Below are 72089 nucleotides of genomic sequence, written 5' to 3'. Positions count from 1 at the left end.
TCGACGTAAAAATAAAGTTATGGCTCTACATAAATTTCCACAACATTATATGGTACAATAAATGGTGTAGTGAAAATCAACAACTCGTCCCGCAAAAACCAAGCCCTCATCTGGCAATATTGATAGAAAAATAAAAAAGTTATGGCTTTTGGAAAGAAAAGCGAAAATCCGCAAAATAGCTGCGGCGGGAAGGGGTTAAACATTAATTACAGCTTTAATGAAAAGTTCTACAACTCTCCAATATGTATTACTTGTTCTAGAAAAAAAAAAGGCACAAACTGCAATAAAGATGAAGATGGGGACGTATGGGCACCACTATGTAAGAAATAAATCTATATGGGGTGCTGCAGTAACATGCAAAAAAGTAGTATACAAACTGCAATAAAAGCGCAATTTTGAAAAAAAAAATGATGACTATCAGCCGTATGCGCCACTCACTTGAGAAAAGTTCAGATGTGAACCGAAACGTCGCTCACTCTGGTGAATAAACCAACATCTCTCCATCAGTTTTGAAGTTCTGGTGCTGTTACTTGCCCTATACCTTTGCTGGCCTATATATATATATATTAGTCCTTCTCAATGAACTAGAATATCCTCAATTCAAAAAGTGAAACTCCTATTCTATAGATTTATTACACACAGAGGGATCTATTTCCAGCATTTTTTTTCTTTTAATGTTGAGGATTATGGGAACCCAAATCTTTGTGTCTCAGAAAATTAGAATATTATATAAGCCCAATTTCAGAAATGATTTTTAATACCGAAATGTCGTCCTACTGAAAAGTATGTCCAGTATATGCCCTCAATACTTGGTCGGGGCTCCTTTGCATGAATTACTGCATCAATGCGGCGTGGCATGGAGACGATCAGCCTGTGGCACTGCTGAGGTGTTATCAATGCGGCGTGGCATGGAGGCGATCAGCCTGTGGCACTGCTGAGGTGTTCTCAATGCAGCTTGGCATGGAGGCGATCAGCCTGTGGCACTGCTGAGGTGTTATCAATGCGGCGTGGCATGGAGGCGATCAGCCTGTGGCACTGCTGAGGTGTTATCAATGCGGTGTGGCATGGAGGCGATCAGCCTGTGGCACTGCTGAGGTGTTATCAATGCGGCATGGCATGGAGGCGATCAGCCTGTGGCACTGCTGAGGTGTTCTCAATGTGGCATGGAGGCGATCAGCCTGTGGCACTGCTGAGGTGTTATCAATGCGGCGTGGAGGCGATCAGCCTGTGGCACTGCTGAGGTGTTATCAATGCGGCGTGGCATGGAGGCGATCAGCCTGTAGCACTGCTGAGGTGTTATCAATGCTGCGTGGCATGGAGGCGATCAGCCTGTGGCACTGCTGAGGTGTTATCAATGCGGCGTGGCATGGAGGCGATCAGCCTGTGGCACTGCTGAGGTGTTATCAATGCGGCGTGGAGGCGATCAGCCTGTGGCACTGCTGAGGTGTTATCAATGCGGTGTGGCATGGAGGCGATCAGCCTGTGGCACTGCTGAGGTGTTATGAATGCGGCGTGGCATGGAGGCGATCAGCCTGTGGCACTGCTGAGGTGTTATCAATGCGGCGTGGCATGGAGGCGATCAGCCTGTGGCACTGCTGAGGTGTTATCAATGCAGCGTGGCATGGAGGCGATCAGCCTGTGGCACTGCTGAGGTGTTATCAATGCGGCGTGGCATGGAGGCGATCAGCCTGTGGCACTGCTGAGGTGTTATCAATGCGGCGTGGAGGCGATCAGCCTGTGGCACTGCTGAGGTGTTATGAATGCGGCGTGGCATGGAGGCGATCAGCCTGTGGCACTGCTGAGGTGTTATCAATGCGGCGTGGCATGGAGGCGATCAGCCTGTGGCACTGCTGAGGTGTTATCAATGCAGCGTGGCATGGAGGCGATCAGCCTGTGGCACTGCTGAGGTGTTATGGAAGCCCAGGTTGCTTTGATAGTGGCCTTCAGCTCGTCTGCATTGTTGGGTCTGGGGTCTCATCTTCCTCTTGACAATACCCCATAGATTCTCTATGGGGTTTAGATCAGGCGAGTTTGCTGGCCAATCAAGCGCAGTGATACTGTGGTTATTACACCAGGTATTGGTACTTTCGGCAGTGTGGGCAGGTGCCAAGTCCTGCTGGAAAATGAAATCAGCATCTCCATAAAGCTTGTCAGCAGAGGGAAGCATGAAGTGCTGGGAAATGTCCTGCTGGACGGCTGCGCTGACTCTGGACTTGATATAACACAGAGGACCAACACCAGCAGATGACATGGCTTGTTTTTTAAGAACGCGCGTTGTATGTACTAACAGCGCGCTTTACCAATTATGTAAATGAAAAGCGTAATCAAGCGTTTTTTGATGCGTTTTTTGGCGCGTAAAATGCGCCAAAAAAACCCGCGTCAAATACACGCCGTGTGAACCTGTCAACTGAAAAGTCATTCACCACAGGGGCTTCCCTTCTGACTTTCATCATTCTTAGCCATTTGGTGTGTCCTATAGCCTCTACCAGCTGCATTGTAAAAGCTCTCCCAAAATGGGAGCCGGACATTGCTTAGCAATTTGAAGACACCTTTTCCTGGCTTGTAGGAGGGGAGGGAGGGGGGGTGAGATTTCTTTCCACATTTACCGCAGCTGTGAGTCAGGTTGCTTTCCCTTATTCACCTTGCTGTAATTCTGGGAAGTGCTCCCTCTGGTGGCAAACATAGGAAAACATGTAGAATTATTATTTAATTTTTAATACTTCCCACCATGTGGAAAAAAATTAAAAAATTAACTTAACATTTTTTTTACATTCGCGACACATTCCCCTTAAAAGAAAAAAAATGCTGGGAATAGATCACTCTGTGTATTGAATCTATATAATATGAGTTTCACTTTTTGAATTGAATTACTGAAATAAATAAACTTTTTGATGATATTCTAATTCATTGAGAAGGACCTGTATGTGTATGGAGATATATATATATATATGTGTAGAGGTAATCTCAGAGGTTCTGCAGCAGCTGGGGTTCCACATTTCCTTGGCCTTTTAAAAGCATATGGTCACAGGTATGTTGCTTTAACTGTGAGTATCAGCCACAGTGCTCTGTAGTTTCCCTCAGACAGTGCCAGCCACAATATCCCCCAGATTATGTGTAATGCTCTATGTATAATGTCCTGTTACGCTGCTTTGTGTTTTTTGATCTACAACTTTACATTATGATCCCTTCTAGGCAGTTGTGAGATCTGAAATGACGGTAATAGCTGCTTTTGGCTATTTTGCAGTTACTGTTTGGTGCTTGCGCACGGTCAGCGTCTCTTCTGGTTCTCTTTCAGGTAACCTAGACAGTGAGGAAGGCGCAGCAGAGCGCACCATAGAAGATGTCTATATTCGCAGATTTATGTTTGGCACGTTCCATGGCTGCCTGGCCAATGAAGTTGTGATCAAGCGCCGTGCCAACCTCATTGTCATATGTGCCATACTAATACGCAAGTTGCCTGCTCAGAAGTTCTACTTCCTGACTGGCTACACCGAAGAATTGCTGTCCTACCTGTACAAATGTCCGGTGAAGCTGGAGCTGCAAACTGTGGAAGAGAAAATCATTTATAAATACATCTAATGTCTGCTATGTGGAGGGCCGGACCACCGATACCCGTATACAGTCAGCTGCTATGTGGAGGGTCGGACCACCAATACCCGTATACAGTCAGCTGCTATGTGGAGGGTTGGACCACCGATACCCGTATACAGTCAGCTGCTATGTGGAGGGTCGGACCACCGATACCCGTATACAGTCAGCTGCTATGTGGAGGGTCGGACCACCAATACCCGTATAGAGTCAGCTGCTATGTGGAGGGTCGGACCACCGATACCCGTATACAGTCAGCTGCTATGAACGATCCACAGCCCCTTTTGTTCGTAAAAATGGACTTCTCTGCCTTTTTTGTATTCTGGCCTTCATAATCCGTTGCCCACAGGTTTTGTATGATAGTGAAATAAACTATAATTTAACTTGACTCCTAGTTATTATATACATTTTGTGTGAAACTGATCTACCGTAGGTGGAGATTGTCCTGTAAGGCCGGGTTCCCACGACCCGGATACGCTGCGTAAAAACTGCAAAGCGTATCCGGCCTGGAACCCGCAGCACCACATGGTGGTCCAGTTTTTCCAACGGAAATTCCACTGTGGAAAAAAAAAAAAAGCCGTTCTCTGCGCGTAGTCCAGCCTTCCTGGGTGACGTTGCAGGCCATGTGACGCTGCGGTATATATGATTTTTATTTTTTTTCTGAGTTGCGCTCTTTGCGAAGGAATTTCTGCATTGCTGCTACTGTAAATGCTGCAGCATTTACGCACAGAATTCTGCTGTGGAAATTCTGCAGCGTATACACTACGTGGGAACCCGGCCTTAAGGCTGGGTTCACACACCCTATTTACGGACGTAATTCGGGCGTTTTAACCTCAAATTACGTCCGAAAATACGGCTCCAATGCGCCGGCAAACATCTGCCCATTCATTCGAATGGGCTTTACGATGTTCTCTGCCGACGGTCATTTTTTTACGTGCCGCTGTAAAAAAAAAACCGTGTAAAAAAGACGCCCGCAGAAGTGCCTGTCACTTCTTGAGATGTAATTGGAGCCGTTTTCCATTGACTCCATGGAAAAACAGCTCCAATTATGTCCGTAATGGACGCTGCGAAAAACGCCTGCACATGCCTTTACGGCTGAAATTCCAGAGCTGTTTTCTCCTGAAAACAGCTCCGTAATTTCAGGCGTATCGGACGTGTACGCGTGAACATGCCCTAAGGGGGAAAAATGAAAGGGATATTCCACTTTGCACAACACCTTTTAAATATATCTTCTGTTAGGGCATATGAAGGAAAGTGAGGGGAACTCCACTCTATTAGCCAAGGCAGAGAGCGGCAGCAGAGAGCGGCAGCAAAGAGCGGCTTTTACTCATACTGTCCCGGTACTTCCGTGTATTACAATTACATAGATGTCTGTTGATGTTTAGGGATGCCATGTACTACTTAACTCCTTAATGACCGGGCATGTTTGTACCTTAATGACCAAGCCAGATTTGTCAAATCTGGTATGTCTGACTTTATCAGAGAATAACTCTGTGAAAGTTTTGAATATCCAAGTAATTCTGACATTGTTTTTTGTCACATGTACTTTATTTTAGTGGTAAAAGTAGACTGATACGATTTGCGGAAATTAATTAAAAAATAGAGAAATTGAAGAAATTTTGTAAAAATGATCATTTTTCCCTATTTTTAACTGCAATATGTCACACATGTACACACATACTGCACAATTTTTTTAATTAAATATATATTTCCATCTCTTTACTCTATTTTGGCAGCACTTTTGAAAAAAAAAAAAGTTTTTTTTGAGCAATTTGGAAGACTTACAAATTTAGTAATAATTTTATACATTTTGAAGTACATTTTGTTTTCCTGCACCAAGCCAGGTTTTCAGAGGCTCATAGCTGTCAGAATGGTGGAAACCCCCACAAGTGACCCCATTTTGAAAACTACACCCCTTAAGGTATTTATTAAGGGGTGTTGTAAGTATTTTGACCCCACAGTTTTTTTTGTAAGAATTCATGCAAAGCAGGCGTAATAAAATTAAATTTCACTTTTTTCATAAAAGTATCACTTTGAAGACCGATTTCTGTGTAAAGTGACCATGAGAATGAAGAAACACACCCCAAAATCTATCACCCTGTTTCTCCTGTTTTCAAAAATGCCCCCATTGTGACCCTAATGCATTGCTTGGACACACGACAGGGCCCGAAAGGGAGGGAGCACCCGGAGGCTTTCAGGACTCCTATTTTGCTTGAAAATGTTTTAGGCCCCACTGTACATTTGGAGAGGTTTTGAGCTACCAGAGCGATAGAAACTCCCCATAAACGACCCCATTTAGAAAACTAGACCCCTTAAGGTATTTATCTAGGGGTGTAGTGCGTACTTTGACCCCACAGTTTTTTGCTAAATTTAATGCATAGCAGGTGAAAAAAAAACAAAAAACACTTTTTTCATAAAAGTATCACTTTGAAGACCGATTTCTGTGTAAAGCGACCATGAGAATGAAGAAACACACCCCAAAATATATCACCCTGTTTCTCCTGTTTTCAAAAATGCCCCCATTGTGACCCTAATGCATTGCTTGGACACACGACAGGGCCCGAAAGGGAGGGAGCACCCGGAGGCTTTCAGGACTCCTATTTTGCTTGAAAATGTTTTAGGCCCCACTGTACATTTGGAGAGGTTTTGAGCTGCCAGAACAATAGAAACTCCCCATAAACGACCCCATTTAGAAAACTAGACCCCATAACGTAATTATTTAGGTGTATAGTAATTATTTTGACCCCACAGTTCTTTGCTAAATTTAATGCATATCAGGTGAAAAAGAAAATAATTTCACTTTTTTCATAAAAGTATTTGTTTGAAGACCGATTTCTTTGTAAAGCGAACATGAAAATGAAGAAACACACCCCAAAATCTATCACCCTCTTTCTCCTGTTTTCAAAAATACCCACATTGTGGCCCTAATGCGTTGTTTGGACACACGGCAGGGCCCCAAAAGAAGGGAGCACCCGGAGGCTTTCAGGACTCCTATTTTGCTTGAAAATGTTTTAGGCCCCACTGTACATTTGGAGAGGCTTTGAGCTGCCAGAATGATAGAAACTCCCCATAAACGACCCCATTTCGAAAACTAGACCCCTTAAGGTATTTATCTAGGGGTATAGTTAGCATTTTGACCACACAGGTTTTTCGCTAAATATATTGGAATTAGTCTGTAAAAATTAAAATGTACTTTTTTTCTGAAACAACATAGAAATTTTTATTATTTACAAGGAATAACGAAGAAAATGCACCCCAACATTTGTAAAGCAATGTCTCCCGATTACGACAATACCCCATATGTGGTAATAAACTGCTGTTTGGACCCACAGCAGGGCTCAGAAGGGAAGGAGCGCCATTTGGATTTATGATTTTGCTGGAATGGTTTTCGTTGCCATGTCGCATTTGCAATGCACTGGAGGGACCAAAACAGGGGAAACCACCCAAAAGTGATCCCATTTTGGAAAAACCTTCAAGGAATTTTTCTAGGGGTATAGTGAGCATTTACACCCCACGGGTCTTTTGCAGAGTTTATTAGAATTAGGGTGCGAAAATTAATATCAAAATTTTTTCCACTAAAATGTTGAATTTTCTAATTTTCACAAGGGATAAAGGAGGAAAAAAACAACCATTTTTTATAAAGCAATTTCTCCCGAGTACAGAAATACCCCACATGTGGTCATACGTTTTTTCATTAGAAATGAATTAACCCTTTCAGGACTGATCCAGTTTTTGCTTTCTTATTTTAGATTTTCCCTCCCCGCTTTCCAAGAGCCATAACTTTTTTATTTTTCCATCAATAGAGCGGTGTGCGGGCTTATTTCTTGTGGGAGGAGCTGCAGGTTTTATTGGTACCATTTTTTGGTACATAAAAAGTGATTCAAAAGTTGTATTACATTTTTCTTTTAGAGCGAAGGTGACAAAAAAAAACTGAGATTTTGGCGGTTTCAATTATTAAATTTTTTTAAGGTGTGCACTGTGCAAATTAAATAATGGTATATTGTAATAGTTCGGACTTTTACGGACGTAGCGATACCAATTTTGTTCATTTTTTTACATTACTTTAGAAGAAAAATGCGAAAAGGTGTTTTGTTTTTTTAACTTTCAAAAAAAAAATCTCACTACTAATAACTAATTCTTCTACACATTTTATTAATCAATCCCCTTAGGGGACTTGATCCAGCGATCATTGGATCGCTGGTACAATACACTGCAATACTAATGTATTGCAGTGTATTGTTATTCTTACAGGCTTCTGTAACAGAGCGATCGCTGTACCTGTCCGTTAGTACCGAGGGGGCCTGCTGTAATACACAGCCGACACCCGTAGCGTATGGAGCGGGCTCAGCACGTGAGCCGACTCCATACATCAACCGCCGCACCATGACGGGCAATTAAGTCATAGTGCGCAAAGGGGTCAATGCGCAGCGGATGGTTCAAAGTGAAAATTGCAATTTTCCACTGATATGCCATTTTAGTGCATTATATGTTGTGCCCAGTGTGTGCCACAGAAGACAAATACCTCATAAAACATTAAGCGGGTTCTCTCGGGTATGGCGACGCCGTATGTGTAGGCGCAAACTGCTGCTTGGGGACGCTGCAGGGCTCAGAAGGGAGGGAGCGCCATTTTGCTTTTGGAGCGCAGATTTTGCTTGGTAGTTTTTCTGTTTTGGGTTTCGCTGGTATTTCAGTTTATAATGTGGGGACATATGTAATCTGTGCGGGGTACATCAGGGCATAATAAGAGGGTACAATAATGGGGTAAATAAATAATATTTCATAGATATGTGACTGGTGTCGCACTGATAAATGGCGCCCGATCTTATCCACTTTTGGAACATTTTGCATTGCCATATTCTGAAAGCCAGAACTTTTTTATTTTTTCACCACCAGAGCTGCGAGGGCTTATTTGTTGCAGGACAATCTGTAGTTTTCATTGGTACCATTTTGGGGTACATGTGATTTTTTTTTTTATCACTTTTTGTTCAATTTTTTTGCAATCCTGAGCAAAAAACAGGAATTCTGACACCGTTTTTTAGGTTTTCTTTTTGCGGCGCTCACCGTACACTATAAATGACATTTTTACTTTATTCTGGGGGTTGGTACGATTACGGCGATACCATATGTATATAGGTTTGGTCCTTTTTTTTAGCGTTTGCACAATAAAATGACTTATTTATAAAAAAAAAAAATTCTGTGTCACCATATTCAGAGAGCCGTAATTTTTCTATTTTTTAGTCAAAAAAGCTGTGTAAGGGCTTGTTTTTTGCGGGACGGATAGAAGTTTTTATTGGTACTATTTTTGGGAACATGCGACTTTTTGATCCCTTTTTATTCTTTATTTTGGGAGGGGTGGTGACCAAAAAAATTGCGATTGTCGTTTTTTATTGATTTTTTTTGGGGTGTTCATTGTGCGGGAAAAATAACATTATAGTTTTATAGTTGGGGTCGTTACGAACGCGGGGATACCAAATATGTGTACTTTTTTAACGTGTTCATTTTTTTTCTATAATAAGTCTTATAGGAAAAAAAAAGCATTTTCTGTTTATAGAACTTATAACTTTTATTTTTACACTTTTTTTTAAACATTATTACTTTTTTAACTTGTCCCACTAGGGGACACTGTCTTGCAGCTTTGATCGCTGCTAGAGTACATTACACTACACACGTAGTGTGATGTACTCGAACTGTCATTGTGACGTGACTGTCACACTGACAGGAAGCAGAGGAGGAACGGCCGGAGGCTGTTCCTCCGAGGCTTCCGTGCATGGCAACCCGGAGGTCATTATCTGACCTCCGATTGCCGTGACAAGCATCGGTAGCCCCCACGATTACTTCGTGGGGGCTGCTGATGTGCTTCAAACCACTTAAATGCGGCGACGGCAATCCGTCGCCGCACTTAAGGGGTTAACTGCCGAAAGCAGCGGCGATGGTCCGCTGTCCGGCAAGACTGATGTCTCAGCTGTCTAGGACAGCTGTCAGCGCGGGTCTGTCACTCTGTGTTTACACAGAGTGACAGTTTGAAATGCGGACGAAAATGCACGTCCTGGAGCGGGAACTAGCAGCCGACCATGACGTACATTTTCGGGTTAAAGGGGTACTCCTGTAATCAATATTTATCACCTAGCCACAGGATAGGTAATAAATGTGATCAATGAGGGTGGGACAAAATGGGACCCCATAGATCCCTAGAATGGGCTTACCTGGCCGTCCCATATGACTGGAGCAGTACTGTGCAGGCTGGGCCACTGCTCTATGGGTGGAATTTTGATGATTTTGGGATGGGACCGACGACAACAAAGCAGGCAAAGCTTTCCTAAATGTTTTGTTTGGATAAGATTTTCTTGCTTTGATCTGATCCCATTCTTGGAGCACAGACTCCCCATAGAAGCCTGGAATGGAAACTTTGGTAATGGTTTCCGTTTGTCACCATTGTGAATGGGTTCCGTTGTTTTGGCGGAATCAATAGCGCAGTCGACAATGCAAAACAACTGATTCCTGTCACAATGGTGACAAAAACGGAAACCTTTAGCAACATTTGTCATCATTGAGATCAAGGGTGAGGGAACTGTAAGCGGATGTTTGTTTGCCTTTGTTACCCGACGGAACCCATCAGCGGAAATGTGAACTGGCCCTTACTAATGTTTTTCCTCCTCGTAGGGCTGTGTGCGCCGCTATCTATAGGGGCAGTGGTGTAATGAGGGATTTTCATTGATGCCTATAATTGGTGTTTATAACTGTATTTTTCTGGTGGACTTGTAATATTATAGTATTTTAAAAAAAGTAATCAAAACTAAGTGCTCTTATTTAGTCGCTATATTAGCGTTTACTGGGGGTATTACTTTGTCATCAGATCACCCACCATTGATGGAGACTAGCCCTGCTCCCTAACTGCCTCGCTCAGGAGCTGCCAAGACTTAGAGGGAACATTGCTTTTCAGGCCCGGCCATAAATTGGTTAAACAACTAGACCACTATGTAAGAAGTAGTTGCGTGCACGAGTGGATATCCACTCTGGCTAATAGTGTGCCCCTCTGTTAGGGCACTCAAAAGGCATTAACTTCAGGGCGTCCTTAAAGAGGCTGTCACCACATTATAAGTGGCCTATCTTGTACATAAGGTGATCGGCGCTGTAATGTAGATTACACCAGTGGTTTTTTTTATTTCGAAAAACGATCATTTTGGCAGTTATGACCTATTTTAACTTGGTCAAAAAGTAAAACACGTCCAGTTGTCTATTAAGAAATGTCATTAGCATAAAACTAAAATAGGTCAACCATCAGAAATGAGTTTTTCTAAATAAAAAAACAACGTTATCTACATTACAGCGCCGATCACATTATGTAGAAGATAGAGGCTCTAACTTTTCAGAATAAGTGGCCTGTCACCAGATTATAAGCGGTCACATGAGAAAAACACTTTCTGGCCCTTTTCTGACATTATTTAGCAGTTTTTCCCTCTGCAGGCACAATCTTTAATTCTCAATGTGTCTGAGCTAGTGAATGGCGCCTGTTATCAGGTCTTCTATACCCTGCACACGAGTGGATTATCCTTCTCTATCGCTAAGGCTGGAGTCACACAAGACAAAAATACTGGAGTTTTCACAGCAACATTCGCAGCATACTCCATCAGATGTCATATGTAGAGCTATTCTCCCCTGGAATCCCTCATCCATGTGGTCTCACTAGCCTGTTCGGGATCATGCTGCTCTAGTGCAGCCAGGCCACGCTTATGAGCCCCAGCAGCCAGTGAGACCACTCCAGGCGCCAGTGTGATTTTCATAGCCACGTAATAAGAATTTGCATAAACTGAAATAGAAAACCAAAAGCCACCAGCACCATATAACATCACATGTGGTGGTAGTGTGCCGCATGGCCAGACAGCACGCCTTTTATGGACTTCAGTTTTTACAGGTGAAACAGTCGGTTCTTAGGGTATGTTCACACGGCCTATTTACGGACGTAATTCGGGCGTTTTTGCCCCGAATTACGCCCGAAAATAGCGCCTCAATAGCGTTGACAAACATCTGCCCATTGAAAGCAATGGGCAGACGTTTGTCTGTTCACACAAGGCGTATATTTACGCGCTGCTGTCAAATGACGGCGCGTAAATAGACCCCTGCATCAAAGAAGTGACCTGTCACTTCTTTGGCCGTAATTGGAGCCCGTTATTCATTGACTCCAATGAATAGCAGCGCCAATTACGCCCGTAATTGACGCGGCGTTCAAGCGCCTGCACATGCCGTTACGGCTGAAATTACGGGGATGTTTTCAGGCTGAAACATCCCCGTAATTTCAGCCGTTACGGACGCCCTCGTGTGAACATACCCTTAAAGTTAATGTGTTGGAAGGAAACATTTGCAGTGCAAGGATCGGAGTCAGTCTGCCAAAAGCAACGGGCCAGTGTAATGCTCCGGATGATGTGTTGCTGGGAAACCTTGGCTCCTGCCATTCATATGGATGTTACTTTGACACATGCTACCTTCCTAAATATTGCTGCAGAGCACAACCCTTCATGGGAACCAGATTTCCTACTGGCAGTGCCCTCCTTCAGCAGGATAATGCCACACTGCAAAAAATTTTCAGGAATGGTTTGAAGAACATGACAAAGTTCAAAGTGTTGACTTGGCCTCCAAATTCCCCAGATCTCAATCAGATTGAACATCTATGGGGTGTGCTGGAGAAACAAGTCTGACCCATTTAAAGTATCTGGCATCAAGACGATAGTAGCAGATACCACAGAACACCTTTAGAGGCTTTGCGGAGTCCATGCTTTGAATGGTCAGAGCTGTTTTGGTGGCACAAGGGCAAGCTACACAGTATTAGCCAGGTGGTGGTGTTAATGTTGTAGCTAAATAGTGTCTAGGAGCTTTGGCTACCTGGCTTCTAGAATTTCTCCACCTTGGGGGAAGGTAGACATTAAACCTCTATTTCTGCATCAGACACCCCTTTCCTAGAATAAGTGCTATTTTGTGACCCAGACTAAATCACAAGGAAGTGGCCAATATTTACAAACCCCCAAAATCCTAGCACCTCCACAACATACCAATTCAGTAGTATTGATACATGGTGGCCACTTCAACTGGGCAAAAAGTCCCAATCTCGGCAAAAGTGCAGGGTTGTCCCGGTAATTGTTTTTTTTATTTTTCTCAACTGATCTTAGGCCTTATCCAGATGGGCATATCGTATTAGTATTTAACCATCTTGATTCTGGACCAGGACCTCCTGCAGTGCTACTGAACCTAGTTTACAGCACCATAGATCCCTGACCTTGTTATGGGGTGAGTAATGACGACAATTCTGCAAGAAGTGGTTGTTGAATTAGTGCTAATTTTATTTGACTTCACCAGTAACAGAAGTTGATAACAAACCAGTGAAATGAACACAATGCAGGACAGGATTTCCCATTTGCAAGATTGCAACTCTCCTGAGTTACTGGAGCTGCACTTTCACCTGGGGATAAAAACACCCCACATGCCAAAGACAACACAACCTCAAAAGTAAGATTTTTGTTTCTTGGTTTAAAATGTAAAAAAAAACAACAAAAAAAAAACAAAAACTGTGTACCAGGATTAGATTAAAAAAAGTCTAAATCTAGCCATGGTTTGGAAAGGTAAATCCTCAGCTTCTTCACCCATTCTGCCATACCGCTGTGCAACATTTGCAAGCCTAGAAGGCAGTGAACGGAAAAAAATAATGATATGATCTATATTTAAAAAAAAAAAAAAACAAACAAAAAAAAAAAATCCTCTGATAAAGATTTAAACATTTACAGTGGAAGAGAAACGGCTGACATACAAGCAGGTCTATATACAGAGCACATTAATACTGAGGAATGATCGGTGTGCACAGGTAGATTGAGTTGATTTGTAATATTCTAGCGCATGAAAGCAGTTTTACAGCACAATGGGAGGAGGGGGAGAGAATCCTGTATAAATCCACTTTCTACTGTGGACACTGCATATGCCAGATATGTTAACTCAGGCCAGGACTGGGAGGACAATCTTACATCCTCTTGCATTGCACTGATAGAATATGTGCAGTGGGTCTGTGGTCCCGAGTGGAGATTTTGGATAGCAGGTGATTCATCATCAAATCAAACTCTTAGGATTGCGTATTTGAAGAGTGCCATGATACCGGCGCTAATAAGTCCTGAAATTGGCACAGTGACAAACCATGCCAGGAAAATATTTCTGAAGAGTCGCCAGTCCACAGCTTTTTTTGATCTTAGCCATCCAACAGATACAACAGAGCCAACCTGTGGAGAAAGACAGGGGGCGGTCAATCATTTGAATGCAAACTTTGTACATGATCCAATTCCATTGTAATCCGCCAATAAGGGTAATGAGGCTGGGTTCCATGGCTCAGATACCGTGCGTAAAAGTACAGCGTATCCGACAAAGAACCCACATGGAACTCCAGAAGAGACTGCACCACGTTATGGGGCAGAAACTCTGCTGTGGAAACTGGTATAAAAAATAAAGTGGGGGGGGGGGGGGGGGGTTATTCTGATTTGCACTCTTTTTTGCAGCAGAATTGAAGTTCTGTGACAACATTTACTATTTGAATTCGATGGGGAGGTAAAACAAGCAATGCAGGAAAAACACAAGAGCAAAGGATCCGCAGCATAAATTGCCAGGATGTGGATGTAAAGACAGTGCTGCGTGTCAGTTTAGAAACGTTTATTGCAGATTCTCAAATCTCATCCACTTTGCTGCTACGGATAAGCTGCAGAACTTCCGCACAGATTTCCATTGGGGAAATTCGGCAACATTTACGCTATGTGGGAACCCAGCCTGTGTATCCCGACAGCTAAAGAGCAGCCATTCACTCACCTTACAATGCGTTGTACTGATGGGGAGACCCACATTTGAAGCAATTATCACAGTCAGGGCAGATGCCAACTCAATGCTGAAACCACTGAAATATAAAAACATAAGTTAGCAAACCTTGTGTTGGGAGCGAAGAAAAACCACATCTAGAAGTACATGCTAGAAGATGCAGAGGCGCACACACACAACGTCTGAGTTAAGGTGGAGATGGTCAGACTACCATAGTTTAATATAGGCTATAGATTACCTTGAGGGGGTAATTGGAGTCAGATCTTTTCCCATTGTCTGGATAACCCTTCGTCCCCAGACCCAGAGACCAGTGCAGATACCAATTCCTCCAAACAGGAGCAGCCAGATGGGAGTGGCAGCCTTACTGTTCACGTCTTGTGTCTCGTAAACCAGCCAAAGGGCAACCAATGGACCGATGGCATTACTGCAGGTGGCAAAATATTAACTCAGTTACTTCAAGCTGCAATGATTTCTTATAAAACAAAAACAATTAGGGTACATTCACACACGGCACATTATGCAGCAGGATAGCACATAACAATGTATACAGCATTGCTCCAGAATACATCAGCTAAGCAGATTTGACTAAAAGCTAAAGATGAAAAAAAAAACAAAAAAACAGAAGTGCATACAAGTTCAGCTTTTAACCCCTTTTGCTGCCAGGACAAATTTGACTAAAACATAACCTGGATAATGAAGGGGGAAGAAATAAAAATGTAAAGGGGGGGGGGGGGGGAATAAAAATCCATGTTTGTGGCTAAAAACTTGACCTAAGCAGAGCCTGAGACTTCATTTTTAGGAGGTTGTGTAAGTTGTGCAGTACATGCCACTAATGTCTTGGCCTTCCTGCACAGATCTTCACAAAATCATTAAAACTGAAGAAACCAAAAATCTCTGCAGTCCTGATGCCAGTAAAGTGGCAATTAGATTGGTAACTGCTCATGTTCTCACCCCTATAGTTGGGGGGGCATAAGTGTGACAAAGCACATCCTCACTCACGGTAATAGGGGTGAGGACATGAAGAAAGGTTCCTGTATGCTCTTTTCTGAACTTGTTGGAAACCCCGTGGAACACCATGTCAGACCCTCCCCTAATGTGTACAGTAATTCAATGCAAACCAGAAAAAAAAAAAACGTTCGTTGCGCCAACTGACCTGACATCATTTCCACCATGTGCAAAAGAACCAAAGCAGGCAGTAAGGATCTGCAGGAACTGGAAGAGCTGAGACACCTCTGGCTTTTCCTGGTCAGGCCATTCTAATGCGGAGTTCTTGCTCTTCCTGTCAGCAGCCTCTTCTTCTAAACCGCCCTCTGCCTGCTCTTCTGCACCAACATCTGGGTGTGCGTCCGCCACAGCGTTACAATAACTGGTGTAGCTGTCCATGCGAGCCCTCTTCTTCCCATCTGCTCCATGCCAGGTTAGCTTTTCTGCCTCCTCTGGCCGTACGTCCGCTTCCCTGTTCCGGAAGGAATCCAGCGGCATCCCGCAGATTGCCATGGTGTATGAGGTGTAACTGTTGTTGCGGCGGAGTGGCTTCTCACCAGAGTCTCCCATGCAGTCTCCCACTTTAGCCAAATGCAGTTTGTGTAGTAGCTCTTTGTATAGACCAGAATCTTTGTGCACGGTGTGATACTGGTACTGCCCGCTGGATGTCATTGTGTTGCTAACAGTCTGGTTGAATTGTACATGATTTCCATTTGGCAACCGCACTGCTCCTGCTAAAATAAAAGCAAAGCATTTAGAGACGTGTGAAATGCGGATGTTTTCTATTAGAAATAAAAATTTGTCAGGACCTTTGAGGTTTTCCCCGAAATGAACACTGAAGGACTATTCTTACGCTTCATGCACACGGAGTGTGCCGTCCGAGTCCCGTCAGGACATGTTCTATCTTTCCTCGGACCCAATTAACCTGCTAAAGTGAATGGGTCCATGACGACTATCGGGTGCCGTCAAAAACGGCTTGAGTGGCACAACAGTCGTGTGTATGAGGCATTAGGCTAGGCAATTAATATGCTGAGTGAAGGGGCAGAGCGTGCCAGCAAGCACTTTGTCATTTTCACAGGGCTGTACATTTAGTTGTGGCTGCACCTGCTACTGCAGCCACGAGATGTCCCATTCACGTGATTGGTGCTTAGCTGCTGTAAATAGCAGTACCAAGTGTATGCTGCTGCACCTGGATAAACAAGGAAAGGGACCCACCTACGGCCCCTTCATTCAGTGAATTGGTGAAGGGATTCTAGGAGTCAGACCCCCATCGATAAGATTTTGACAGCCTATAATAAGGAGGCCATTAATATTTCAGTCTCTGCTTATCCAGATTTTTTTTAAGGGGTTTTCAGAGTATAGAAATGAGACCGCTGGTTGAAAACACGCTGGCCTGTAGGTGGCGCCGCAAGGCAACAATTTTATCTAGATTTTTTTTAAAAATGTATTTCAATGTTCATAAAAAAAACTGGGAGAATATTTAACACACCTATAAACAGGTTTTATATTAACAAGTCTCTAGTAGTTTAGCAATGAGAAAAATCATACCGCACGTGGAAGTCATTCTTTTTAAAAAGGGAACACAACTTGTCAAATGAATTGCTTATTACAGAAAGTGTGTGGGGGGGGGGGGGGGGGTGTCACATTACCATAAATCCATTCTAGGTAACATTGAATGTGCAGAGTGAATTACGATCAAAAGGAAGATTTGAAGGGATTTTCCTCCAAAAATACTCACCTATCCACAGGATAGGTGATAAGGGTGAGATCGCTGCATATGGCATAGTAATTGAAAAAAGACATAGGTTCATATGGGGGGGGGGGGGGTGTGCATTCTGGGGAACAGAATGCATAGCTGTATGAGCCATATGGTACTCATGTACTCTCCCCTACAAGCATTGAGAATACAACACACATTGGAACATCATTTTTCTTTTTCTCACTTGCAAAATTCAAGGCACAATATGGACTCATGTTAATGGCCACCGTATATTATACTGCACAGATCCAGACTATGGTTGAGGCTTTAACTATTTCACTTACCATTTACTGGCTGGTCAATATTGGTCTCCATGCTGCGACACTTCTCTCTCTCTGGGACTTCATCCATGTCACCCATATTAAAAGTTACTGTCCGCACATCTGCAGCCCGTGATGGCACAGATACCAGGTCTAAAATGGGCACCTTTGTCTCTGCATGGATACTACATTCAATGGGCAATTTTACATCTGGTTCTGGCTTCAGGATGTGACATTGGTCTATGTTCTTCTTGTCCATCAAGGGAGATTCTGACGGACTGGATTTTTTCAGACCTAGGGAAAGACCATGTAGTGTTATTAGAAATTGTAGAGGAGCTGGATTTTGCCACTACGGCTCCCACAACAGCTAAACTACAATCAGATTCTCTTTGCAGCTTTCTGCCACTTCTGTGGTGTCATTTTTATATATTTTTTCCCCAAGTATACAAAGTCATTAGAAATTGTCACTATACACAGCAGAGCTCAGGGACCACGGATCACACTGTACACATTCTTAGCTCTGGATGTACTGTTTGTGAACATAGAAGTGTTGCATGAAAGGCTGATGTGTCCTGTCTACAACGGTCCCTAAAAAAAGTCACCATTTAACAAAAGCGATCAAGCACGTACAGGGCTTGCTCGAATTAACTGTATTCCATAATGGGCTTTAGGTCTGGTAGTTCTACTTTAAGATCTTAAGCGGTACTGAGATTCTGATCACAGCATTAGCTGTGCAGAGTTCTGTCAAAGACCTTGCGTGGAACCAACTTACGCAAAGGCTTCAAAGCCCTCAAATGCACCCCTGCCTGCCACTATGCAAGTTAGCTAGAATCCATACAATATCAACAATCTAGCTTCCAAATGCAATGGCTTTCAGGACAGCACTGCACCTTTATTCCTGGTAGGTCTCCTTTTATTCTGACTGGAGACTCCATGCTTAGCATGACAAAAGTGTAGTACGAGTCAGAATCCCACTAAACATCCGCTACTGGAATACAGGTTACTTAATTGTACGGCGACGAGGCACTTACGTTCTATCTTCTTCTTCATTCTGGGACAAATGAAGAACCACACAACCAGGGCACAAATCACAGAACAACATATGGAGATCAGGAGGATGCCCCACAGGGGGATCTTGTCAAATCCAAGCACTAGAAAAACAAAAAAACAGACACACATGAAAGCCATTCCTTTTATCAGAACTTTCCAAATGAAAAAGGGAGTCAGCCATGGAATTCATCGCTTCTTTCAAAGAACTTGTAGGTCTTGATAAGGTTAGATATTTCTTGTCTAATCTCTGGTTTAACAACCTTCCTGTCTGGGTCTAGAAGTTTAAAGAGGCTCTGTCACCAGATTCTCAAACCCCTATCTCCTATTGCATGTGATCGGCGCTGCAATGTAGAGAACAGTAACGTTTGTTTTTTTGAAAAACTTTCATTTTTGGCCAAGTTGAGCATATATATATGGGCGTGTTTACGTGTATGATGCTGACGAATCAGTGACCAGTCAGCATCATACACTCCTCTACATTCATTTACAAAGCAGCACAGCGTTCTTACTAGAACGATGTGCAGCCACATACACAAGTGTCCTGATAATGAATACACATGACCTCCAGCCTGGACATCATGTGTATTCAGAATCCTGACACTTCTGAATCCTTTCTGTGAGATTTCCAGCAAGGGAAACGAAATCTCGCGAGATTACGCGCGGCTTGCTGGAAATCTCACAGAAAGGATTCAGAAGTGTCAGGATTCTGAATACACATGACGTCCAGGCTGGTCATGTGTATTCATTATCAGGACACTTGTGTATGTGGCTGCACATCGTTCTAGTAAGAACGCTGTGCTGCTTGTAAATGAATGGAGAGGAGTGTATGACACTGATTGGTCAGCGTCATACACGTAAACACGCCCAGTTAAAAACACAAATACACGCCCAGTTGGACATACGAATAAAAACACGCCCAATTGTCCATTTCAAAGCTCATTTGCGCATATATATATATAGCCCAAAACAAACATTACTGTTATCTACATTGCAGCGCCGATCACATGCAATAGGGATTTGAGAATCTGGTGACAGAGCCTCTAAGGTGATTGTGAGACTTGAAAGCACAATGGATTGAAGGTCCTCAATATAGAAACTTAGAAAAATCAAATGGGTGGCAGTAAGGACAATTCACTAGTTGGCTAAATGCAGTCTACCAACCCACCTCTCCAATGTATCAATGAAAAATTTCCGCTAACCCTCCTAGGGATTATTCAGAAAAAAAAAAAAAAAAGTTAAATACTGTTCTGCCGAAGCACAGCAGGGGAAGCAGTGAGGGCAGCGTGTAATCAGCAGCAGCTTCTCCCTGCACAGTATTTATTATAAAAAAAAAAAAAAAAGTTTTTTTTCATGCCAAAATGATAGAATAAAATCCTGCCATTTCTTTTGAAAGAAAAAATATTGTACTTTGAATAAACCGTATCCCCCCCCCCCTGCATGCATGATAGAGATGAACACAGCACTCCAATAAATTTATCTTTAAGGGGGTTTTCACAGCAGTCACTAACGGGACAGACTAGGCTGCTGTGAGAAGTCGGCGGCCCAGCCCAAGTCCTGCACGGGTGTCCCATGCAGGCTGGAGCAGGGGCTCGGTTGTCTGAGGACAGCCAGGCTCCTGCTCCAACAGTAGCGATCAGTTTACTTAGTGTCGGCTTAACCCATTAAATGCGGTGGTCAACAGCAACTGCGGCATTTGATTTGTTTACTGAGGGAGGGCGCTCCCTCCTTCACCAATCAGCGGCCCACAAATTCAATCTTGGGCCTCAGATGGGATATCATGGCAACCGTGGGCCTAACAAAGGCCCCCAGGCCTGCCCTGACTGTAGGCCTATTGGGCTGTGCCAGAGGCACATCCTAATAGGCAATAATGCTCTGGTATACCAAAGAATTATAGCAGCAATCAAAACATCGCATGGTGAAGTCCAACTGGGACTGAAAATATAAGTAAAAGTTAAATTAAAAAAAATTGCCATTAAAGTGGTTTATAGTAAGTGTGTAAAAAAAAAAAAAATAAAATAAAAAGTACACATACATGGTATCGCCGTGACCATAATGACCCAAACAAAGTTAACGTGTAGTTTAAAGCACAAGGTGAACGTGTAAAAGAATGCAAAAAACGATGGCGGAATTACTATTTTTTCCCATTGCAACCCAACAAAAAAAATAAAGTTTCAGTAAGTCCCATGAACCCCGAAAAAGTACCAATGAAAACAGTCTTGTCCCGCAAAAAAACAAAGCCCTCATCACTACAGCGACGGAAAAATTACGTTTTGGAACGTGAACTAAAATTTTGTTTTTTGCATCGACAAACGTGCTTATTGTGCAAAAGTAGCAAAACAAAAAAGCCTTGGTCGTAATCGTACCAACCCATAGAATAAAGGAAACATGTTTAAACGCATAGAATGGCAGAATTGGTTTATTTTATAAAATGTTTATGTACCCCAAAATTGTACCATTAAAAAAAAAAAATTAACGAACCCAGCTGTTTAACCCTTTAATTGTCAGTGTCCGTAGCATGATAAAAGGGGACTCCTGTTTGATCATGTCACCAGGTTTCCGATGACCAGATCAAAGGGGGATCACTGGGGAATCCCTCTGCAGTCAGCCCTGGTACCGAGGAAGGACCCCAGACTCATCTGTTCAGTTTGCCAGCTGTTAGGGCACACTATGTGCTGCCCTAACAGCAGCCGGTGTCATAGTATTAGTATATTAGCATACAGGAGTATGTCAATACATTATAAGGCCCCATGCACACGAACGTGCTTTTGCGGCCGCAATTCCCCCGAAAATCCACGGGAGAATTGCGGCCCCCATGCACACGACTGTGGTTTTCACTGTCAGTGCATGGCCCCCTGGAGCCCAGACCGCAAAAAGAACAGGCAAGCCTTATTACAGCCGTGTTCTGCGGTCCGGGCTCATTGAAAATAATGGCCATGTGCACAGCCTGCGACTTGTGGGCGGCTCGCAGCCGACCGGAAAATCCTGGCCACGCACATGGCTACGGTCGTGTTCATGAGGCCTAAGTAAAAAGTAAAGTAGTTAAGTTATCCCTGAGGCCCCATGCACTCGACCGTAAAAAAAAAAAATGACCCATTTACTTCCATTGAACGCTGACACCTTTCGGTATCACTACGGATGTGTGCCCGTGCCGCAGAACTGTGCCGGGAATTATAGAACATGTCCGTTCTATGGAGGAGTACGTACCGCAATTGCGGACAAAGAAGTCTATGGGGGAAGCCAAAATTGCGTGTGGCTACATAGGTGCGTCCGCAAATACGGATAGCCATCCGCAAATACAGAAGTGTTGCAAAGCGACACAAAAGGGGATTTTCCCATTTGATGCAGATCCGTATATACACGGATGCACTACAGACCGTATTTGCAGAGAGCATTCAGCAGAAATGGGTACGTTGCTGATGACTAAAGCAATACTGAACCGTATTTACGGTCAGTGTTTGCGGATACGGCCATGTGTATGGGGGCCTTAGGCTTTCTTCACATGTGCGATAGGGCTCCATTCCGATGGAGCTTCGCATCAGAACGGAGCCCAGACAAACGGAAACCATAGGTTTCCGTTTCCATTGATTTCAATTGTGACAGAGCCGATGCAAATGGTTTCAGTTTGTGTCAGTTGTGCAAGGGTTCAATCGTTTTGACTGAATCAATAGCGTATTCCGTCAAAACGATGGAACCCTTGCACAACCTGAAACCATTTGCACTAGATCCGTCACTATTGAACTCAATGATGATGGAAACCTATGGTTTCCGTTTGTGTCTGTCAGGGCTCAAGTCCTAGCGCAGATGTGAACGAAGCCTAAAATGGGAACAAAAAAAAAGTCAACGACAGCTTACAGCGAGATTACGCTGGTTTGTGTGGGATTTACAGCACATTACCGAAGTGTCGGGATTGTGAATAGACATCACGTCCCGGCTGGAGGTGATGTCTATTAACTCTCACGACGCTTCAGTAACGTTAGTGTGGGAGTATGTGACTGCACATAGTGATCTAGCTAGATCACTATGTGCAGAATAAATGAATGGAGAGAAGTGTATGACCCTGATTGGTCAGCGTCATACACTCCTCTCCACAATGTCCACTTGGTCAAAAAGTTAAAAAAAACACCCAGTTGGTGATTAAGAAAGTAATTAGCATAAAGCTAAAATAGGTCATAACGCTGTCAAAAATGATTGTTTTTCTAAATAAACACTACTATAATCTACATTACAGCGCCGATCACATCATGTACAATATAGGCCACTTATAATGTGGTGACAGAGACCAAGTCGTTTTAGATGGTGTATGAGAAGACTGGAGCAAGGATACAAGTACTTTACAGTGTTGGATGTGCAACAGTCTGGACTGGAAGATACACACAAGACAAGCCCTATATATCTGGAATGTAAATATTACTGCAACCCACCTACTCCAACCTTGAACCACGGCTTGGCAAGGTGGGGGGGGGGGGGGGGGGGGTTTATTGCTGATGCAACAAGTTTCCAAACCCTGTTCTAACATTGGTTTGTGGTCGACATGGTCATGTTATAAAGTCATCTGCCGCAATATTAGGATGGCGTGACTGCCTAAAACACTTATTTACAGGATCATCAGTTATATGCCAGAAGAAATTAGATATATTTTTTTTGTCAAAACGAAACGTAATGAGTAACGCTTGCCACACACTAGAGTTAGGACAGTTAGAGGCCGATGTAAACTTATTTCCAGACGCCGCATTATCGTAACATGAAAGTACGGCAAATGCCGACCAAAGGCAGATATTTCTGGAAATGGTTCTGCCATGTTGGATTTTTTTTTTTTTTGGTGGTAGTTCCAGTTAAATGATAAATCTGCATTAATCGAAGCCCAGACCAGGCTAGAGATAGTTTGGTGTCGACCCACTGTGAATGACAAGTTGTCCAGAAAACAGACAAGTGAAATCCTTAATGTACAGCAAGCTTTAACTCAGAAAGCTGCATCATAATCACTGTTGGCGCTCTAAGGGCGGATTTACACGAGCGTGTAATACGTCCATGCAATGCGCGTGAAATTCACGCGCATCGCACAGACCTATATTAGTCTATGGGGCCGTGCAGGCAGTCTGATTTTTGCGCAGCGTGACTCCGCTGCGTAAAACTCACGACATGTCCAATATTTGTGCGTTTTTCGCATATCACACACCCATTGAAGTCAATGGGTGCGTGAAAATCACGCGCACCACATGGAAGCACTTCCATTGGACGCGCGTGATTCGCGCAACAGCAGTCAAAAATATGATTGAAAACAGAAAAGCAACACGTGCTTTTCTGTTTAGTGTCAATGATGGCAGCTGCACGCGCAAAACGCACACGCTAGTGTAAATCCGCGCTTAGTCTTGTTTTAACGGTAGTCAACCCAAGGGGGTTGATAAAATGCAGCATGGAAGGTGCTAAACAAAAAAAGAGGCCCATTATGCATCATTGACACCTGGCAAAGTCTTAATCAATTGTAGTTAAAGAGAGTGTCCCATCTCCTAAATAAGGAGATCGGCGCTATAATGTAGGTGACCGTAATGCTTTTTATTTAAAAAAAAAAAAAACATCTGTTTTCACCACTTTATTAGCGATTTTAGATTTATTCTAATGAGTTGCTTAAAGCCCAACTGGGCGTGTTTTCACTTTAGACCAAGTGGGCGTTGTACAGGGGAGTGTATGACTCTGACCAATCAGCGTCATCCACTTCTCTCCATTCATTTACTCAGCGCATAGGGATCCTGCTAGATCCTTATGTGCAGTCTTATACTAACACATTAACAATACTGAAGTGTTTAGACAGTGAATAGACATTCCACGGGATGTCTATTCACAATCTCTGCACTTAGTTTCTGTTTCTATGGTAGTTACAGCCGAGGAAGCGTAATCTCGTTGTAACCTGTCATTTACAGCGAGATCTCGTGAGATCACGCTTCCTCTGCTGTAACTACCACAGAGTAACGAAGTGCAGAGATTGTGAATAGACATCCCGTGGAATGTCTATTCACTGTCTAAACACTTCAGTATCATTAATGTGTTAGTATAAGACAGCACATAAGGATCTAGCAGAATCCCTATGCGCTGAGTAAATGAATGGAGGAGTGCATGATGCTGATTGGTCAGCGTCATACAGTCCGCTGTACAACGCCCACTTGGTCTTAAAGAGGCTCTGTCACCAGATTTTGCAACCCCCATCTGCTATTGCAGCAGATCGGCGCTGCAATGTAGATTACAGTAACGTTTTTATTTTTAAAAAACGAGCATTTTTGGCCAAGTTATGACCATTTTTGTATTTATGCAAATGAGGCTTGCAAAAGTACAACTGGGCGTGTTGAAAAGTAAAAGTACAACTGGGCGTGTATTATGTGCGTACATCGGGGCGTGTTTACTACTTTTACTAGCTGGGCGTTCTGATGAGAAGTATCATCCACTTCTCTTCAGAACGCCCAGCTTCTGGCAGTGCAGACACAGCCGTGTTCTCGAGAGATCACGCTGTGACGTCACCCCTCATCAAAATCATTGTAAGCCATCAGGATGGTTTACAGATTACACTGGCTGATATGGGCCATTTCCATCATTACACACAGAAGCAAATTTCCTGATCCAAAAAAACCGCAATACATAGGAAATGAAAAATATTTTCCATTGCCAGTGGAAATGTGCATAGTTAAAGCGCAAAAAGGATAAGACCCCAAATCATCCATAACGGCTAGTCTGCTCACATTGTAAGCAGGTTTAGGCACCTATCAGAAGCCAGTCACTAAATGTACAACGTAAGGAACGCTGACAACATGGCATGAAATGCAAAGTTCTTTAAAAATATTTTTTTTTAGTCTTCTGCAATTAAAGAGGCTCTGTCACCAGATTCTCAAACCCCTATCTCCTATTGCATGGGATCGGCGCTGCAATGTAGAGAACAGTAAAAAAATTTTTTTTTTTTTTTTAAAACGTTCATTTTTGGCCAAGTTATGAGCTATTTTATATATATATGCAAATGAGCTTTGAAATGGACAACTGGGTGTGTATTGGGTTTTTTTAACTGGGCGTGTTTACTTGTTTTACTAGCTGGGCGTTGTGAATAGAAGTATATGATGCTGACGAATCAGTGACCAATCAGCATCATGCACTCTTCTCCATTCATTTACACAGCGCATAGTGTTCTTACTAGAACGATGTGCAGCCAGATACACAAGTGTCCTGATAATGAATACACATGAAATCCAGCCTGGACGTCATGCGTATTCAGAATCCTGACACTTCTGAATCTTTTCTGTGAGATTCCAGCAAGCCACGCGTAATCTCATGAGATTACGAGGTAAACGAGATTTCGTTTCCCTTGCTGGAAATCTCACAGAAAAGATCCAGAAGTGTCAGGATTCTGAGTACACATGACGTCCAGGCTGGAGGTCATGTGTATTCATTATCAGGACACCTGTGTATGTGGCTGCACATCGTTCTAGTAAGAACGTGATGCTGCTGTGTAAATGAATGGAGAGGAGTGCATGATGCTGATTGGTCAGCATCACACACTTCTATTCACAACGCCCAGCTAGTAAAACAAGTAAACACGCCCAGTTAAAAACACAATACACGCCCAGTTGGACATATGTAAAAAACAAAAAAAAACAAAAAAAAAAAAAAACACGCCCAGTTGTCCATTTCAAAGCTCATTTGTGTGTATATATATATATATATATATATATATATATATATATATATATATATATATATAAAAAATAGCTCATAACTTGGCCAAAAATGAACATTTTAAAAAAAACAAAAAAAAAACAAAAAAAAACACGTTACTGTTCTCTACATTGCAGCGCCGATCACATGCAATAGGAGATAGGGATTTGATAATCTGGTGACAGGGCCTCTTTAAAGCTTAATAACCACATTTACATCCAGCCTATGCAGATCCTAGTCCTGATCTCAGATGAGTGTTTGTCAGAATTGTATCCAGTCTAGGCAATCTGAGCCAAAGAGGGAAGAAAAAAAAAGCCACCGCTCCTGGTAGTGTATCAATATATAAAAAGTGAGGATATTCCTGGGTAAATACATAAGCCGCACAAATATCTAGACTAGATACATTGTATCAAATGCTCATTTGTGAGACATTGTATCCGCACAGGTTTTTTGCCTCTGGAAACATTTATGTTTATATCCAATGACAGCAAGTAGAAATATTAAAAAAATGGTGATGCATTGCAACACCAAGTAGGGCTGGGCATTTAAAGTGAGGGAAAAAGGAGAAACCGAAATGCAGCACAAAGATGTCATAATTTCATTTTTTTTGGGGTTTGTCTATGCCCTGATTTCAACTGTATTTTTGTCCTCAGACAGTCGTGATGAAGTGACATCATCATGCCTGCGCCGAGCCACACAGAGCAGGAGTCCCTGCAGAGGGATCTCCTCCACTGGTCCCGGGGTTAGGTAAGCATTTTATTTTTTATGCGTTATAGGGGCATTATTCTGTGTGGGGGGGGGGGCAGTGTCAGGAAGTATGATATATACAGTAGTATACAGCAGGCTCAGGCGTATATATATTAAATGGCACGCCACGCAAATAGGGGGCGTAACCTAAATAATCATTCAATAATAAATAGAGGTTACATGCTCAATTGTGATTCCGGTCGTTTGCCCAGCCCTAACACCGAGGGTCAGAAAGCTGCATAACTGTTCAGTATTCAATCATTAAATGTCACTTCCAGTGAAGTGGTCAAGTTGTGGCACTTGGGATTTCAATTTTCTTATGGACTGTCAAATAGTCATGTAGAGGTTTCTGCAATTAACCCAGGAAAAAGTAGTTGGAGGGGAGAAAAAGAAAATAGTGGGTCATGGAGGGTGTAAGTATGAAATTCTTCTGCAGGATCTTCATAGCCATCGCTACTGCTGAAGGGGAGGTGTGGGGGGAGGGGGTCACTGTACTGCTGAAGGAGCTGGGAGGAAATGGCTGTAGTGATCCAGCCAAGTTGGTTAACTAGCTAGGTTAGAAATGTCAGCATACACTAGCCTGCAGCCTTCTGTAATGGGCACAGGCCAGCAGACTTCTAGAAGATTTCAGTCCTGCAAAGTAAAAGTAGTAAATTGTGGATTTAATGGCGGGCTCTAAAGCAAAAGTTGGAGGCAAAAAACCTAGTTTTGTAAATTGTACTCACGAGGTGCGCCAGTGAACATAATGGAGAACAGGTTTATGCCGATCGTACAGGCGTAGAACACAGGCAGGGCACGCAGTCCATTGGGAACAGGGTCTGGCTGCAATAAAAGAAAGATATCAGCATAGCTACCTGAACAAGACATCTGCACATATATTTCTGCAACAAGTACAGTACAATGCATGTGGATTTTTTTTCTCTTTTTAAAAGCCATATACTAGTACTTCATGAATTAGAATATCAAAAAGTTAATTTCAGTAATTCAACAAGTGAAACTCATTATATAGATTCTGATCTATTTCTAGCATTTTTTCCCTTTTAATGTTGAGGATTATGGCAGTTCATGAAAACCCCAAATTTTGTCTCTCAGAAAATAAGGGTATGTGCACACACACTAATTACGTCCGTAATTGACGGACGTATTTCGGCCGCAAGTACCGGACCGAACACAGTGCAGGGAGCCGGGCTCCTAGCATCTTACATAAGTATGATGCTAGGAGCCCGGCTCCCTGCACTGTGTTCGGTCCGGTACTTGCGGCCGAAATACGTCCGTCAATTACGGACGTAATTAGTGTGTGCACATACCCTTATTTTCTGAGAGACAAAATTTGGGGTTATGTGCACACACACTAATTACGTCCGTAATTGACGGACGTATTTCGGCCGCAAGTACCGGACCGAACACAGTGCAGGGAGCCGGGCTCCTAGCATCGTACATAACTATGATGCTAGGAGCCCGGCTCCCTGCACTGTGTTCGGTCCGGTACTTGCGGCCGAAATACGTCCGTCAATTACGGACGTAATTAGTGTGTGTGCACATACCCTTAGAATATTGGTTAAAAGTTGAAGATTGTAGACTCATGTCGCACTAACCAGCTAATCAACACAAACACCTGCAAAGGTTTCCTAAGCCTTTATACGGTCCCACGGTCTGGTTCAGGAGGCTACACAATCATGGGGAAGACTGCTGACTTGACAGTTGTCCAGAGAACAGTCATTGACACCCTCCACACGGAGTGTAAGCCACAAAAGGACATTGCTAAAGAAGCTGCTGTTCACAGAGTGCTGTATCCAAGCATATTAATGGAAAGTTGAGAGGAAGGAAAAAATGGTAGAAAAAGGTGCAGAAGCAACCGGGATAACCGCAGTCTTGAAAGGATTGTCAAGAAAAGGCCATTCAAGAATCTGGGGGAGATTCACGTGGAGTGGTCTGCGTCTGGAGTCAGTGCTTCAAGAGATACCACACACAGATGTATCCAGGACATGGGCTACAACTGTTGAATTCCTTGTGTCATCAGAAGAAACGTCTTACCAGGGCTAAGGAGAAAAAGGACTGGTCTGTTCAATGGTCCAAAGTCCTGTTTTCAGAGGAAAGTAAATTTTGCATTTCATTTGGAAATCTCGGTCCCAGAGTCTGGAGGAAGAGTCACTCAATACAAGATGCTTGCGGTCCAGTGTGAAGTCTCCACAGTCAGTGATGGTTTGGGGAGCCATGTCATCTGCTGGTGTTGGCACTTCATGCTTCCCTCTGCTGACAAGCTTTATGGAGGTGCGGATTTCATTTTCCAGCAGGACTTGGCACCTGCCCATACTGTCAAAAGTACCAATACCTGGTTTAATAACCAAAGTATCACTGTGCTTGATTGGCCAGCAAACTCGCCTGACGAGCTGAAGTGCGCCATCTAAGCAACCTGGGCTTCCAGAACACCTCAGCAGTGCCACACACAAGCTGATCGCCTCCATGCCACACTGCATTGATGCAGTAATTCATGCAAAAGGAGCCCCGACCAAGTATTGATTGCATATACTGTATTTTTAATACCAAAAATGTAATCTTCAAGATTGGGCTTATGTAATAGTCTAACTTTCGGAGACTACATTTTGGGTTTTCATTAACTGTTGGCCATAATCAACATTATAAGAAAAAAATGCTGGAAATAGATCCCTCTGTCTAAAGAATAGGAGTTTCGCTTTTTGAATTGAATTACTGAAATAAACTAACTTTTTGATGATCTTCTAGTTCATTAAGGACTAGTACAGGCAGTGGAAAAGGCGGACTTTAATGCAAATGTGTGAAGCCGTGACAGACAGATCCGCACAATGTGTCGTCTCAGGCTAAGCGGACATGATGCAAACCCAGACATAATATTTAATTATGCATACGGTTAACTATATACACCATTGTTTTTGGGAGTCTGACAATCCAACATCACAAAATACGGGTTACAATAGTAACTACTACTAGCAAACAGTATATGTCCGCTCAAACAATGCTCATCTTTGCAGGTATAACGTCCGGTAAACCGAGGCATGCTATTTGAGTCATGCACAGATGCAGCGCTTGTGACTCCTGCTCATGCCCTCACATGGTCAAAGAGGACTGTGCATGATCAGCAATGCTTATGATGTACATGGTTAGGAAAGATGCCTGCTAGAGACCAGAAAGTAGGACAGTCTGTGCCCACAGTACCATATAAAGTACTAAGATCACAGAAGAATAATGGGCTTACCTAGTTTGAACCTAAGGAGACAAACCAGACTAAATTATAAATGTAGGATCACGGATCCATCTACAACTAGACAAATAAAATAAGGACCTACGTAATTCACCCACAACCCTTTTAATTTTACAGGTTTAGGGCACACGGCAAAATTTGTTGCAGATTTTTCCACAGCAAAATCCGCATTATTTTACCCCTTCTACTTTGAAAAAGGGTAAAATCCACTGTGAACTTCTGCAACAGAATGAACATGCTCTGATCTGTGCGGAAAATGTTCCGCATTTAATCCGCTACGGATTTTTAGTGTAAAAGCTTGCACTAAAAATCTGTGCCACTTCCATCTCATCTGCAGGGAGCACTATGATGATAACAGTAAAGTATATCTTAAAAAAAAAAAAAAAAAAAAAAACAGTCAAAAGCATTCTGAGCAAATGGAAATAGTCACAATCTTAGAGGCTCTGTCACCAGATTTTGCAGCCCCTATCTGCTATTGCAGCAGATCGGCGCTGCAATGTAGATTACAGTAACGTTTTTATTTTTAAAAAACGAGCATTTTTGGCCAAGTTATGACCATTTTTGTATTTATGCAAATGAGGCTTGCAAAAGTCCAAGTGGGCGTGTTTAAAGTAAAAGTCCAAGTGGGCGTGTATTATGTGCGTACATCGGGGCGTGTTTACTTCTTTTACTAGCTGGGCGTTCTGACGAGAAGTATCATCCACTTCTCTACACAACGCCCAGCTTCTGGCAGTGCAGACACAGCCGTGTTCGAGAGATCACGCTGTGACGTCACTCACTTCCTGCCCCAGGTCCTGCATCGTGTCGGCCACATCGGCACCAGAGGCTACAGTTGATTCTAGAGCAGCATCGGCGTTTGCAGGTAAGTAGCTACATCGACTTACCTGCAAACGCTGATGCTGCTGCAGAATCAACTGAAGCCTCTGGTGCCGATCTGTCCTCGCTCGTCCGACACGATGCAGGACCTGGGGCAGGAAGTGAGTGACGACACAGCGTGATCTCTCGAGAACACGCTGTGTGTCTGCACTGCCAGAAGCTGGGTGGTAACGAACATAAGTGGATGATGCTGATTCGTTAGCATCATACACTCCCATTCCTAACGCCCAGCTAGTAGAAACGCCCCGATGTACACACATAATACACGCCCACTTGTACTTTTACTGTAAACACGCCCACTTGGACTTTTGCAAGCCTCATTTGCATAAATACAAAAATGGTCAACTTGGCCAAAAATGCTCATTTTTAAAAAAATAAAAACGTTACTGTAATCTACATTGCAGCGCCGATCTGCTGCAATAGCAGATAGGGGTTGCAAAATCTGGTGACAGCCTCTTTAAACTAAATGCAGAAGTTGTGGCATTTGATGCACGTAATTCCACACTTATTTGTCAAAGACAATGCAGCCAGATATTACTTTAAGACTTCGTTCAGACAGTGCAGATTTTGCATGCATTTTGTTTTAAGCCCAAACCAGAATTTGATTCAAGAGAGCAGACCTATAAAGGCGAGGTTCCCACGGGATGGATACACTGCGTAAATCTATGCAGTATATCCGACCAGGAACCTGCAGTACATTCTGTCCGAAAACCACAACACATTGTGGCGTTTTGTTTTTTTTTGACAATTTCCACAGTGGAAAGCAGCTGTAGAAGACGTTCATACTTACAAACATTGGCTGCAGCGGTCACATGGGATGTAACGTCATCCCAGGAGGCCAGACTGCAGGAAGGAGGGTGTTCTGGGTAAGTATGAGCATGTTCGGTCCGTAAAGGACGGAATGTATTTCGGCCGCAAGTCCCAGACTGAACACAGTGCAGGGATCCGGGCTCCTAGCATCATAGTTCTGTACGACGCCAGGAGTCCCTGCCGGACAACTGTCCCATACTGTAATCATGTTTTCAGTACGGGACAGTAGTTCCACGGAGAGGCAGGGACTCCTAGCGTCGTACATAACTATGATGCTAGGAGCCCGGCTCCCTGCAGTGTGTTCAGTCTGGGACTTGCGGACGAAATACGTTCCGTCCTTTACGGACCGAACATGCTCGTGTGAATCCAGCCTTAGGGCTTATTCAGACGAACGTATAATACGTCCATGCAACTCGTGATTTTTTATTTTTTTTTCACGCACGTCGCACGGACCCATCTTAGTCAATGTGGCCGTTCACACAGTCAGTGATTTTCACACAGCGTGTGTCCGCTGCATAAAACTCACGACATGTCCTATATTTGCCCTTTTTTCGCGCATCAGGAACCCACCGAAGTCAATGGGTTCGTGAAAACCGCGCACGGCACACTGACGCACTTCCGTGTGCTACAGTAGTCAAAACTATGAATGAAAACAGAAAAGCACCACGTGCTTTTCTGTTTACAAACAGTGTCATAATGATAGCGGCTGCACGAAAATCACGCATCATATGCTGCTGACACTGTTTTTATGAACCTTTTGCGCGCTCAAAATGCCACGTTTTTTGCGCGCGCAAAACAGACACGCTCGTGTGAATCTGGCCTTATAGCTATTCAGCACTCTCCACAAACACGGTCACGACACACTGTTCTTGAAAATATGTTAAAAGCTTTATTTAAGGCCTTATTCACACGAGCATATTTCACGTCCGTGTTACGCGCATTAAAACAACGGCTGTCACACGGACCTGTGCAATTCAATGGGGCCATTCAGATAGTGTTTTCAGGCAGCGTGTGTCCATTGCGTTAAACTTACTGCATGTCCTATTCTTGTGCGTTTTTTGCGCATCACGCATCTATTGAAGTCAATGGGTGTGTGAAAATCACGGACGCAATCTGTGTGCGGTCTGTAATTCATGCAACAGTTGCTAAAGAAATTAGCAAACAAAAAAAAAAAAAAAAAAAACCTGGAGGTTTTTCTTCTGACTTAAAAACCATGTGAGATACCCGCGTAAAAAAAACGCAGACACGCACCCTACACGGAACTGCAACGCAAGAAAAAACAGTTTGTTTTTTTTAATTTACACGCGCAAAACGGACATGTTCGTGTGAATAAGGCCTCAGGCCCTGTTCACACCGTTTTTTGCAGGCAGAAAATGCTACCTCAAAATTCACTCTGGAATTTTGAGGCAGATCTTGTTCTGCCTGCATGCCGTCTGCCGCGTTTTTCGCCCGTGGCCATTGAGCGCCGCTGGCAAGCACCGCGAATTACGCCTTCTCTGCAACCCACTAATTTCAATGGGAGATCCGAGACATGATCAGGCATGTTGCTTTTTCCCACGAGGCGATTTTCTGCTCTGGGGAATAAAAAGCCTCCATCTACCATTGAAATCAATAGGAGGCATTTTTGGACATTTTTTGGGCATGTTTTCCACTTAAAAAAAAAAAAACTCCTTGTGAACAGGGCCTAAGTGTTTTCAAATAAAAAAAACAATCCTTACCTTGCGAAGGATGAACATTCTTACAAAGAAAAACAGAAGAGCAGACATGATTCCAGATAACAGAGGAGAGATAAACCAGGATAACACTGTAAGAGGGAAACACAAAATAGGTTTACTGCACACCCAAACAATGAAGACTCAGAAGTCCTTGTGATTTAGGGCCCATTCACACGAACAGCGTCCATGTGCTGCGCATGGAAATCACACGCAGCACACGGACCCATTGATTTAAATGGGGCCGTTCACACAGCGAGAGTCCCCTGCATGTCCTAGATTGGTGAGTTTTCACAGGCCCATTGAAGTCAATGGGTGCGTGGAAAGAACGCACCGCACACGGATGCACATCCGTGTGCAAGACGTGATTTGCACATCAATTCAAAAAGTAAATAAAAAGTGCTTTGCGAGTGCGTGAATAACGCATGCCACTCGCAAAGCACACTGATGCAGAATGCAAAACACTGACCAGATTTACGTGTGTTTTTCACGCATGTGAATCGGGTCCGCTCGTGTGAATGTAGCCTCACACAGCAGAGAGTACAATCCTTAGGGCCTGTTCACATCAGCATTGCCCTTCCGTCAAGGGGTTTCATCTGAGGTTTCCATCAGGTTAACCCCTCATCAGAAGGGCAAACTGAAACCTTAGCTTCCGTTTACCTCACCATTGATATTAATAGTGACTGAAACGCTTCTAATGGCTTCAGTCCCCATTGTGACAGGATTCCGTTGTTCTTGATGGAACCAATAGTGCAATTGACTGCGCTATTCAGTCAAGACGATGGAACCGTCACCACGGTGACAAACTGGAACCATTAGCTATGTTTGTCACCATTGAGTTCAACGGTGAGGGAAATGGAAACTAATTTTCAGTTTGCCTTTCCATTGAGGGGTTAAGGAACGCTGGTGTGAACACCGCCTTAAACTATAAAGACAACTGCCGCAAACCACTGCTGAACACGACCTGAGATCTCCCACAAGCCAAAGTGCAATACAATGCAGTCAGAATGTTCTTTGAACACCACAGAATTAAAAATCACACGAAAGAACAGGTCTTAACCTATAAAAGGTCACGTGTAGCTAGAGATTAGACTAATCGATTCAATATTTTGTAAGATTAGTGCACGCATTTATCGCCTCATGGAAATCATCTAAGTCACATGACAATTTGTATCTACCATAACATTCCTTCATAAAGTTATTTTAATTATTTATCACCTTTGTAAAAGTATCAACTTTACAAGGCATAAATCACAAAGACGAAGATACCAAGAACAACATCCCCAAGGAGTATTATGATCTGCTTCATGGAGAGAACATTTAGGGCATTGCCATCTGACACCATAAATATTAGAGATGGGTATATCCCTTTAGAAAAACAAGGCCACCAAATACAGGATTTCCCTACAATCAGTGGGGACTGTCAAAAAAATTATAATTTGCTTGAATTGGAACAGGTTGCGGTCCTCTGCCCAGTCCTGGATAGGAGCAGAACTGCAAAAGAGGCACCTTTGTTCTTGATGCCCTTTTACTAGTTAATGCTGAAATTTACTTTGAAAGTGAAGATCATTCTAGTGAAGGTGCACAGTTCTGCTCCATTCCTCCTTTAGGAAAGGTTTAGCAGTAAAACCAGATGTGTGTTTTGCAACCAATAGAAAAATGTTGCATGCAATGTTGCCAACCCATTGGTTGGCACAACTAATGACGTAGGCATTTTAAGACTATTTTGCCTTCTACAGTGACATCACTGGGATTTGACGTGATGTCAGTTTTTAAACACATCACATGAATAGAAAGGGGGGGGATAACTCAAGACTTACCAATACGAAGCAGCTCAGACCACTTAACTCCTTCCTGCCCTTTAGCCACCAGAGAGAATCCAATAGTGGCTCCAACAATGCAGTGGGTTCCAGAGATTGGCAGTTTCAGGAAGGAAGCCGCAAGTTGCCACACAGCAGAACCTGAAATGTAACATGGAAAATTAAGAATGCAAAAATCCAATGTAACAACCTCTGTGCCAGTTAGTTACAATTATCCTGGCATTGCAGGCATGCACCATGTAAGAAATAGCTCTATGCAGAAGTCCCTCACCCATTAATAAGCTACAAAACCCATGTATACTCACCAAACATGGCACTGATGGAACCAGCCATTAGCAGCTCTTGAGTAGAGTTGTACATATTGACGTCAATAAGTCCTTTCCGAATGGTTTCACTCACTTTAGCGCCCAAAAGAACAGATCCAACGGTTTCGAAGATGGAGGCCAGAATGCAAGCTTGTCTTAATGTCACCACACCAGAGCCCACAGCGGTGCCAAAAGAATTTGCTACATCATTGGCACCAACTGAGAAAGCGAGCACAAAGGCAATGATAAAACCGACCACCAGCATCCAAAGGTGGTTGGACATCCCATCCTGGATGCCCTGGGTGCTGGTAAATACGCTGAACACAGTTGTCGATTCCATATTTATTTTTGGCTCAATGTGGAAATAGATTAAAAATAAAATACTTAATATGTAAACAAAGAAAACGTGAGGTATGAAAATAATTCAATAAATTACTATAAAATTAAATATGCCGTAAACTGAATAGAGCCGAGATTCTCGGTCTAAAGTCTTTGCTATTTGCTCTGTATGGGAATTGGCTTTCTAGAGTTCCTTTGGCTCTGGTGGGTTACAGGTGAAGAAAACTCCATCGTGCAGAAAACAAGGAATCCAGAAGACTCTTCATTCTGTAAAAAAAGAGAAAAGAAGAAGGTTTTAAAGAACGCTAGATGTACAGCAAACTTCCCCTTTCGCCAAAAGAAGACCATACGACAACCAAAGTCCTTTTTATGGCCACGTTGGGAAATACTTTGGCATGACTAGGCATTTACTCCATTTCATACCATATTAAGTATAGGAAAGATAAAGCGTTTAGCCACTCATATGGTGAATGATATCATAAAAAAAAAAATCAGAATCAAATATCCGCTAGAACCATAGATACTTGAATCAATGTTCCACAAATAAGCCACAAAAGCTTGAATGGGGTGAATGGGGCTTGGATTCAATATCAGACACTTGGGAGCAGTGTCGTGTTAATGGGCAGTTAAAGAAAAGACCACAGCAGTCGAACCACATGTTTGAGGCAGCGGTGATCCTCTCCCCATCAGATAGTGATGTCAGACATGCCATCTGGGGATATACCCACTTTCACTAAACCATTATAATGGAACCCTAAACAAGCTTGGCTAGCTGACCCCTGGTCCTGCTCACTATCCTGCCTGGTGATGGGAGTCAAAAGCAGCATTGGAGACCCCTGTGATGTAGCATTTTGACCCCCATACTGGTTCCCAACTGTATACAAATATCCAGCGGTCAGGGTCCTTAAAACCCACACTATAGAGTATTTACGGCACAGGTTTTAGCTTGCTGCCCGAGCGATCGGACCCTGAGGAGGAGAAGATAGAAGCAGCGAAAGCTGCTTCTATCTTCCTGGATTACTTGTCCACAGCGCCCAATGAGAGCAGTGTATGTGAATAGGGGCAGCGCCGCTGCCTCTATTGGTCCCGGTGATCATGTGACTGGTCACATGATCGCCAGGTGCTGGGTCTAACTAGACAGTTGTCACTATAATAGGGCTGATTTCCCCTGAAACTGGGACTGCTGTAAAATAATAATAATAAAGTCCCCGAAGGTCTTTTCTGACCTTTGAGGGACAGACCATAATAATAAAAGTCGTAAAATAAAGTGCAAAAAAAAACAAAAATAAAAAATTACAAATAAAATACCGGCCCGAAAAAAAGCTCCCCCGCCAATCATAGTCAACGCTAGCCCTGACCCAATTACCCCAAGATAGAAATGTAATATCAAAAGAGACGGTAGACAATGACTATTAGATAAAATATCTATTTTAGGGTAAAACTAAATTAAATAGAAATTAGCTGAAAATTACTATTTTCAAACTTTAAGCTTGGAAATTCTAAAATGGCAAAACAAAAAAAATAAAAAAATAAAAAAAAACTGCATGGTCCACGAAAAAATAAAAATATTGCAAAAATCACGATGCTAGCAGCAAAAATTTTTTTCTTTAACGCGTGCTAAAAACGGCATGTTCACACGCTGTGTTCCCAGGCATAAACGGCCCGGAAATACGCCTGAAGAAACAGTAGCTGAACACCTACAAACATCTGTCCATTGAAATCAATGGGAGAAACAGCATTTAGTTCATATAAGGTGACACTGTTTTAAAAATGGTACAAAAAATAAAAAAAAATAAAAGTGTAGCATGTGACTTGAGGCGGTTTTTGGAGTGGATTTTCCATTGAACACTATGAAAAACTCTTAGGCTATGTTCACATGGAGTATTTTGGGGGAGGAATATCTGCCTCAAAATTCCATTTGGAACTTTGAGGCAGATTTTCCTCTCCCTGAACGCCGATTTTCGCCCGCGGCCTTTGAGCGCCGCGGGCATAAAAAACAGCGCGAAATACGCTTTCTCTGCCTCCCATTGAAGTCAATGGGAGGTCAGAGGCGGAAGCGGCCAAAGATAGGGCATGTCGCTTCTTTTTCCCGCGAAGCAGTTTTACTGCTCGCGGGAAAAAGACGCCGACGCCTCCCATTGAAATCAATGAGAGGCGTTCTCGGGCCGTTTTTGCCGAGTTTTGCGACACGGTTTCCACGTCAAAAAAACTCGGCAAAATACTCCGTGTGAACATAGCCTTAGGGTATGTTCACACACACTAATTACGGCCGTAATTCGGGTGTTTTTGCCCCGAATTACGTCCGAAAAATGCGCCTCGTTAGCGTTGACAAACATTTGCCCATTGAAAGCAATGGGCTGACGTTTGTCTGTTCACACGAGGCGTATATTTACGCGCCGCTGTCAAATGACAGCGCATAAATGGACGCCCGCGTCAAAGAAGTGACCTGTCACTTCTTGGGGTGTAATTGGAGCCGTTATTCATTGACTCCAATGAAAAGCAGCGCCAATTACGTCCGTAATGGACGCGGCGTCCAAGCGCCTGCACTTGCCGTTACGGCTGAAATTACGGGGATGTTTTCTCCTGAAAACATCCCCGTAATTTCAGCCATTACGGACGCTGTAGTGTGAACATACCCTTAAAAGTAGTCTCAGAAGAAGCTTTATTTTCAGCTTCAAAAATGGCTGGAGAAATAAAAAAAAAAAAGGAAGAGGCTTTTTTTTCTCTGAAATCAGCTCTGTAAGGGTATGTTCACACTTGAAGAGAAAACCGCTCCTGATTCAGACGTTTTTGAGCAACTCGCGTTTTTAGAGCGGTTTTCAATAGTCTATGAAAAACGGCTCCAAAAACTTCCCAAGAAGTGTCCTGCACTTTTGACGAGCCGTCATTTTACACGTCGTAATTTGACAGCGACGCGTAAAATTAAGGCTCGTGGGAATAGAACACTGTAAAACCCATTGAAAGCAATGGGCAGATGTTTGTAGGCGTATTAGGGGCGTTTTTTCAGGTGTAATGCGAGGCGTAAAACGCCCGAATTACGTCTGAAAATAGGCCGTGTGAACATACCCTAATTGTCAGCAGTTTATGTTTTTGCATATGAACATACCCTAAACGGTGCCTGAACCGGTTAAATATACATACAAGTATGGCTGCTTCCAAAGCGACCCATTGGCATTGCAGTCCACTAATCTAAGGCGGTGTTCACACTGAGTTTTTTGCAGGAGGAAAATTCTGCCTCAAAATTCCGTTTGGAACTTTGAGGCCGATTTTTACCTTCCTGCACGCTGATTGCCACGATTTTCGCTCGCGCCGATGAGTGCAACGGGCAAAAAAATGCTGCGAAATACGCCTTCTCTGCCTCCCATTGATGTCAATGGGAGATCAGAGGCGTAACTGCGTGTAGATAGGGCATGACAATTCTCTCGAAAACCACCCCCGCCTCCCATTGAAATCAATGGGAGGCATTTTTAGCCAGTTTTTGCGGAGCGGCTTCCGCGCCAAAAAAACGCGTCAAAATACTCCGTGTGAACAGGGCCTAATGCTTCTGGTGGTGAGAAGACACTGGATATATTGTTGCAGGGGGTTATATCTGGTGCAGAATATTTCTAACTACCTATGAATCCTTAGACATTTACACAAAGTACAGGAATTGTGCTTTAATCTTTTAATCCCATCATGATTTTTTTAAACAAATTAATTCCAACAGTTGCCAAGCAATTAAGAACATTTCAATTAAAGCACGTGAGATAATTCAGTCTCCTACAGACCCCACCGCTCCCCCATAAGCTGGACCAGTGGGTACTTGCCTGAAGAGAACAGCAATCACATGACAAAGTCAGGGGGGGGTCTGGGAAAGAGGGTGGCATACCACACGGCAAATATGGAAGATGGAATTGTACCAACAGTAGAGCTCATACAAAAGTACACAGCCGGCCTCATGCACACGACCGTATTTTTTCCCACCCGTAAATACGGGTCCTTGGTCACACGTATTCGACCCATTTTGCACCAGTATTTACGGACCCGTGCCCGTAAATATGGGTCCGGTGTCACCCGTATTTACGGGCACGTTTTTGGCTGCAAAATAGCACTGCACTAATCGGCAGCCCTTCTCTCTATCAGTGCAGGATAGAGAGAAGGGACAGCCCTTTCTGTAATAAAAGTTAAAGAAATTCATACTTACCCGGCCGTTGTCTTGGTGACACGTCCCTCTCTTCACATCCAGCCCGACATCCCTGGATGACGCGGCAGTCCATGTGACCACTGCAGCCTGTGATTGACCTGTGATTGGCTGCAGCAGTCACATGGGCTGAAACGTCATCCAGGGATGTCGGGCCGGATGTCGAGAGGGACGTGTCACCAAGGCAACGGCCGGGAGACAGGACTGGTGGAAGCAGGAAGTTCTCGGTAAGTATGAACGTCTTATTTTTATTTTTTTTACAGGTTGCTCTATATTCTGATCGGAATTCACTGTCCAGGGTGCTGAAAGAGTTACTGCCGATCAGTTAACTCTTTCAGCACTCTGGACAGTGACTATTTACTGACATCGCTTAGCAACGCTGCCGTAATGACGGGTGCACACATGTAGCCACCCGTTATTACGAGAGCTCCATAGACTTCTATGGACTGTCCGTGCCGTTATTACGGCCTGAAATAGGACATGTTCTATCTTTTTCAACGGCACGGGCACCTTCCCGTAAGAAAACGGGAAGGTACCCGTGGCCAATAGAAGTCTATGAGCCCGTTGTTACGACCCGTAATAACGGGAGTTTTTACGGTCGTGCGCATGAGGCCTAAGGGCTTATTCAGACGAACGTATAATATATACGTCTGTGCTGAAAATCACACGCCTCGCACGGACCTATGTCTATGGGGCCGTTCAGACGGTCAGTGATTTTCACGGAGCGTGTGTCCGGTGCGTAAAACTCATGACATGTCCTATATTTGCCAGTTTTTCGCGCATCACGCACCCATTGACCGCTCACGGCACACGGACGCACTTCCGTGTGCCGCGCGCTACAGTAGTCAAAACTATGAATGAAAACAGAAAGGCACCACGTGCTTTTCTGTTTACAAACATAAAAACAGAGTGTCATAATGATGGCAGCTGCGCAAAAATCACGCATCCACGCATCATATGCTGCTGACACACGGAGCTGTTATGGACCTTTTGCGCACGCAAAACGCTCGTGTGAATCCGGTCTAACAGCCATGGAAGTTACAGGGAACTCCGCCCGAAGTACTGCACCAAGTTGGCGTTTTTCAGGTGGAATCTCCGCTGCAGAAATACTGCTAGAGAAAAAAATAAAAAAAATAAATAAATCTAAATCATACCACATTCTCTGTTGTCATATCAATGCATCTCTGTACTGAGTGCAGCCCAGCCTCCTGGGATAGCTGTGCAGCCCATGTGACAGCTGCAGCCTCTGATTGGCTGCAGCAGTCACATGGGATGGCACATCATCCCAGGAGGCTGGGCTGCACTCAGAACAGAAGTTTGAATAACTGACAACACCTGGGGCGGAGTATGAACCTTTATTTTTCTATGGCGAAATTGCAGCTTTTCTGCCTCAAACAAATAAAATCTAAATCTAAACATTTGCTATTGTTTGTGGGTCCCCTCCCCTTTAAATTCAATGGAGAAAACCCGCAACAGAAGAGCAGCGATTCTGTAGAATAAATGGACATGCTGCGTATGAATGTGAAAAATAAATGCACCCCAGGTCAATTTATGAACAGGTTTTTCGTCTTTTTTTCCCTCAAATCTCATCCACTCTGCGGCTAGATTTTCCCCAATTAACTGTTGCAGAAAATCCGCAGTGTATCTGCCCTGCGTGTCCCTACCCTTAGGCCCTGTTCACACTGAGTTCTTTGACGAGTTTGACGCGGAAACCGCGCCGCAAAACCGCCCAAAAATGTCTCCCATTGATTTCAATGGGAGTTGGACAAGTTTTTTTACCGTGAGTAAAAAAAACGCGTCGCGGTAAAAATCATCATGACCCATCTTGAGGCGGTTTCCACCTCCAAAACCCCATTTCAATCAGTCAGAAAGAGGGGAAAAAAAAAACCGCCTCGATGAGTGTTTTGACGAGTTTTTGTCAAACTACTGTGCAAAAACCGTCTGGAGCAGTTTTTTCAGGAGGAATGTTCTCCGTGTGAACATAGATTTGGGTATGTTCTCACAGGGCAGATACGCTGCAGGTTTTCTGCAACAGAAAATATGCAGAGGAATTTTAAAAAAAATAAAAATAAAACCACAGGTAATTCAGTCACAAAAATTCTCCAAAGTGTGTTTTCTTGCTGCGCATTTTACTGTGGTTTTACCAGTCAAGCATTGCGGATCGCAAGCTGTAAGTGACCTGCGGACTTCTAGCATTTACTTCATTTCAGCGGCATAACCGCGACAAAAAAATAATAATAATCTGCGGCAGAACTTATGCTCCGCATTCAAGTGTGAACACAGCATCTGCGCCATAACACTTTCCGTACAACTTCTCGGCTTTTTTTGCCCGCAGTGTGGCGCTGAGATTCGCTAAATCCTATTCACTTTGCTGCTACTGTAAATGCTGCGGAATTTTTGCACAGAATTCGGTCACGGAAATTCTTTAGCTTTTACGCTACGTGGGAACCCAGCCTAAAACCCCGGAACAGACATCAATAGCAAGAGAATAAAAAATGCCCCGTTGTAAATATAGCAGCAGCAGAGGGCACACATGTTGGCCCCCCTCAAACCTAGCATGGCGATTCTGATTGGTCACAACGCCAGTAATCATCATCATGTAAATGTGCACATGACAACTAAAAGGCCATGTTACACCCCCCCCCCCCCCCTGTAATTTATAAGGACACTACATCAGGAAATAAGTATAACCAAATGCCAGTGTGGGGCAAAAATCATGGGTTGTATACCACACTGTACGGTTATAGAAGCAGTGAATGGACGTCACCAGTGCTGCCTGACGATGTCATTTGTGGTACAAGTAACCACCATAACCGGGTCTGAAGTCACCGCCGCACTACAAGGCTCAGCATTGCCGGTTACCTCTGTACTTCAGAAATGCCGACGACATAATACAACTCTGCGACACTTGTGTGGTTCGGAGCATCGCACAGCAACATGCGCGCAATTGGACGCAGCATCTATTCTGCTGAGGCTTAGACCTTGCCGCCGTCTTCTGCAGCGACCGCGCGTCATCCGTCCCTATACAGTGGAAGCTGCTTACCGTGTACAGGAGCCGTGACCGCTGATCTCTCCCCAGTGTCCCGCAGTCTGTCTTCCCGCTCGATTTAGCACAAAGGCGCAAAAGTCAGAGAGGAGGGAACAGCGAGACGGGCGCCAAAACTCACATGTTCAAATAAACCAGTGATCGGAAATGGGAGGAGGGTCCTCATTACATAGTCCATACAGCCGTGTATTCCCGCCTGTAGCTGTGTGTACACTGCCTCATAAGTAGTCTATAAATCCCCGTATATACTGCCACCTGTATATACTGCTCCTATTACCTCAGCCCCTGTACTACTCTATACACTGCCACCATTACCTCAGCCTATACTGCCGTGTTACTGTATATACTGCTCCTATTACCTCAGCCTATACTGCCCTGGACTACTGTATACACTGCCCCCATTACCTCAGCCTATATTTCCCTGTGTTACTGTATATACTGCTCCTATTACCTCAGCCTATACTGCCCTGGACTACTGTATACACTGCCCCCATTACCTCAGCCTATACTGCCCTGTGCTACTGTATATACTGCTCCTGTTACCTCAGCCTATACTGCCCTGGACTACTGTATACACTGCCCCCATTACCTCAGCCTATATTTCCCTGTGCTACTGTATATACTGCTCCTATTACCTCAGCCTATACTGCCCTGTGCTACTGTATATACTGCTCATATTACCTCAGCCTATACTGCCCTGTGCTACTGTATATACTGCTCCTATTACCTCAGCCCCTGTACTACTCTATACACTGCTCCTATAAACCCAGCCTATACTGCCCTGGACTACTGTATACACTGCCCCCATTACCTCAGCCTATATTTCCCTGTGCTACTGTATATACTGCTCCTATTACCTCAGCCTATACTGCCCTGGACTACTGTATACACTGCCCCCATTACCTCAGCCTATATTTCCCTGTGCTACTGTATATACTGCTCCTATTACCTCAGCCTATACTGCCCTGTGCTACTGTATATACTGCTCCTATTACCTCAGCCTATACTGCCCTGTGCTACTGTATATACTGCTCCTATTACCTCAGCCTATATTGCCCTGTGCTACTGTATATACTGCTCCTATTATCTCAGCCTATATTTCCCTGTGCTACTGTATATACTGCTCCTATTACCTCAGCCTATACTGCCCTGTGCTACTGTATATACTGCTCCTATTACCTCAGCCTACACTGCCCTGGACTACTGTATATACTGCTCCTATTACCTCAGCCTATACTGCCCTGGACTACTGTATATACTGCTATTACCTCAGCCTACACTGCCCTGGATGTATAGCAGACTGTCCCCCATTATCTCAGTCTGTACTGCCCTGGATGTGCAGTCAACAAAAATACATATTTATAACAATCTCTGCCTATAAATCTATTACAGAAAGTTTACCTCCATCTATACAGTCCTATATTACTCCTGGAATACCTTATCCCATTACATAAGATACTTGCCAATTTGAATTAGATCTATTAACAAGCGTATGTATGGGTACCGCACCGCCCATGCGGGAGATGGACACAACTGATGTCACCCCTATTGAGGCCAGGTCCAGTTTAGACAACCCCTATTACGCCCCCTCAAGTCCCAGGAAGAAAAAGCATTGTGAGGCACCCATGGAGCAGAATTCAGTGCAGCATCCGGCTGGCAGATCTAGATAATGAAGGGGAGTCCTGAGCACTGTCATGGGGACTCCTTCCATGATCCAGACACTTTTGAATACATCTCTTCTGCAGTACAATGGGCCCATAGCCCTAGAATGATTCCTGGAGGGACTAAATGGTCTAGGATTGCCATACAATCTATTCAATTCTGTCACTTTTCAGCATAAACTCTACCGCCAGGCTACAGGTTTACAAAGTTACTATTAATAATGTCACTAGTAAATTATAATGCAGACTCTCCTGTGGGGACATGGGGTATCCAAGACTACACTCCAAAACACAGCAGTCTATGATCTGTGGTCACCTGGTTGTTACATTACAGTCCTGTAACTACCATTGTGGGAGTCAGAAACTCTACGTGCAATGAACAAATGCTACATGTTACAAAACTGACAAACATGGCTCCTGGCATCTCAGCTTTTATTGCAGCAGGTCTGCCGTCAGTACCGATGTTACATATTCTAGGGCTGCGCAACATCATAATAAACTTGTGCCAAGAGCTGAACCCAACCTTGCCAATTCAGAATTATGACAGATAGGTGATGCAACTGCCAAGATAAGTTATTTATAAGGATTACTCCTGTGATATCCCCAGCTCAGATACGACTTTCCAAGCAGAGATCATTGACAAGATTTAAAAAAACAAAAAAAAAAAAATCATATCATTGCTTTTAGTATGACATTTATTTTATTTGTGTTCGTGTGTTCTACTTTTTACTTCTCTATGGGGGCTGCCATTTTTTTTCTCCATCTCTGTATGTGTCGATTAACGGAGATACGGAGATAGAATACGGCACATACATCCCCAGAGAATGGGAACGGGAGCCGTTCCATTCACTGCAGCGTACGCCGTCTGTGGGAACGGCGCATGCGCCGCTCCCACACAGACCAAAACGAAGCGCGTTAGCAGAGCAAAATGCGGCGCCATTTTCTTGTGGACCGGAAACGCTGCCGGACAGTAGGAGGACGACTTCCGGCCATATGCGAAGGCGCAAGGAATAGCAGCGGAGGCGGCAGAAGCAGGTAAGTTATATTCGTGTTATGTCTGCTTAGCACTGTATCTAATCCTCCTACACTGTGCAGTCGCTCAGAAAATGGCGGCACACCGTGTAGGTGGTTTGAAGATTCAACCCCCTCCTTCTAGGACTAGCCAGAATAAGGGAGGGGGGATTGTGTGAGGACACTAGAGTGAGTGTGTCCACCCCAAATTTGCAGCATAAAGGAATGAGGTTGCTTTACCACATGCCAATGCTGCAATTTCGGGAACTGCTCCCTCTAGTGACCAGCACATGGAAATGTTAAGTTAGAATCTAATTTATAATAATATTTCCTGACTTGTGAAAAAATTAAAAATAATGTGTAATCACTCAGATACTAATTGTTTAACTAAAAGAAAAGAAAATAAAAATTCTAGCGACACATTTCCTTTAAGTTCAATGACATCTGCAATAATAATTTTGCCATCAACCTCTTCATCTTTGGATAATTCTTTATCCCAGACGTGTTAGTCTCACTTACTATAGACTACTCTTTGTAAGATACCCAGCAAGGGGTGGACTAAAAGCGATCTGGTCCCCCTAGGCAGGGGCGTAGCTATGGGAGGTGCAGAGGCAGCAGATACACCTGGGCGCTGGAGCCTAAGAGGGCCCGAAAGCACCATAGCCACATAAAAGGCACCAGGATTATAAGTGATAAGGTAGATAGATGGGGGCCCGGTCATAGATTTTGAATTGTGGCCAAGAGTCATGGGCCCCTTACCAACCACTAGAGCCAGAATGAACCAGATTTGGGTGCATAAACGGACCATAAGGACATGGCCCCCAAACTGTTATCGCACCCCTGTACCTAGAACTGTGTAAACTGGCGACAGCTGAAGTACTGCTGTTTGTTAGCAGATAGCGGTCCGTGCAGGCACTGCAAGTCCTACCATTTCTGAGAAAGATAAATGTTCTGAGGAGCTGCAGCCGGGTGCGGTTATTGATATGAGAACCCATGTTCAGTCCACACATGAAGTGGAGCGATACACCAATGCAGAAGACTGGCATCTTGTTCTGCGCCAGGTAGGCCCTCAGCATGCATTAGAGAGGCTATGGGCTGCTGGGTGGGCAAGGAGAGGCTGACTCATTCAAGGTGACGACATTTCCTCTAAACCCTCCTCCATTACACAAAGAAGCAACCGGCTGTATCTGGAAACCCCATTACTCAAAAGCAGCAACAGCCCCCACTCCCAGACCCATCACTAGGTGCCTCTCCCAAAGCCAAGGTCATGTGACAGAGACAAAGGGGCAGCAGGGAAGTGACATGCCCAATAAAATCACATTTCTGCGTGCACAGCAGGATGGCGCAAGTGCCCTTCAGAAAAGGGAAAGTCTATGCAGCACACACAGACGGCAAGATACTGAGGTCTCTAGACAGGGCCGGCCACGTACTCATGGAGATCCGAGGAAAGCGCTAGAATGAACTGGACAAGGTGGAAGAACTACTGGAACATAGAAGACAGGTTTATGGCTTCCAGCAGATTTACAACTACTGCTAAAATAAAGTTACTGCGTTCCAACTTTTAATTTAACCCTAGCCTGTGGGCATTACCCAGGGTTCTACAAACAAATACATAGACAATTACTGACAATTTCAGAGCAACAGGGGTTAACAGTCATTTCCGATTCACAAACTACTAGTTAAAAAGTAACTGCAATCACAAGGTGGAACAATAAAGTGGCAGCAGTTATCAGACTGAAAGATAAAGAGGAGATCTGCCCAAAAAAAAGTTACTAGTCAATGGCAGACGCTTTCTTATGCTGGACATTTCACACCAATCATCCAAGGCACTGGAGATGAGGTTGGGCCCAAGGTCATGGGTGCCACTAATTCAACTTGAGCCCCACTTGCAGCCAACAGTACACAAGAGATTATATGTGTAATTCACTCAGGCCCCATGCACACGGCCGTGCCCTTAATCACAGCCTACGATTGCGGGCACGGCCGGCCGTATTTTAGGGCGGTGCTCCCATACAAAGTACAGCGCATTAAAATAAGAGAAAAAAAAGGACATGCTCCATTATTCCCGGCATGGCTGCCCATCCGGAGCGCTACGGAAAGGTGCCCGGCAACCAACAGAACAGAATGAGTCCGTAAATCCAGACCATGGGACGGTCTGAGGTTTTATGGTCGTGTGCATGGGACCTAAGGCTTCGTTCACATCCGCATCAGGTCTCTGTTCTGACAGAGCTTTCCGTCAGAATGGAGCGCTGAGCCTTCGTTCACATCTGCCGACGGAAACGGAGCCCTGACAAACAAACAGAAACCATAGGCTTCCATCACCATTGATTTCAATAATGACGGATTCGGTGCCAATGGTTTCCGTTTGTCTCCGCTGTACAAGCGTTCCGTTGTTTTGATGGAATCAATAGCGTAGTTGACTACGCTATTGGGTCCTTCAAGAACGGAACCCTGTCACAATCAGAAACCATTAGCTAAGTTTCCGTCACCATGGAGTTCAATCGCGAGGGAAACGGAAGCTAAGGTTCCCGTTTGCCTTTCCGTTGAGGGGTTAACTTGACGGACACCTCCAACGGAACCCCTCAGCGGAAAGGAACAGGCCCTAAAAGAGCCCCAGATTGTTGTTTTTGTGTTACTAAATAGCAATGCATGCCACAACAGAAGTCTGACGGATCCTATTAAAAATCGGTGGGTTGATGACGGAGCGGAACAGAAAACCTGAACACATGTGAACAGAGTCTAAATCACAAGGTCCACTATATACACACACACCCCTCACAAAAAAATAAAAATAAAGTGAGAATGAATAAGTGAGAATGAATGTAGCGTTTGGTCAATTTAAGCGGTACGTAGGATCAGTACGTAGGATCACTCCATCATACTTGGTCTAATATATTGTATAAAGCACACAAACGCCCCCTACCAAGATGGGCAAGAAAGATAAACTGTTCCAGAGTCAGATTTTATAGTACTTACTACTAGTCAGAAACATTTAGCTGTACTGAAACATGACATAGTAGACATGGGGGTTGAGGGTACAGCAGCTCATGTGAAGGCGATTAAACCCTGGAAGGTCTTTCAGCTGGTAGTTCTCACGAACTGAGCCCACTTTCACCCCACATCCCCAACTAGAAGAAACAGGGGCAGGGGGTCACAGTGTCACTAAATCACTGACTGACTTATAATGGGTCCGACAGGTTAACAAAAACATTTCTAGAATCAAACTCCATCAAAAAGATTTTCATACAATAAAAAAAAAAAAAATGATGCAGAATGGGATTTAGCTGGAGTGACCGCTATAGGGCCTCATTCTTCCCCTCCAAGTCATCCAGATACACCGCACCGTGTCCGAACCAGGAGACAGGAACGGAAACAAAAAATCCAAGTATAGAAGATGCAGCCCAGGCTTTATCCTGGAGCAGGCCCGCAATAATCCCTGCTCAGGATACACAGGCAGCTGACAGATCAGCGGCACTACTGACAGCTTCTACACTAGCGGGTACACTGCCAGCATGGTGAACCCCTACTATGCCATGAAAGAGGGGCAGCAATTGTCAAGTACCCAAAAGATACACTCATCTGTAATATATAGAAGAGCCCACCACCGTGAGGAACCCTTGATTTCTGGGGGTGGGGGCCACAGGGGTTTATACGATATGTAAAATACTCTATACACACACACCAATGTATGTTCTTCATTAGAGAGCACATAATACATAGAATTCAATTATCGCACAGACATCGCACCGAGTCACCCCGATTCATTCAATTATCGCACAGACATCGCACCGAGTCGTCACCCGGATTCATTCAATTATCGCACCGAGTCGTCACCCTGATTCATTCAATTATCGCACAGACATCGCACCGAGTAGTCACCCTGATCATTCATTGGCAGCCCGTTCTGATATTATAGGCTGCTGCACATCATACAACACATATCTATAGCCCTACAGAAATCTGTACAATTCAATCGTTATTAGCTTAGAACGTCCATCACAGATATTTCTGAACTTGTCCAATAAATGAAAGATTCTCATCACCCGGAAACCATCAACAAGCGCCAATTATCCGTCATATATTAAGTCAGCCCGTCTATAGATGAGGCAGCCAGAGTAACACTCACCACTGTATGCCCGGTAGGTCGTAGCTTGGCGTCCTGACAGTGGGTAGAGAAGCCGGTTGTCAGTTCTTTCTGAGCGCCATATTATTAGCAGCGACCTCGTGTGCGCAATATAAGAGACAATCCAAGGGGAGGAGCCTGGGCCCCGCCCAGTAGGCATTCATTTTTTACCAGCCCCCACACAGCGCTCGGTTCGGGAATTACCGGCTGTATTCATTATACGGGGCTAAGCACCTGCTGACGGAGAGATGACGTAACGGTCACCGGGTGCTGGAGAAGAGATACACCGAAAACCGGGGCAACGGGGGGAAGGGCAGAGAACGAACCACATGACAGACCACGCCCCAGGAGAACACTCATTGGTGGGTCGTAGGGGTGGTGGTGCACGTCACTGGTGACGTAATTCGAGGGGGGATTCAGCGGGTGAGAAGTGGTTGGAATGTGTGGTGTAAGGGGGATTCACGGTTATGGGCGACCCTAACTCCTCTCCTAGTGCTGCAATCCCAGACCATTACTCAGAGCCTGGTGGTTTAAGGTTTTATGCATAAAAAACATTACGGTGATTTGATGCGTTTTTAATGCGGGCTTAACATCTAGGCTCTGTTCACACAGGTTTTTTTTTTGTTTTTTTGCAAGCAGAAATTTACAAAATACTGAGCACTGAGACCCCTGTCAATCACTAAAATGAAGCGGCAGAAGCGCTTGGGTGAGCGCTGTGCTGCTTCTTTTCTGATCAGTTTTCCTCGGTAAGGCTTTGTTCACATCGCAGTTCTGGCTGAGAATAACGCGCTATTTTCTCTGGTAAAATCACGGACGCCCTGACGGAAAGCCGACAGTATCCATTAAAGTCAATGTGTTCCGCCTGCTGCCGGCGGTGTCTGTTGTGCAACGTAACCATTGCTTCCGTCATTCCCTTGTTCTGCTCCTCTTAGCTGGTCGGAACACACTAATGCAGGTGTGAACATAGGGTGTATTCACACAGTGCGTTTTTTTCACCAGACGGGCAAAAACGGCATAAAAAAACACATGCATTTTTCGATGCGCTTTTCAGCCGTGCGGTCAAAACCACACTGTGTGAAGACACCCTTGGCCGAGCGAGTGGTGCACAGACTCATAGGGTATGTGCACACGACTTGTTTTTTGGCCTGTAAACGTCACGAAAAACTGCTGAAAAATCGGAAGCAGAACACCCCCAAACATCTGCCCATTGATTTCAATGGGAAATACGGCATTCCGTTTTTTTACGCCTCATTTTCAAAAAACTGCGCGTAAAAAGGCGCCTGCGAAAAAGAAGTGCATGTCACTTCTTGGGACGTTTTTGGAGCCGGTTTTCATTGACTATAGAAAACCAGCTCCAAAAACGGCCGTGAAAAACGCGTGTTTGCTTAAAAAAGTCTGATAATCAGGAGCGGTTTTCCCTTGAGAGCAGCGCCGTATTTTCAGACGTTTTTGAGTTTGCATGTGCACATGCCCTAAGGGTATGTTCACACGCAGCGAGCAAAACGTCTGAAAAGACGGCGCTGTTCTCAAGGGAAAACCGCTCCTGATTATCAGACTTTTTTTTAACAACTCACGTTTTTTACAGACATTTTTGGAGCTGTTTTTCAATAGAGTCAATGAAAAACGGCTCCAAAAACGTCCCAAGAAGTGACATGCACTTCTTTTGACGAGCCGTCATTTTACGCGCCATATTTTGACAGCGACGCGTAAAATAAAGGCTCGTGGGAACAGAACATCGTAATTCCCATTGCAAGCAATGGGCAGATGTTTGTAGGCGTATTAGGGGCGTTTTTTCAGGCGTAATTCGAGGCGTAAAACGCCCGAATTACATCTGAAACCACTGCGTGTGAACATACCCTTAGACTTTACGATTAATCCCTTTCACGTGGCGGCTGTAGTGAGTGTCTGTGCCAGCTTCATCAGAGGGATGGCAGCACGAGACCACTTCAGTAATCCTGCAGGAGACGGCCGGTGTTTGCCCACATCGCACTATGGCATACTTCTCTATTTTGTAAACATAATAAAGCTTTTCTTTATAATCTAATCTCGCTGGTTGTTTTATGTTCTGTGTTTTTCGGTTTTTAACTGACCTTTGTCTTTATTCGATCGTCCAGATAATTTATCTCAAGTTTTATTATCCGGTTTCCACAGAGAATGTAATGGAATTTTAGGTGCAAAATACCTGATGTAGGTGTCATTTACGGTGTTAAATATCGCGTTACGGTGACAATTTCTCTGTGTAAAGGCCGTATTACGCTGGCCGATTTTTGTCCAATGCTGCGAGCGCCGATCAACGGGAGCCCATTGATCGGCGCTCTTTTGCTCCAGTCACAAGGAGCTAGTATGGGGACGAGCGTTCGTTATTCTGATCACTCGTCCCCGTACATTATTATCATGTTGGCAGCTCGTTGCGTTTACACAGGGAGACGCGCTGCCAACAGCGATAATATTTTAGTGTTTTGAAACGGTCCAATCAGCTGATGAACGAGCGTTTTCTCGTTCATCTGCTGATCGCTGCCGTGTTTACACAGGGCAGTTATCGTCAATGAGCGTTCTATGAACGATCGTTTCCCCGATAATTGTTAAGTGTAAAACCCCCTTAATAAGGATGTATCTGTCCCCTCCCGAGGGGGGAAAGGATGACAGTAAGGCTGGGTTCACACACCCTATTTACGGACGTAATTCGGGCGTTTTAGCCCCGAATTACATCCGAAAATACGGCTCCAAAGCGTCGTCAAACATCTGCCCATTCATTTGAATGGGTCTTACGATGTTCTGTGCAGATGGTCATTTTTTTTACGCGCGGCTGTCAAAAGACGGCGCGTAAAAAAGACGCCTGCGTCAAAGAAGTGCCTGTCACTTCTTGAGACGTAATTGGAGCCATTTTCCCTTTTCTCCATAGAAAAACAGCTCCAATTACGTCCGTAATGGACGCTGCGAAAAACGCCTGCACATGCCATTACGGCTGAAATTACGGAGCTGTTTTCTCCTGAAAACAGCTCCGTAATTTCAGGCGTATCGGACGTGTACGTGTGAACATACCCTATAGGCCATTTTACACAGGGTGATAACTGGCCGCATGATCGCTCCCAATCATTGCCCAATGTAAACATGCGCAGTAATGAAATGACAAGCCATAAAACGCTCATTTGGCATTGATCTTATATATTATGCGGGCATAAAGGTTATCGCTTGTTGGCACCGCACCCCCTCATGTAAACAGTATGGGCTGCTGACAATAATTTAAAGAGCAGGAACAAATGATCGTATGAACCCCCCCGATCGTTGATACATGAAAATAAAAGAGTAAACGAGCGCCGATGAACTTCCTATATCGTCCTTTGTCAATCCACGCTCGCTACCGGAATATAAAAGGACCTTAAAGATGGATTTGCGCTGCTTTTGCAGTGTACGTTGGAGGTATACACTGGAACCATTTCCTGACATGTAACTAAATTTCCTATAGATTCCCATGTTTTGTTTTGTTTTAAAAAAAAGTATTCCGCACAGTATAGGTTTGTTGTTTTTGTTTTATGCAGGATGCCTTTGTATGGAAGAGCACAGCAAACTCCCCGGCTCCATACAGTTGGGGAAAAAAACCTGGCGCTTTCCCTGCACAGACTGCAAACGCAATGTGAATTCAGCCTAACACATGACTGCAGGATTATACTACACGGTGTCTATTTGTAGTCTGTAACCATGGAGACGCATAGATCTGCATAGGAGCTGTATGTACAAAACTGTAGGATATTAATAATCAAGACTATTAGCAAAGTTGCTACATTTTAGAGCAAAAAAAAAAAATACCAAATGGCTCCAGAAGTGTACATAGCTTTCAAGCTTTATTTGCATAATTCTGGAAGATCCCCTTAAAGGGAATGTGTCGCTAGAAAAATATATATATTTTTTTGTTAAACTGTTAGTATATAAATGATTACACATTGTTCTAATTTTATTAATTTTTTCACAAGTCAGGAAATATTATAAATTAGATTCTAATTTATAACATTTCCATGTGCTGGTCACTAGAGGGAGCAATTCCCAAAATTGCAGCATTGGCATGTGGTAAAGCAACCTCATTGCTTTATGCTACAAAATTGGAGAAGACACACTCGCTCTAGTGTCCTCAAATGCCAGGAGAAAGGAGGGGGTTGAATGAGGAGGATTAGATACAGTGGTAATCACACAGTATAACACGAACATAATACACACATCACATACACAAACATAACTTACCTGCTCCTGCCGCCGCCGCTCCCTCTGCTCCTAGTCCTTGCTTCTGAACATATGGACGTAAGCCGCGACCGGAAGTAGTAATCTTACTGTCCGGCCGCGGCATCCGGTCCACATGAAAACGGCGCCGGATGTCGCCCTGCCGAAGACCTTCCTTTTGGACTGTGGGAGCGGCACATAAAGAAATGGAAAAAAAATGGCAGCCCCCATAGAGAAGTAAAAGGAAGAAAAAAGTACAACAAAAAAACACAAATAAATAAAATTTATTTTAATGACATACTAAAAGCAATAACATTAAAAAAAATAAAAATTTCATGACACCTTCCCTTTAATTCTCTATGAATGCTATTTTCAGAAAAGGCATGGGCAGGAGTGAGGGAAAACTGTGAGCAGTACTAAATGAGACCTTTAACAGACCCCTAAGGACCAGAGGCCACTCCCTCAAATGCCTAGAGATTAAAGTCTCTTCCAAAAACTTCCTGGATTTAACTGGATTTTCCTCCATACTTTTTCATATATATCTTATAGAATTTGTACATCAAACCTTTGTTAATATGGGATATCAATATTAATTTGACAAAGTCTGGGACATCCACAATCATAACTGAGCTCTGATCCTCCAAGCAAAACGCTTGATGTAACGGAGCAACGTAAAACCACCCTCCTTTTCCCAGATCACATTTTTTATCCAGAGTCCTGAAATCCAGCAAGGCCCATCTCTGTACTATTTGCTCAATATAAATGATACCTTTTCTCTCTCAATATTTAAAATTTGAGATCTTATTCAGTTCCGGGAATTAGATATTTCCCCATATTGGGATAAAACCAAATCTCCCATCTATCGTCCATTTATATTTAATGTCCCACCATAATTTGTCCATCATAGCGAAAGTCGGACATTTCCTAAATGGGTCTCTCTGAAACATTCCAATTTCAAGCTGTCGAAAAAGATTAAAGGGAAGGTGTCATGATTTTATTTTTTTAAATTATATTGCTTTTAATAAAATATAAACAAAAATTGTATTTATTAGTGTTGTGACTTTTTACTGTATTCAAACTTTTACTTCTCTATCGATTAACGACATATACAGAGATGGAATGCGGCACATACAACCCCATAGAGAATGCGAACGGGAACCGTTCCATTCTCAGAAGCGCACGCCGTCTGTGTGGGAACGGCGCATGCGCCGCTCCCACACAGACCAAAATGAAGCTCGTTCGTAGAGCGAAATCCGGCGCCATTTTCATGTGAACCGGAAGCCGCTGCCAGACAGTAAGATGACGACTTCCGGCCGCGGCTTCCGGCCATATGTTCAACGAAGCGAAGGCGCAAGGAATAGGAGGGTAGACCAGCGGAGGCGGCGGCAGGAGCAGGTAATTTATGTTTGTGTATGTGATGTGTGTATTATATTCGTGTATGTTTGTGTGATACTGTCTGCTGAGCCCTGTATCTAATCCTCCTACACTGTGCAGTCGCTCAGAAAATCGCGGCAGACAGTGTAGGAGGTTTGAAGTCATTCAAACCCCTCCTTCTCCTGGCACTAGCCAGAAGAAGGGAGGGGTGATTGTGTGTGGACACTAGAGGAGAGTGTGTCTACCCCAAATTTGCAGCGTAAATCAATGAGGTTGCTTTACCACAGTGACCATGCTGCAATTTTGGGAACTGCTCCCTCTAGTGGCCAGCACATGGAAATGTTATAAATTAGAATCTAATTTATAATATTTCCTGACTTGTGAAAAAAACCACCAGGCCTCCATTTTTAACAGGGTATTTCATGTATTCAAGATTCATTCTTGGTTGTCTCCCCCTCCATACCAACTCTTGAAATAAACCTTCAAACTTTTTAAAGATCTTCTCTGGGTTATATATATTGGAGAATTTCCTACAATATACAATATCTGGGGAAGAAGGATCATTTTAATTAGTGAGACTCTTCCTGAAATCGAGAAGGACATTTTTTTTCCAGACATGAATCTGTTCTTGAACCTCGGCCATCAATGTCTCCACATTCAGTTTGATAAACATATTTTTGGTCACCTGTATCCACAGATATTTTATATGTTGACCCTCAACTACTGGAATCTGCCCAAAAGGAAAATTGTTTATTTGATCTACCATCACACATGCTGTTTTATCCCAGTTAATTCTAAGCCCAGAAAACAATCCATAATACTCAAATTTTTCAATGGCTTCGTTTATGGACGAAAGGGAACCCATATATAGCAGAACATCATCTGCATAAAGGGATATTTTTTCAACCATTCCTCCATGTTCAAAGCCAACTATGTCCCTATCCTCTCATATAACAACTGCCAAAGGCTCCATTATCAAAGAAAAAAGGAAAGGCAATAAGGGGGCCTCGCCTTGTATCAGGTTCTATTTTAAAATCCCCTGAAACTAAGCCATTAATCGTTACTCGAGCTCTTGGGTTAGCATCTAAAAGTTTTATCCATGATATAAATTTAAGACCAAAGCCCATCCTCTCCAGGACTGCCCGCAAGAAATTCCATTCAACCGTATAAAATGCTTTACAAGCATCGAGTGACAGTATCGTCCTTTCCCCTGAATTGGATGGTTCCACCTGGAGGTTCATACACAATCTCCTTATATTGTCAGATGTGGATTTATTTGGCATGAAACCACATTGGTCTTCATGAATTAAATAAGTACTGACCTTCGCCAGTCTATTTGCTAAGATCTTGGCCAAAATATTAACATCTGTGTTGATCATTGAGATTGGTCTATATGATTCTATTTTGATTGGATTTTTTCCTGGTTTTAGGATGAGCATGATCAATTCCTCCCTCATTGAGATAGACAATTCTCCACCCTTTTTAAGATTATTCCATAGATCAATCAGTCTTGCTCCCAACACCTCAATGTATTGTGCATAAACCTCGAAAGGTAGGCCACCCAACCAAGGGGATTTATTCCTGGGAGCGTTCCTAATAGTCAACCTTCACATCCAGCACTGTAATCGGGGCCTCTAACATATCTACCTGTTCTTATTGGAGTCTTATCAACGGAGTGGTCCCGAAAAATTTGCTTATCACTTAGCTCTCATATTTCTTTGGATTCGTAAATATATGTATAGTGACTGGCAAATTCTTCAAATATTAATTTGGAATCTTTCATGAATTCCCCCTTAGAATTTTCAATTGCCCCCACAAGTTTCTGGCTACTCTGATTCTGGATCATTGGTGCTAAAAGTCTCCCTGGTAGGTCTGCTTCCAAGAAAAAAATTCGATTCTGATATATTATATTTCTACTGGCTCTGGCTTTCAAAATATCCCTATAAGTTGCTTGAGCTTTTTCCCATTTTTCTAAATTTTTTTCCCCTCACCATTAGAACAGAAAATCATTCTCCTCCCGTATCACCTCCTCAGCGGCATCCTTTTCCACCTTCATCAATTTTTTTTTTTTTGTAATCCCAACAGTTCCATTCAAAATTAGCCCTCGGATAACTACCTTTGCCGAGTCCCACACCACCTGGCCAGCTGCCGAACCCTCGTTCTCCTCAGATAACAAAGTGAGTTCCTCTTTAAAGGGAAGGTGTCACGAAATTTTTTTATATGTTATTGCTTTTATGTCATTAAAATAAATTTTATTTATTTGTGTTTTTGTGTTGTACTTTTTTATTTTTTCTTTCTTAAACTTCTCTATGGGGGCTGCCATTTTTTTTTCATCTCTGTATGTGTCGATTAACGACACATACAGAGATGGAATACGGCACATACATCCCCATAAAGAATGTGAACGGGAGCCGTTCCATTCACGATAGTGTACGCCGTCTGTGTGGGAACGGCGCATGCGCCGCTCCCCCACAGTCCAAAAGGAAGGTCTTCGGCAGAGCGACATCCGGCGCCATTTTCATGTGGACCGGAAGCTGCGGCCTGACAGTAAGATGACTACTTCCAGTCGCGGCCTCCTTCCATATGTTCAGAAGCAAGGACAGGGAGCGGAGGCAGCGGCAGAGACAGAGACAGCGGCAGGAGCAGGTAAGTTATGTTTGAGTATCTGATGTGTGTGTATGTTCGTGTTATACTGTGTGATTACCACTGTATCTAATCCTCCTACACTGTGCATTCGCTCAAAAAATGGCGGCACACAGTGTAGGAGGTTTGAACATTCAACCCCCTCCTTTCTCCTGGCACTAGCCAGGATAAAGGAGGGGGGATTGTTTGAGGACAGTAGAGCGAGTGTGTCTTCTCCAATTTTGCAGCATAAAGCAATGAGGTTGCTTTACCACATGCCAATGCTGCAATTTTGGGAATTGCTCCCTCCAGTGACCAGCACATGGAAATGTTATAAATTAGAATCTAATTTATAATATTTCCTGACTTGTTAGAACAATGTGTAATTATTTATATACTATATACTAACTGTTTAACTAAAAAAAAAATTCTAGCGAAACATTCCCTTTAATTTTACGATGGTTCAGCGTTGCAAACCACATAGTATTTACTCTAAATATATTGCTCTTATACTTCTGCCCTTCTCTTAATAGCACTGTTAAAGGTGAATGGTCAGATATACCCCGTGCTTCGTATTTAACCCTAATCATTTCCTGAAATGCCTTTTTATCATAACCTGTCATTTACAGCGTGATCTCGCAAGATTACGCTTTGCTCTGCTGTAAATACCACAGAAACGTTAGCGAAATGTCGGGATTGTGAATAGACATCCCGTCCTGGCTGGAAGGAATGTCTATTTACTGTCTAAACACTTCAGTAACGTTAATGTGTCAGAATAAGACAGCACATACTGATCTAGCAGGATCCCTATGCGCTGACTAAATGAATGGGGAGAAGTGTAAAGCTACAATCATAAAGTGGTAAAAATAGATCGTTTTTCTAAATAAAAAAACACTGGAGATAGAGCACTTATAATGTGGTGACATAGCCTCTTTAATTAGCATCTGTCTTGTTCTATTCCCTGGGATAACCCGCCCTGAGGATAAAATGTCCATCAGACTAGGGGGCCCGGTATCTGTCACCTCCAAGAACGTCATGCTGTTCTCAGCCCTCTCCTCAGAATCTGCAGTTGCTCCTGCTTGGCTCATACCCTCTTTATTTTTACTGTCCACTGCCCCTAATGCCTCTTCACAGATATTTACATTGCCTTTCCCTCCTTCACCCCCTAGGGGCGTTCTTTTAGAAATAGTTGCGGGAGACATTAGTGTAAACTTGCATAGCTTGGCAGCTGCTGCCTCCCTGACTGACTTTTTATTGCTCTTTTAACCGCCACCGGGGTAGTGACTGGGGTAGAGATTGGTTATTTACCCCTTTTTTAGCTGCAGTCTGCCGTGTCATTTTAACACTTTCCTCCACACACAGTAGACCAGTTGATCCAAAACCTTAATTTCTGAACCTTCGCTCAGAACAGGCAGATAGGGCCAAGTCGCTCAAGTACATCTTTTTGCCAGCTCAGACAACAAGTGGTAGTTATATCCCAGAGGCAGAACCTTCATATGTATCCGGTTGCTCCTCGGCGTCACCGCACCAATACAGTCCGTCTATGTTCCTCACCATACACATAGGGTTTAGATATAAAAAACACCATCCCTCATCAACCATGGAAAATGGCTTCTCACCCTTACACCTCTTGCACAAGACCGTGTTTGCGTCGTGAAAAACGGTTTGAGTGTCGGCTGGATTTCTCAACCTGACCACGGTACAGGTAAACGGGACTCCTGGCATCAGACATTTTTTGATGCTAGGTGTCCCTGCCTCCCCACGGAACTGCTATTCCGTACTGTATCATTTTGTTCAGTACAGAACAGCAGTACCGTGGGCAGTCAGAGACTCCTAGCATCATAAATGTCTATGATGGAAGGAGTCCCGTTCACCTGTACCGCGGTTGGGCCGGGAAATCTGTCCGACACGCGGACCGTTTTTTACTGTCCGAACTCAGTCGTGTGCAAGAGGTGTTCTGAGCCGAGCAAATAGTCCCACAATGTAATGACAGCTTTTATATATTACTACTTAGCTTTGGTATGCCTTTAGTTAAGTTACAGAGTGGATGGAGAATAGTTGTAGAATAGCCAGACAGTAGCAGACTATCGCAACCTCCAGTCTCCAGACCTCTAACTTCTGAGGTGTTTAATGGAGCCACAGCAACAGTAGGAAAGAGGACAGCATGGGTGAGCAAAGGAAGAGGGCAGCTTCGGAAGCGGCGTTATCATCACATGAGAGTCAATTGGCAGTCACCGCTGTCCCCAGGAAAGTTTAAGTATAAGAATTGTTTTGCTTTTTTTATGTGTTACTAATTATTTTTGTGTGTTTTGTGTTTTTTTACAAGTTCAGTTGTTGGACTACTTCAGATTCGAGGACTATAATCGTTTTTGATTATACACACACTTGGTGAGTTTGTTATTCATTATTATTTTTTGTTTATTCGGACTGCTTATTGATGTACCAGTCCCTCAAAACTTATATAGTTCTATGCATAAGCACCTAGGTGGTGTGAATGTGATTTTAAATGACACTGCTTTATTATACACAGATCCTTTTAAACTGTTTTTGTATTAATCACATTTTTTATTACTGTTGACTCTGTGAGTCCTTAAATACTCCTGTACTGCTGTGTTCACTATGCTTGAGAAAGGTCCTGCTGGACTGAAACGTTGCACGGGTGATTAAAAAGCTGACATATGTTGGAAGTGCTGTCTCCTCGTCTATTCTGTCTATCTGATATTGGGGACCGCGGATCCGGTCCTATCGATGTGTGCACCCACTTGTGGTCCAGTGCTGTGGTAATTTTCTGCTTTGGATATATCCTCAGGATAGGCCATCAATAGCTGATGGCTCGGGGTCCGACTCCTGGGACCCCCGCCAATCATCTGTTTTGAAGGAGGTACATCGCTCGTACGAGCCCTGCTTCCCCTTCATTTCCCTTACTTGCTCACACTGTAAATCGCTGACACGTCCGTGTCGGCAATTCACAGTGTGAGAAAGTGAGCGGAATGAAGGGGAAGTAGCGCTCGTACGAGCGCTGCACCCCCTTTAAAACGGCTAATTGGTGGGGGTCCCGGGAGTCGGACCCCGACCCATCAGCTTCAGCAGACAGTAATATTAAACTTACCCTACTCTTCGACCACAGCGAAGGTCCTGACTCCATCCAGGGTCGGGATGTTGTGACGTCATGCTCTGCGCACAGCGCTGTAACGTCAGAATCTGTGCTGCGCTCTGGAAATAGAGGGGTTAGTAACTGGGACCCGTGTAGTTTATTACATAGGCCCCAGTTACTATAGTACATTTTTATTGATGTGGTGCGTGGGGCCGTGGGCCCCCCTGGCTTCGGTTACGCCACTGCTCATAGATATTCCACAATCAACTGTGTGTGGTATTATTGTAAAGTGGAAGCCTTTAGGAACCACAAACTCGGCAACATATAAAGTTAGAGCGGGGTCGCCGAATGTTAAGGCGCATAGTGCATAAAAGTCGCCAACCCTCTGCTGACTCAAAAACTGCAGAGCTCCAAACCTCCTCTAGCATTAACATCTGCACTAAAGCTGTGCGCCGGGAGCATGGCCGCCATCAGGGCAATGCTGGCGGTACTGACGTCAGGGGCCCGGTCATAAATGTGAAAAAACGGGGGCCCGTGCTCCACTGCTGGAATTCATTTGCTCACGGGCCCTTATGATTTCACTTTGGTGAAAGGAACAGGTTCCATCATGGAGCCGGGGCCCATTCTTTGCATCAAAGTAAAATCATAAGGGCCCGCTATTCACATAGTGCCCGCCCCTCCTCCTCCACAGTAGCGGCGTGACAGCGCGTGTGGAGGAGACAAGGAGGCGAGACGTCATGAAGGCAGCGGGATGTTTGAATGCAGTGGAGGCGACAAGCAGCAGCAGCAGCAGAAGACCTCTGACACAGTGAGTACAGTATGCAATGTCTGTGTCACTATGTGATGTCTGTGTCAGTATGTAATGTCTGTCAGGCTGCTTCTGCTGTTGCCCGGAGCCTCCTCACATCACATCCCCCCATAAAAAGCAATGTTACCCATGTCGGTACTATACCCTCTCAACTCTGCTTCATATTCTTGTATCACTAGCAGCAGTTCTTACCTCTTATCTCCTGCGCTGTGTAGCAGAGGGAGAAGACAGGTTTATTGTCCCATACGCAGCACAGGAGATAAGAGCCCTCTTAGAGCTGCTAATGATACAATGCGGTGCTTCAGTGTCCGGAGGATGTCATACAGTCCTGGGTAAGACACTTGCTTTCTATGTGGGGGTGGGAGGGGGTTAGATGACAATGGGGACAGGAAGATGATGGTGTAGTGGGTAGGAGATAATAATGGAGCGTGGATGACACTGAAGGAGACATTATACTAGGAGGATGATAACTGGGGGAAAGGAGGATATCTGAAGGGAGGGGTAGAGGAAGGAGAGAGGATACCTGGGGGAGGGGAAGAGATCTTAAAGGCTATTTACACCTCTTTTTATTATAGAAAAAAGTGTTTTATGAAACTTTGTAAATACTTTTTATTAAAAATTATTTTTACTTTTGGAGATACAGCTGCTTAGTATCCTGTATACAGAGCGGCTGTATTGTGCGCTGAGACCTGAATCCGTCAGGTCCAGGGGACTGACGGATTCAGTGTCGGCAGGTCAGGATCCACCTGTTATCGATCAAATCTAAATTATGAATAGAGACACGCAGGACCCGCTGACATTGAACCCGTCAGTCCCGCTGACCTGACAGATAAATATTTCAGTGCATGATACAGCTGCTCTGTATACAGGATACAAAGAAGCTGTATCTCATAAAGTAAATATAATTTTTAATAAAAAGTATTTACAAAGTAGAACCAAACAGACTGGTAAACTGGTAAACCCCCCACCTCCCTCATGTTGATAGTGCCATACAGCCCCCCACCTCCCCTTGCAGATCGTGCCATACAGCCCCCACCTCCCCCTTGTAGACAGTGCCCCCAAACAAACAAAAAAAGTTGTACTCACCTAGGCCCCGTTCCCACGATGAACTGAGCTGCTCCACGTCGTGATCCTGTAGCCTAGTACAGAGTTTCCCAACATTTTCGAACTCGAGGCAGCACTGGAAAAGTAAAATTTCCTCACGCCACCCCTACCAAAAATTGTTTAGAGAAAGACAGAAAACGGCTAAAAACAAGCACTACACTAGTAGGGTATGTTCACACAGCTTTTTTTGTAAGGCAAAAAAAATCTGACTCAAAATTCCTTCAGGAACTGACAGCGTTGTTTGACCTTTTTTTTTTGCGTTTTATTTAAGCCGTTGAAGCGAAAGCAAAAGACGCAGGCAAAAAAACACCAAACGAGCGACGCAGAAATTTTTTGCCTCCTATTAATTTCAATTGGAGGTCAGAGGTGGAAACCACTTAATGACCATCAGCCCCCCTCACAGTAAAATGACCATCAGCCCCCCTACATTAAAATGACCATCAGCCTGTCACTCACAGATTCCCCTTGTAGGTAGTGCCACACAGCCCCCTTGTAGGTAGTGCCACACAGCCCCCTTGTAGGTAGTGCCACACAGCCCCCTTGTAGGTAGTGCCACACAGCCCCCTGTAGGTAGTGGCACACAGCCCCCTTGTAGGTAGTGCCACACAGCCCTCTTGTAGGTAGTGCCACACAGGCCCCTTGTAGGTAGTGCAACACAGGCCCCTTGTAGGTAGTGCAACACAGGCCCCTTGTAGGTTGTGCCACACAGCCCCATTGTAGGTTGTGCCACACAGCTCCCTTGTAGGTTGTGCCACACAGCTCCCTTGTAGGTTGTGCCACACAGCCCCCTTGTAGATTGTGCCACACAGCCCCCTGGTAGGTAGTGCCACACAGCCCCCTGGTAGGTAGTGCCACACAGCCCCCTTGTAGATAGCACCACCCTTCATGTAGATAGCGGCACTGTAGCTCCCTGAAGGTGTGGAATCCCCCTGTGGCCGGGGATTCTGCTCCTGGAGCGCTCCGCTTGAGGTCTCTGTTCATATATGGACAGTGACATGAGGGGCAACTCCTGAAGCAGAATCCCCGTCCACAGCATTGCTGACACTGTGACCGGGGATTCCACTCCAGGAGAAGCCCCTGTTGTCTGTGTCCATATATGGACAGACATTAAGCGGAGCACTCCAGGAGCGGAATCCCCGGCCACAGGGGGATTCCGCTCCTTCAGGGAGCTACAGCGGCGCTAGTAGATTGCAGAGCAGGGAGATACCTCCGTGCTCTGCTATAGTGCGTGCCGGCCAAGGGGTGGCCTGTTCTGACGGGTGCCGCAGGCGCCCTCATGCCTGGTGTCTCCACCCATGCCACTTTCTGTTCTCCCAGAAATCCCCTCCTCCTTCCCCCACCGAGCCCTGGCACTTAGTCTCTTCACCTTGCCCCCTGATACCCACCAGCTGTCTCTGCCCTGCCCCTCCATAGAGACCCTACTAGTTTGCTTTTCACCGCTGCCCTACCTCCCACTCCTTTACTTTGTGCCTGCCCCAATAGTGAGGGGGACCCCAGACTCCTTGGCTGTATGGGGCCCAGAAATTTCTGATGGCGGCCCTGGCCGGGAGTTTCATGGCATGGCCGAGCAGCTGCATGGCAGCCTTATATCACCAAGCACAATGCCAAGCGTCGGATAGAGTGGTGTGAAGCACGCCGCCCCTGGACTCTGGATGTGTGGAAACTTGTTCTGTGGAGTGACAAATCACGATTCTCTATCTTGCGGTCTGATGGACGAGTCTGGGTTTGGTGAATGCCAGGAGAATGTTACCTGACTGAAAGCCTTTCCAAAAGAGTGGAAGTTTTTTTAACTGCAAACTGAGGACCAACTGCATATTGATGCCTGATTTAGAATGGGATGTCACAAAAGCTCCTGTAGGTGTAATGTGTAAGTATCCCAATACTTTTATAGTACATAATTAGATAGATACATTTAGCCTGTCTATGTGTGTGTTTTCCCATCTTTAAAATGGAGCATGAAACCCTCTGGTCATGAAGCAGTTAAATAAGCCTGCATTGTATGGACATATAATACAGATAGAGATTCCTCAGAGAAATGCAAGAGAACTCCTGAAATGTTTTTTCGACTCGTCCCATGCCTTGCCTCAGCTAATCCACAACATCCCAATGGGCAGGAAAGTGGAAAAGCTTACTTAGGCCTTTACGCTTTGGTGACTATCTTCAAAAAACGAATGATCAGCCTTGTTGTTTGGACGACCTGATCACCACAGGCGTTTACCAACTTCTGTGACAGGCGCCGTCAGTCCGGGAAATGTGTGTGCCACTACAAACACGTTGGTCTATGGAGGGAAAGTTTTATTTAAAGCTAAGTTGCCTGCATTTGGGAAACCCATGACTGTGATTGTCACAGTACATGCCTCAGAGGCAGAGTTACACTTGTGACCCTCCATTATTAGCCAGCCTTTTGATTCATGTGTGAACAAAATGTACTTGTTTTTCTGCTGTCAACCCCTTTAAATCTTTTTGGGTCAAGGGGGTGGGGGCTAAAATTAAGGAACCTTGGAAATACTGATTCCAGCATCAGGGAATTGGTCTTTAGATAAAAGCCCCCTACACACACACACACACACACACACACACACACACACACACACACACACACACACACACACACACACACACACACACACACACACACACACACACACACACACACACACACACACACACACACACACACACACCTTGGACCTGTGCTATCTTGTAACATGGGCAAACCAAATTTTTTCTTTGAAAGACAATTTGAATGTTAATGTTTACAACCGTTGGTGCCTGCTGCAGAGCCCCGTACCTCATTGCCCATTATACTGCTAAAGCTAAACTGAAGGTTCACATTAATGGGGTTTTCCCAGAGTCATAAATTATCCCCTATCGACAGGATAGGTTATAATTTATTGATGGTTGGAGGCTCCACTCCTGGGACGCCCACTGCTGGGAACCCAACTGATTGTGAGAACGGGGATCCCAAACACCCAGTTCCTCCTCACTGCTCAACATTGCTCAACCGCCGCTCCATTCAAGCTCCTCACTGCAGGTAGTGCAATGAGGTGGATCTGGGGTTTCGGTATGCCTGTTCCCACGATCAGTGGGGGCCCCCAGCAATCAGAAAATTATAACCTATCCTGTGGATAGGTGATAACTTGGGATTCTGGTACAACCCCTTTAAAGAAGATCTGTCACCTCTCCTGACATGTCTGTTTTAGTAAATACTTGTATTCTCCATTACCTAACAATTCTGGAGCTTCTTTTCTTAGAGTTCTGCATTGTACCCTTCCTCTTTTATTTCTCCTGGAAATTTATAAATAAGTTGACAACTGGGCATTACCATTACCAATGTCAACAGGGCATGTTCCATCATAGTCTCTGTCGGCACTCTGTCGTCAGAGGCGCCCAATAGACAAGGCGAATGATGACACCCTGTTATTTTATTCAGACATCTCCAGGTGATATAGCAGCGGAACAGCAAAATGCATAATTCTGTTATACCTCCTGGAAATGTCTGAATAAATTGACAACTCAGTGCTACCATTCACCTGTGTATTGTAGCGCATCTCTAAACACAATGACATTGTCCAATCAGTGCTAAGGGAGACTGTGATGGGACACGCCTTATTGACAAGGGGAATGGTGACGCCCAGTTGTCAATTTATTTATACATTTCCAGGGGAAATACCTGAGGAACAATACAATTCAGAGCACTAAGAAAGGACGTTCCAGAATTGTCATTCAGTGGGGAGTACAAGTAAATAGACGTCACGAGAATTGATATATCCTCTTAACATGTATGAAGCAAGGAAAAGCGTAATGAACAAATGACTACAGCAGATACAGAAAAGCAAATATATTCTTTCTGCATTCTATTTTGCAGTAGTTCAGGTTGGGTTCATTGGGATTGACGTAAAAGTCTTTGTCAAATCTAGGGGATTTATGACCTTTCACGTAAAGCCAAAATGTAACCAACTTCTAAAATTGGCCATAGATGTTCAATAATTGTAGGCAAAATATGTTATATAGTCAATGACACTGGTAATATACGCTCATTCCATTTGGGTGAACATACGTACAGACACCACTGGAAGTAGCTGAAAATCCAGTATGTTAAAATCTCACAAATACTGCACCCATACACATTACATTGTTAGTCGATCCCACTGAAATCCGTGGATTCGGACAATATTTTTCTAATATATTGGACAGCTTACAAAGGTACTGGGCCGACCTGGGCCGTGTAAACGAGTGCCGATCAACGAGGAGTGCCGCAAGGATCTAGTATGGGGACGAGCACTCGTTACTCCGATCGCTCGTCCCATACATTATTATGTCGGCAGCGCATCTCCCTGTTTACACGGAGATTTGCTGCTGACAACGATAATATTTTCAGTATTTAAAACTATACGATCAGCTGATGAACGTACATTTGCTCATCATCGGCTGATCGTTGCCCTGTTTATAGGGCATAAAGGTCCTATTACACTGGCCGATTTTGGAGCTTGTTTGCTCCTATCACAAGGAGCTGTGTATGGGGGCGAGCGGTCGTTACTCTGATCGCTCGTCCCCATACGTTATTATCATGTCAGCAGTGCGTCTCACTGTTTACACAGAGAGATGTCCTGCCGACAATGATAATATTTTACCTTTTTAAAACTATCCGATCAGCAGATGAACGAGCTCATTTATCTGCTGATCGCTGCCCTGTTTACACAGGGCAATTATCGGCAACGAGCGTTCTATGAAAGTCAGGGCAAAGAATAGAATTGGAAAAATTTATTTTAGCCAATGTCTCCCCTGACATCATACAACAAACAAAGGAATGGAAGAACAATAGTGTTGAACAATGGGAAGAGTTTTCCTAAAGGATCATCAAACTACAATGAAAGCAGCTATATAGGTAGTTCTTACAATTTGCCTAATAATCCTTAAAGGGAACCGGTCACGTCAAACATGCTGTTCTATATGCATGCAGTATGATATAGAGCAGGTGCAACTGAGCAGATTGATAGATATGTTTTGCAAAAATATTCGGGATAGCTTGTCATTTTATTCATTTAAATCCCTCTTCACTGTGGTATAAAGAGTCCAGTGGGCGGTCTCAATCACTGATTGACAGTCTTCCCTGTATGAGTGTGAATAAACACCTACCAATCACTGAGTAGGACGGCCCACTGGATGTAAAAAATAAACATAATTTGTATTGCTGTGTCTGTAAAAGTCTGTACTATTCTAATATTACGTTATTTAACCTGTAGACGAAAAACGGCTGTGGGGGCAAGTGGTTAAAGTTAATCTAAGAGCAGCTATTAGATGTTTCCAGTAAAAAAAACATGTGTGGATGCTATTGCCATCATAATCGGCACCTCATATCTCCCCCGTAAGCGGGACTCATTAAATGCACTCTAAGCAAATCAAGTTATGCCGAGAGACCCCATGTGACCACATCCACAAAGTGCTGTGGATGTCGTAACGTGACGCATGGTAGTATGCATAAGGAGGACCTCCAGTACTATTAGCCAGTGAAGAAACTGCTGGATCTATAAGAGTCCAATTGATTTCAGTGGACCCCATGTAATGTCCCTGCAGCTCAGACCCAAACAAGTGACCTTCATTACCAGACACGGTGCATGGAAAAAGGAGACTTTGGCTCTGGTAAAAGCCGAAGGTTCTTCATTCTGATCGATGGAGGTCTCAGCACTTGGACTTGCACCTATTACATATTGATAGCGTATCCAAGGGATGTGCCATCCATCATTATTAGTATGGAAGTCCTTGTAGGATTTCCAAAAGATGCCATGCTTCATATTAAACTTGGTTGTAATTGTTCACGTCTATAATCAACAGCCCGGCCTAAAAATGTTTTTTTAGCTCAAGCTGTAGAGAAGAGGCCGTACTGAAAGAAGAAAAAAGGAATAAGGGAAGGCCTCCATGACTAAAATAGATGGGAGGGACACAGAGTTGGCTGGCCTATGAGAGGAAAGGGGGGGGGGACAGCAGGAGGGCTTGAGTGAGAAGGGGTGGGGATTGAAGGGGATGTACCTGTTTCCTGTTTGTGCTCTCCCTCTCTTCGCCAGGACACAGAAGCAGGAACATGTTCCCGCCCGCCCGCCCTGATGTGGATCGGTTGACCGCGGCAAAAGGTTGCTGCGGATGGTGGTTCTTCTCGTCAAAGTTTATTTGCTTATTGACATTTGTCTTTGGGGGAGGTTAAATTTTGTCATTGCAGCTGCGGGGGGGAGTCCTTGAAGTAGGTCGTAAAAAGTGGTGGGGGGGAATGCATCACGGGATGCACCCCCAATTTGTCGGCTTCTTAGGGTGTTACCCCTTTTGAAAGCTGGGTTATATATATTTATATATATATGGTGGTCATCTGCAAAAAGGTAATTTGGTGCTCCTGGGCCGGGTTACGGCTGGGGGTAAGGTATTTGTGGGCAGATGGCCAAAATTAAGTATCGGTGGCTTCAAGGACTTGCCCCTGTCATTCTGGTTGGTTTATAATGTTATGACCCTGATAGGGTCGCAGTGGGTTATTTGTTGTTATGATGTATCCCCTTTTTTGGGGATTCAAAAATTATGGTATTTAAAGTTATTGTTATTTAAATAATAAACGGCTGCTGTGGCCATTAAAATCCAACTCTGTTTCAGTGTCTGCTTTGGGAGGGTAGATTTACATAAGGGGAGAAGCGACTCGACTTATTTGAGTCATGATATAAACAATATAACCAGAACTATTTTTGCTCTTCCTTTTCAGAATACCACAGAAACATTTGGGAAACCATGAACCTGGAGGACCTGTACTGTTGGTTTTCCTACTCCCTCGCTCTACAGCAAGTCTGGAAAAACACGGAATGACAGAGAAAAAATATCTTGGGAAAGGAAAAAGAGTAGGTTTAGATAAAGTGGGAAAATAAGCAACGTGATAACAGGAAACATGAAAACAACAGTTGTGGGAATGATATGGGTAGCTCAGTAGATAGAGACAGCACGTTAAGTGGGTAATAGAAGAGATAATGGAGGCTTCTACAAGGCTGTGTTAATTCCGTCTGTGTGCGGATGAGCAGAGACAATCGCACTCAGATTATATATTTATCTCTCAGTAGATAGAGCGTTTACTGCCTGTGCGTCTGCAATTACCTTGTTTCTCCAGCCGGATATACACATACTGTATACATGCTGCTCTGTTTAGTCTATTACATCAGAGCCCTATGTCGGCGGTATACATCTGGGGGATTTCCTGAAGTATACCTCCGACATAAGGCTTCATTCAAACGAACGTGTCCGATTTGTGTGCGCAAAAAACTGACTATATTTCATGTCCGTGTACCATCAGTGTGCTTTCCGTTCCGCATCAGTGTGCATTGCCGGTGGCATCAGTTTTTCACGTCTGATTCTCCTCTGCAAGCACTTCCTCGTTTTTTTTTCTTTAGCAACTGATGCGTGAAAAACAGACAGCATGCGGATGTTGTCCATGTGCTGTCCGTGTTTTTCATGCACCCATAGACTTGAATGGACGAAAAGGTCCGCAAAAAATTGACTTGCATGGGTCCGTGTGCTGTCAGTTATTCCAACAGACAGCACACAGACGCAGAACACGTCTGAATGAGCCCTAAGGCCCCATGCACACGTCCGTAGATTTCATCCATCCGAAAATACGGATCCGTAGTCATTTATAGTCATCCGTAAAACATCCGCATAAATACGGTCCGTATTGCATCCGTCTTTACAGATCCACAAAAAAACGGGGGGGGGGGGGGAATCCCATAGCAACGCTTCCGTAATTACAGACGGCTACGGATCACATCTGTATCCATCTGTAATTACAGAAGTGTCCATAGACTTCTATGGGGTGCCGTGCCGAAATTATGGGCAATAAAAGGACATGTTGTATCATTTCTACGGCACGGACACTTATACGTAAAAATACAGAAAGATGTCCATAGCCCACATAAATGAATGGGTCCGTAATTACGGATGAAAAATACGGTCGTGTTCATGGGGCCTTAGGCTGCAACTTATCCCACTGTATAGGCATACAGTAGGACAATAGCACCCCATTGTAAAAAATACTTTTTCTGTGAGTTAAACGTGTTTTTGTATTTTTTACTGTATACCTATTGTATAGAATAGCGTAGTCTGCTGTGCTATTTCATACAAAAGAAAAAGTATGCCGGGTGAATGGGGCACCCCCAGCAATTTGCTGCAATATATTCATTCATTGATTCGTTGGCATGGCCAATACTGACTTTAGCTGGGGGTAAATGAGGCCAGTGGGGGAGCTCGAAAATGGCACAGCTCAGGTAAGTGAAGTTATGGGGGTATGAAGTCTCAAAGCTGAATGCTCTGTTTTTGCCTGGAGTTATACCATACTTTCCTACAGTTTCGGAAGCGCAGACAAGTCTACTCCAAAGATATATAGATTTTTTTAATCAAGGTGATGTCACTATTTACATACATCTTGCTATAGTACTTGAGTTAGCAAAATAGTATTTCACACAGAGGTTGCCACCATTTAGGCAATTGTACATCCCCTGCCCCTGTATCACTTCCTAAGTAGGTCAATTTGCTGTAGGTGATATAATAGTTGCCATATTGGTTGTTACCTAGAAACAGACATAACTGAAAAATGGCTGAAGGAACGACGACTTTATTACTGGCGATTTAGTTTTTCAATTTCAGGGACGTTTCATTCGAAATGATAAATGATAATGCCAGGGGCCCCCCAGGCTATTGCCTGGGGGACACATGGTCGCACGGCCCCCATAAGTTGTTAATAAAATGTGTTTTTTGCTTGGTATGTTTTTTCTCTCCCCCCTATCCCTCTTTTCTCCATTTGTTATTTTATAT

General features: G+C 44.0%; 2 protein-coding genes across 3 annotated transcripts in view; one reads left to right on the top strand and one right to left on the bottom strand.

The window, feature by feature from the left end:
• The window catches only part of MRPS24 (mitochondrial ribosomal protein S24), a 13628-nt gene extending 9652 nt beyond the window's left edge, over window positions 1–3976 (top strand). The window contains exon 4 of the mRNA XM_075855366.1: window positions 3296–3976. Coding sequence (XP_075711481.1) covers window positions 3296–3579 — 284 coding nt within the window. The 3' untranslated portion in view covers window positions 3580–3976. The remainder of the gene's footprint in view (window positions 1–3295) is intronic.
• Window positions 3977–12896: 8920 nt separating this feature from the next.
• On the bottom strand, window positions 12897–50357 carry SLC20A1 (solute carrier family 20 member 1). Of its 2 annotated transcripts, none has more exons than XM_075858643.1 (11): window positions 50044–50357; window positions 35681–36286; window positions 35376–35516; window positions 33562–33647; window positions 27645–27741; window positions 18462–18581; window positions 17455–17724; window positions 15581–16145; window positions 14666–14851; window positions 14422–14506; window positions 12897–13844 (listed from the first exon to the last, which is right to left on the bottom strand). In XM_075858643.1, the coding sequence occupies exons 2-11, from the start codon at window positions 36018–36020 to the stop codon at window positions 13683–13685; spliced, it is 2052 nt and encodes a 683-aa protein (XP_075714758.1). In that variant the 5' UTR covers window positions 36021–36286; window positions 50044–50357; the 3' UTR covers window positions 12897–13682. The 2 variants fall into 2 exon arrangements, with proteins under 2 accessions (XP_075714758.1, XP_075714759.1); XM_075858644.1 differs by lacking the exon at window positions 50044–50357 and adding an exon at window positions 43243–43389.
• Between the last annotated feature and the right edge of the window lie 21732 nt (window positions 50358–72089).

This window comes from Rhinoderma darwinii, chromosome 3 (genome assembly GCF_050947455.1).
Source record: "Rhinoderma darwinii isolate aRhiDar2 chromosome 3, aRhiDar2.hap1, whole genome shotgun sequence".
NCBI classification, from domain to species: domain Eukaryota; kingdom Metazoa; phylum Chordata; class Amphibia; order Anura; family Rhinodermatidae; genus Rhinoderma; species Rhinoderma darwinii.
Note: the sequence above shows the minus strand (reverse complement) of the source record. Positions and strands in the feature narration are given on the sequence as shown.

What these genes read in the sequence shown, in the direction of transcription:
- SLC20A1 (XM_075858643.1), bottom strand. Translation starts at nt 36,020, where the DNA reads ATGGAATCGACAACTGTGTTCAGCGTATTTACCAGCACCCAGGGCATC. An exon ending in AATGAAGAAGAAGATAGAAC is followed by an intron (nt 17,725 to 18,461) that starts GTAAGTGCCTCG and finishes GTCTTTCCCTAG; the next exon opens with GTCTGAAAAAATCCAGTCCG. An exon ending in TCAGTACAACGCATTGTAAG is followed by an intron (nt 13,845 to 14,421) that starts GTGAGTGAATGG and finishes CTTTCTCCACAG; the next exon opens with GTTGGCTCTGTTGTATCTGT.